Below are 71,345 nucleotides of genomic sequence, written 5' to 3' on the forward strand. Positions count from 1 at the left end.
TGGGGTCAGGAGTTGCAGTGTTGGGTCTGGGGGTGGGGTTGCAGTGTTGGGTCTGGGGGTGGGGTTGGGGGTTGTAGTGTTGAGTCTGGGGGTGGGGTTGGGGGTTGCAGTGTTGAGTCTGGGGTTGGGGTCTGGGTTGCAGTGTTGGGGTTGGGGTTGCAGTGTTGAGCCTGGGGTCAGGGTTTGCAGTGTTGGGTCTGGGGGTGGGGTCAGGGGTTGCAGTGTTGGGTCTGGGGGTGGGGTTGGGGGTTGCAGTGTTGAGTCTGGGGGTGGGGTCAGGGGTTGCAGTGTTGGGTCTGGGGGTGGGGTTGGGGGTTGCAGTGTTGAGTCTGGGGTTGGGGTCTGGGTTGCAGTGTTGGGTCAGGGGTTGCAGTGTTGGGGGTTGGGGTCAGGGGTTGCAGTGTTGGAGGTGGGGTAAGGGGTTGCAGTGTTGGGTCTGGGGTTGGGGTCAGGGGTTGCAGTGTTGGGGGTGGGGTCAGGGGTTGCAGTGTTGGGGGTGGGGTTGGGGTCAGGGTTTGCAGTGTTGGGTCTGGGGGTGGGGTCAGGTATTGGGATCAGGGGTTGCAGTGTTGGGTCTGGGGGTGGGGTCAGGGGTTGCAGTGTTGGGGTCAGGGTTTGCAGTGTTGGGTCTGGGGGTGGGGTCAGGGGTTGCAGTGTTGGGGGTGGGGTCAGGGGTTGCAGTGTTGGGGGTGGGGTTGGGGTCAGGGTTTGCAGTGTTGGGTCTGGGGGTGGGGTCAGGGGTTGCAGTGTTGGGGGTGGGGTCAGGGGTTGCAGTGTTGGGGGTGGGGTTGGGGTCAGGGGTTGCAGTGTTGGGTCTGGGGGTGGGGTCAGGGGTTGCAGTGTTGGGGGTGGGGTCAGGGGTTGCAGTGTGGGGTCTGGGGGTGGGGTCAGGGGTTGCAGTGTTGGGTCTGGGGGTGGGGACTGGCATTGGGGCTGGGGTCAGGGGTTGCAGTGTTAGGTCTGGGGGTGTGGTCAGTCTGGGGGTGGGGTCTGGGGTTGGGGTCAGGGGTTGCAGTGTTGGGTCTGGGGGTGGGGTCAGGGTTTGCAGTGTTGGGTCTGGGGGTGGGGACTGGCATTGGGGTCAGGGGTTGCAGTGTTGGGGGTGGGGTCAGGGGTTGCAGTGTTGGGTCTGGGGGTGGGGTCAGGGTTTGCAGTGTTGGGTCTGGGGGTGGGGTCAGGGGTTGCAGTGTTGGGTCTGGGGGTGTGGTCAGTCTGGGGGTGGGGTCTGGGGTTGGGGTCAGGGGTTGCAGTGTTGGGTCTGGGGGTGGGGTTGGGGTCAGGAGTTGCAGTGTTGGGTCTGGGGGTGGGGTTGCAGTGTTGGGTCTGGGGGTGGGGTTGGGGGTTGCAGTGTTGAGTCTGGGGGGTGGGGTTGGGGGTTGCAGTGTTGAGTCTGGGGTTGGGGTCTGGGTTGCAGTGTTGGGGTTGGGGTTGCAGTGTTGAGCCTGGGGTCAGGGTTTGCAGTGTTGGGTCTGGGGGTGGGGTCAGGGGTTGCAGTGTTGGGTCTGGGGGTGGGGTTGGGGGTTGCAGTGTTGAGTCTGGGGGTGGGGTTGGGGGTTGCAGTGTTGAGTCTGGGGTTGGGGTCTGGGTTGCAGTGTTGGGGTTGGGGTTGCAGTGTTGGGTCTGGGGGTGGGGACTGGCATTGGGGCTGGGGTCAGGGGTTGCAGTGTTAGGTCTGGGGGTGTGGTCAGTCTGGGGGTGGGGTCTGGGGTTGGGGTCAGGGGTTGCAGTGTTGGGTCTGGGGGTGGGGTCAGGGTTTGCAGTGTTGGGTCTGGGGTTAGGGGTTGCAGTGTTGGGTCTGGGGGTGGGGTCAGGGGTTGCAGTGTTGGGTCTGGGGGTGGGGACTGGCATTGGGGTTGGGGTCAGGGGTTGCAGTGTTGGGGGTGGGGTCAGGGGTTGCAGTGTTGGGTCTGGGGGTGGGGTCAGGGTTTGCAGTGTTGGGTCTGGGGGTGGGGTCAGGGGTTGCAGTGTTGGGTCTGGGGGTGTGGTCAGTCTGGGGGTGGGGTCTGGGGTTGGGGTCAGGGGTTGCAGTGTTGGGTCTGGGGGTGGGGTTGGGGTCAGGGGTTGCAGTGTTGGGTCTGGGGGTGGGGTTGCAGTGTTGGGTCTGGGGGTGGGGTTGGGGGTTGCAGTGTTGAGTCTGGGGTTGGGGTCTGGGTTGCAGTGTTGAGTCTGTGGGTGGGGTCAGGGTTGCAATGCGTAGTCTGGGGGTGGGGTCAGGTTTGCAATGCGTAGTCTGGGGGTGGGGTCAGGGTAGCAATGCGTAGTCTGGGGGTGGGGTCAGGGTAGCAATGCGTAGTCTGGGGGTGGGGTCAGGGTAGCAATGCGTAGTCTGGGGGTGGGGTCAGGTTTACAGAGCGTAGTCTGGGGCTGGGGTCAGGTTTGCAATGCGTAGTCTGGGGGTGGGGGTCAGGGTTGCAATGCGTAGTCTGGGGCTGGGGTCAGGTTTGCAATGCGTAGTCTGGGGGTGGGGTCAGGGTAGCAATGCATAGTCTGGGGGTGGGGTCAGGTTTGCAATGCGTAGTCTGGGGGTGGGGTCAGGGTTGCAATGCATAGTCTGGGGGTGGGGTCAGGGTTGCAATGCGTAGTCTGGGGGTGGGGTCAGGGTTGCAATGCGTAGTCTGGGGGTGGGGTCAGGGTTGCAATGCATAGTCTGGGGGTGGGGTCAGGGTTGCAATGCGTAGTCTGGGGGTGGGGTCAGGGTTGCAATGCGTAGTCTGGGGGTGGGGTCAGGGTTGCAATGCGTAGTCTGGGGGTGGGGTCAGGTTTGCAATGCGTAGTCTGGGGGTGGGGTCAGGTTTGCAATGCGTAGTCTGGGGGTGGGGTCAGGTTTGCAATGCGTAGTCTGGGGGTGGGGTCAGGGTAGCAATGCATAGTCTGGGGGTGGGGTCAGGGTTGCAATGCGTAGTCTGGGGGCGTGTTCAGAGTCAGGTCGTTTGGTACACCCATGGGATCAGTTGGCCCTTCTGGAAGATTTTGGGTTCTGCTCGGCCAGTCTCGGGGTTCACACAGCTCAGCCAGGAGGGTGACCTCCCTTTTCTTCAGTGTGCATTGGTAATACAGCTCAGTCACTGCCCCGCCCCCAGCCTCTTATTGGACTAGAGAGGTCACTGTGTTCCCTCCTCCCTGGGCCAGACCTTCTGCCCCGCCCCCTCCCAGCACACTTCTATTGGCTGATTTTTGTATATGCTGGAAGTTTGATTATTTCTGCCTGGAGTTCACCTTTAACCACATGTGGAGGCCTTTCAGGGGCGGGGCTGATTGAGCCAACCTTGTTGGGGGCGGAGTCTGAATCAAGCTGGCCAATCACGTTTACACAGGAGCTTCACAGCCAGCAGGTGAGCCGCCATCATCGCACAGAACAGGAGTTCAATATCATCCACAGAGGAGCCGGATTTAGCAGGTCTTTCACAGTGCTCCCAACCAGCATCCTCTTGCTGTGAAGTCCGGTGCTGTACAAGAGGCGGAGCTGGAAACACCAGGGGTCATTTGGGTGGACATTTAGGGCTCAGTCAGGGGATGACAGTGACCCTATGGACCAATTCTCCATCATACCTCTAGTTCATTCTGAGTTTTTCTGTAACAAAACTCTGGGCTTTTTTTTTTTTCCTGTGTCCCTTCTTTTCCTATCCTAGTGACACGACAGGAAGTGAGAGACAATCTCCCTAATGGGGACACAGCAAAAAAAAAAAAAAAAAAACAGCGAGCTTCTGCTCTGTCATCTCATTCAAGATCCCTGGGAGGTACGAGGCCTCCACCCAGGTGAGAAGCCTCAGATTGGAGCAGTCTCCTTCCAGGTACTGGCCTCCACGCAAGTGAGAAGCCTCAGATTGGAGCAGTCCCTGGGAGGTACGAGGCTTCCACGCAGGTGAGAAGCCTCAGATTGCAGCAGTCCCTGGGAGGTACGAGGCCTCCACCCAGGTGAGAAGCCTCAGATTGGAGCAGTCCCTGGGAGGTACGAGGCCTCCACCCAGGTGAGAAGCCTCAGATTGGAGCAGTCCCTGGGAGGTACGAGGCCTCCACCCAGGTGAGAAGCCTCAGATTGGAGCAGTCCCTGGGAGGTACGAGGCCTCCACCCAGGTGAGAAGCCTCAGATTGCAGCAGTCCCTGGGAGGTACGAGGCCTCCACCCAGGTGAGAAGCCTCAGATTGGAGCAGTCCCTGGGAGGTACGAGGCCTCCACCCAGGTGAGAAGCCTCAGATTGGAGCAGTCCCTGGGAGGTACGAGGCCTCCACCCAGGTGAGAAGCCTCAGATTGGAGCAGTCCCTGGGAGGTACGAGGCCTCCACCCAGGTGAGAAGCCTCAGATTGGAGCAGTCCCTGGGAGGTACGAGGCCTCCACCCAGGTGAGAAGCCTCAGATTGGAGCAGTCCCTGGGAGGTACGAGGCCTCCACCCAGGTGAGAAGCCTCAGATTGGAGCAGTCCCTGGGAGGTACGAGGCCTCCACGCAGGTGTGAAGCCTCAGATTGGAGCAGTCCCTGGGAGGTAGGAGGCCTCCACCCAGGTGAGAAGCCTCAGATTGGAGCAGTCCCTGGGAGGTACGAGGCCTCCACCCAGGTGAGAAGCCTCAGATTGGAGCAGTCCCTGGGAGGTACGAGGCCTCCACCCAGGTGAGAAGCCTCAGATTGGAGCAGTCCCTGGGAGGTACGAGGCCTCCACGCAGGTGAGAAGCCTCAGATTGGAGCAGTCCCTGGGAGGTAGGAGGCCTCCACACAGGTGAGAAGCCTCAGATTGGAGCAGTCCCTGGGAGGTACGAGGCCTCCACGCAGGTGAGAAGCCTCTGATTGGAGCAGTCCCTGGGAGGTACGAGGCCTCCACCCAGGTGAGAAGCCTCAGATTGGAGCAGTCCCTGGGAGGTACGAGGCCTCCACCCAGGTGAGAAGCCTCAGATTGGAGCAGTCCCTGGGAGGTAGGAGGCCTCCACCCAGGTGAGAAGCCTCAGATTGGAGCAGTCTCCTTCCAGGTACTAGCCAAGCTTCACACCAAGCGACGTCCTGGAGGCCGCAGGCAGCCTGAGAGTCGGCTTCCATCAAAGGCTTCTCACAGGGGGCGGCGGCTTTATACTTAATGTGGGTGGAGTTCACCTTGTGAACTTGTAGGTAAAAAGTAATATTTGTAGGCGGAGCCCCAGAGGAGGGGAGGGAGCCGCCCAACCACTGGCTTCCCCTATCTCTTGTGGGCTCTGATTGATGAATATTTCCTGGTTGTGTTCCCGACTCCACCCACAATATATGAAATCACCCAGGGAACCCTTCATAAAGAGGTCATCATGTGGGCGGAGCTGGGAACTCACCAATACAGAGACAGAAGAGACTTTCGGGGCGGGTTAATGGTCCAGTTGAGTGACTTTCAGCAGTCACAGGAACATTGTGCGAGTGTAATGAAGACACGACAGGCCGAGGATTCGTTGACGCTCCGTACGGGGCGGAGCAGCTCTTTAATGATTTAATGGCAGTAATCAGACACAGAAGACATTGTAGGCATTGTGGGAGGAGTCATCACTCTATGATGTCCTATAAAACATTGTGCGAGTGTAATGAAGGCATAACAGGCAGAGGCCTCGGTGACGCTCCGTTCTGGGCGGAGCAGCTCATTAATGATCTAATGGCGTAATCAGACACAGAAGACAATGTAGGCATTGTGGGTGGAGCAATCACTCTATGATGTCATATAATGGGGGGGGGGGGCAGGTAATCTCTCATCTTCTCATTATAGGGATGTTAGCAGCAGAACATGGACTTGGAGCCGGGACATCGATAGGGAGCCCCTCCCACCAGACTCCACTATACCTGACATGTGACTTCAGTTGGGAGCCTGCAAGGGGGAGAGATCAATCCTGTGTGGGGGGGGGGGGGTGAAATTATAGATGCAATGATATATCAGGGACACGGGGGGGGGGGGGGGGGGGAGGAATAGGTATCAGAGGAAAGGGTTGGGTCCAGATGCGAGGGTGTTCGGGGGGTAGATTTACATCTGGGGTAGGGGATTGTTATTTACATATTTAGGGAGGGGTTGGGGGGGGTGTAACTTAAGACTCCGATGGAGTTTAGGGGGAGGTGTAAGATCCACCCCCAGGAGGGGCTGGGGTGTTATATCTAGATGTCAGGGGGTTGGAGGTGCATAGCTCCCAACTTTACCTGATTTGGAGGGAGTATCCCTGGTCCTGAGGGGCCGTCCCCGAGTCAGAGGGGCCGTCCCCGAGTCAGAGGGGCCGTCCCTGAGTCAGAGGGGCGGTCTCCGAGTCAGAGGGGCGGTCCCTGGCTCAGAGGGGCGGTCCCTTTATCCCTCTTTACTCCTCATTGGTCCCTTATTTTGCTCTGATTTATATAGTTGAATATTAAGTGTTCCCCGGTGATAAACATTTTATTCAATTTCTACATTTTTACATTTTAAAAGCCAATAAAAAATAATAGTGGTAAAAAAAAAAAAAAAAAGCACTTGTGGGTTTAACTAATCATTTTTCTTTTTTTCTAGAATTCTCCTTTAAGGGGGTGTGACAGGGGGGCGTGTCCTATGCCTTCTTACTTTTGCAAATAGGTGTCCCTCGTTCCCATCTCCAAAAATTGGGAAGTATTGGGGGTGCTAGAATTAGATGTTGGGGTTGTTGGATTTACATGTCAGGGGAGGGGGGTGTCATATCCAGATGTTGGTTGAGGGGTGTTAGATTTAAATGTTGGGGGAGGGGCTGGGTGTGTCGGAGGAAATGTTGGGGATTTTAGTTGTTGGGGGGGGGTGTTAGATCCAGATGGCAGAGAAGGGTTGTGGTATTATATCCAGATGGTGGTAGTTGGGGGGGGGGGGGGGTGCTAGATCCAGATGCTGAGGGAGGGGCCGGGCTGTTACATTCAGATGGGGGGGTGTTAGATCCAGATGCTGGGGGAGGGGGCTGGGGGTGTTAGATCCAGAAGTAAGAGGAGGGGTTGGCGGTGTTAGATTTAGAGGGGGGGGTAGGTTATATCCAGATGTCGAAGAAGGGGTTGGGGATGTTAGATTTAGATGGTGGGGGGGGGCGGCGTGTTATATTTAGATGCTGGGGGAGGGGTTGAGGGTGTTGCATTTTGATGTTGGAGGAGGGGTTGGGGGTGTTACATTTAGATGCTGGGGTGTTAGATCCAGATGTCGGAGCTGCAGTCTCCTCCCTCGTAGCGGCACTCATGGGCGAGAACGGGACCGTCCGGCTCCTTCCCGAAATCCACCAGGAAGTTCTCGTTGATGCAGAGTCCTCCCTTCTTTGTATCCACATCAATCTGCATCATGACGGCGCCTTCCCTAAGGGGGGGGAGCGGTTAGAAGGAGACAAGCTGGGGGTAGGCAGAAGGATGACCAGAAGGGGAGAGAAGAAGTCAGGAAGGATGAGGGAGAGGAGAGGTCAGAGACACGTTGGGGGGAGAGCAGAGGTCGAGGGGGGCAGGAGAGGTGAAGTCAGAGGGGAACACGTTGGGGGATGGGGGGGGTGGAGAAGTTAAGTCAGACGGGGAAGGGAAGAGGTGAGGGTAGGCAGAGAACAAAAAGGTCAACGCGAGACTAAGCGGAGGAGAAAAAGAGTAAGGGAGAGAGGCCAGGAAGTAGAAGGGGGTGGGAAAGGAGCGGGACAAAGGAAAAGAGGAGGGGTAAGAGGCGTGACAAAGGAAAAGAGGAGGGGTAAGAGGCGTGACAAAGGAAAAGAGGAGGGGGTAAGGGGCGTGACAAAGGAAAAGAGGAGGGGGGTAAGGGGCGGGGGCAAAGGAAAAGAGGAGAGGGTAAGGGGCGGGACAACGGAAAAAAGGAGGGGGGTAAGGGGCGGGACAAAGGAAAAGAGGGGGGTAAGGGGCGGGGCAAAGGAAAAGAGGAGGAGGAAGGGGCAGGACAGATGACAGGAGGAGGGAAAGGGGTAGGACAGAGGAGGAGGGGAAGGGGTGGGACAACGGATTAGAGGAGGGGAAGGGGTGGGACAAAGGAGAAGGGAAGGGGGTGGGACAGAGGAGGGGGAATGGGTGGGGCAGAGGAGACAAGGTGGAAAAGGGGTGGGGCAGAGGAAAAGAGGATGGGGTGGGACAAAGGAGGAGAAGGGCTTGGAGGTGAGGCAGAGGAGAGTACGAGGAGGGAAGGGGGTGGGACAGAGGTGGGGGAATGGGTGGGGCAGAGGAGACAAGGAGGAAAAGGGGTGGGGCAGAGGAAAAGAGGAGGGGGACAAAAGGAGAAGGGGTGGGGGCGAGGCAGAGGAGAAGAGGATGGGAAGGGGGTGGGACAAAGGAGGAGAAGGGCTTGGAGGTGAGGCAGAGGAGAGTACGAGGGGAAGGGGGCGGGACAGAGGAGAGTACGAGGGGAAGGGGATGGGACAAAGGAGAAGGGGAAGGGGCGGGCAGAGGAGAAGAGGAGGGGAAGGGGCGGGACAGAGGAGAGTACGAGGGGAAGGGGGGGGGGGAAGGGGTGGCATTAGATGAGAAGGGGGAGAGGGGGAGGATGAGAGGGGGTGGAACAGAAGAGGAGAGAGGGGATACAGAAGAGGAGAGAGGGGAAATAGAAGAGGAGAGAGGGGAAACAGAAGAGGAGAGAGGGGAAACAGAAGAGGAGAGAGGGGAAACAGAAGAGGAGAGAGGGGAAACAGAAGAGGAGAGAGGGGAAACAGAAGAGGAGAGAGGGGAAACAGAAGAGGAGAGAGGGGAAACAGAGGAGAAAAGGGGGCAACAGAGGAGAAAAGGGGGCAACAGAGGAGAAAAGGGGGCAACAGAGGAGGAGCACAGGGGAGGAGGAGGAGAGGAGGAACAGAGGAGGAGGAGAGGAGGAACAGAGGAGGAGGAGAGGAGGAGGAGAGGAGGAACAGAGGAGGAGGAGGAGAGGAGGAACAGAGGAGAAGGAGAGGAGGAACAGAGGAGCCGGTTCCCGGCGGTCCCTTACTTGATCATGTCCGGGTAGAACTGTTTGTCCCAGGCGCTGTAGAGCGAGGTGGTGGCGTAGAGCCTCTTCCCATCCAGGCTGAGTTGGATCATCTGAGGTCCCCCCGGAATCTTCTTCCCCTGCACAGGAGATATTTACTAAGCATTACCCGGGGAACGTTCACATATCAGAATATAGAGGAATCCCCTTCTACATTCAAATGAAAATATGATACAGCAAACAGAGGAGGAAGAAGAGAGGGGTCACTATTCCCCCTCCTCCCCATACAGACACCGGGGGGGTATAATAGGGAGCGCTCACTTTGATGAATACTGGATCCGGCTGACATTTTAGCTCCTTATCTTCCAGCACCTTCACCGCACCGCCCTTTTGAATGCTGCCACCAAGAAAGATCTGGAAGAAAAATAAGGTGACAAAATACTAGACAGACACAGGGGACCTCAGCATCAAACCTTTCTACCTTTCTTATTTTTCCTTTGCTATAATTTCACAACTTTACTGCTTTTGATGTAAAGAACCCTTCCCATACCACTCTTGCTGTAAAGAACACTTCCTATACCATTTTAAATATAAATAATTCTTCCCACACCACTAATACTGTAAGGAGCCCTACCTTTTCCACTCTTATTGCAAATATTTGCATAACACTCTTACTGGGAAGAGCCCTTCCCATACCGCTCTTACTGGGAAGAGCCCTTCCCATACTGCAGGTGAAATCTCTGTTCCTCATACAGAAATAGAGGCTAAATCCACCCACTGGGGACACAGGCACGAATGAAAACCAAGCAGGGTCTCCGAGAAGCCCTTTCCATAATGCTTTTACCATGAAGAACCCTCCCATACTGAAGGTGAAATCTCTCAAGATATGGACTGCGGTTGCCTAATCCCAGAAATTAGAGGGGCTGGTGGGATCTCTCATATTAAGGGGGGGGGGGGTTCACTCACCTGCCCCACCAGTTTGGGGTGACACGTGTCGGTGATGTCATACTGCCTGATGTCGCCGTGCACCCAGTTGCAGAAGTACAAGAAGCGATCGTCCAGAGAAATCAGGATATCCGAGATGATCCCTGAGAAGAGGGAGGACAGACATGACTACAACTCCTCCCTCCATCCTCCCGGTGTACAGGCCCCTCCCCCTGGACTGAAATCCTCCAGGTGTACTGGCTCCTCCCCCTAGACTGAAATCCTCCCTCCATCCACCAGGTGTACCAGCTCCTCCCTCTGGACTGAAAGGGTAGTAGAGGTGAGGTGAGGGTGGGGTCAGTAGGAGAGTAGAGCTGAGGTGGGGGGTGTCAGTCGAGGAGTAGAGGTGAGGTGAAGGTGGGGGGGGGGTGTCAGTAGAGGTGGGGGGGGTAGAGGTGAGGTGGGTCAATAGGAGAGTAGAGGTGAGGTGAGGGTGGGGTCAGTAGGTGAGGTGAGGGTGGGGTCAGTAGAGGAGTAGAGGTGAGGTGGAGGTGTGGGGGGGTGTCAGAGGTGAGGTGAAGGTGGGTCAGTAGGAGAGTAGAGGTGAGGGTGTGGGGGGGGGGTGTCAGAGGAGTAGAGGTGAGGTGATGTGAGGGGGGGGGGGTAGAGGTGAGGTGGGGTCAGTAGTAGAGTAGAGTAGAGGTGAGGTGGGGACAGTAGGTGAGTAGAGGTGAGGTGGGGACAGTAGGGGAGTAGAGGTGAGGTGGGGTCAGTAGGGAGGTAGAGGTGAGGTGGGGTCAGTAGAGGTGAGGTGGGGGCAGTAGGAGAGTAGAGGTGAGGTGGGGTGTCAGTAGGGCAGTAGAGGTGAGGTGGGGTCAGTAGGGGAGTAGAGGTGAGGTGGGGTCAGTAGGGGTGTAGAGGTGAGGTGGGGGTGGATCAGTAGGGGAGTAGAGGTGAGGTGGGGGTGGATCAGTAGGGGAGTAGAGGTGAGGTGGGGACAGTAGGGGAGTAGAGGCGAGGTGGGGTCAGTAGGGGAGTAGAGGTGAGGTGGGGTCAGTAGGGGAGTAGAGGTGAGGTGGGGTCAGTAGGGGAGTAGAGGTGAGGTGGGGTCAGTAGGGGTGAGGTGGGGTCAGTAGGGGAGTAGAGGTGAGGTGGGGTCAGTAGGGGAGTAGAGGTGGGGGTGGATCAGTAGGGGAGTAGAGGTGAGGTGGGGTCAGTAGGGGAGTAGAGGTGAGGTGGGGGTGGGGTGTCAGTAGGGCAGTAGAGGTGAGGTGGGGTCAGTAGGGGTGTAGAGGTGAGGTGGGGTCAGTAGGGGAGTAGAGGTGAGGTGGGGTCAGTAGGGGTGTAGAGGTGAGGTGGGGTCAGTAGGGGAGTAGAGGTGAGGTGGGGGTGGGGTGTCAGTAGGGCAGTAGAGGTGAGATGGGGACAGTAGGGGAGTAGAGGTGAGGTGGGGTCAGTAGGGGAGTAGAGGTGAGGTGGGGACAGTAGGGGAGTAGAGGTGAGGTGGGGACAGTAGGGGAGTAGAGGTGAGGTGGGGACAGTAGGGGAGTAGAGGTGAGGTGGGGACAGTAGGGGAGTAGAGGTGAGGTGGGGACAGTAGGGGAGTAGAGGTGAGGTGGGGTCAGTAGGAGAGTAGAGGTGAGGTGGGGGGTCAGTAGGGGTGTAGAGGTGAGGTGGGGTCAGTAGGGGTGTAGAGGTGAGGTGGGGGTGGATCAGTAGGGGAGTAGAGGTGAGGTGGGGACAGTAGTGGAGTAGAGGTGAGGTGGGGACAGTAGGGGAGTAGAGGTGAGGTGGGGTCAGTAGGGGTGTAGAGGTGAGGTGGGGGTGGATCAGTAGGGGAGTAGAGGTGAGGTGGGGACAGTAGTGGAGTAGAGGTGAGGTGGGGACAGTAGGGGAGTAGAGGTGAGGTGGGGACAGTAGTGGAGTAGAGGTGAGGTGGGGACAGTAGGGGAGTAGAGGTGAGGTGGGGTCAGTAGGGGTGTAGAGGTGAGGTGGGGGTGGATCAGTAGGGGAGTAGAGGTGAGGTGGGGACAGTAGTGGAGTAGAGGTGAGGTGGGGACAGTAGGGGAGTAGAGGTGAGGTGGGGACAGTAGTGGAGTAGAGGTGAGGTGGGGACAGTAGGGGAGTAGAGGTGAGGTGGGGTCAGTAGGGGTGTAGAGGTGAGGTGGGGGTGGATCAGTAGGGGAGTAGAGGTGAGGTGGGGACAGTAGTGGAGTAGAGGTGAGGTGGGGACAGTAGGGGAGTAGAGGTGAGGTGGGGACAGTAGGGGAGTAGAGGTGAGGTGGGGGGTCAGTAGTTGAGTAGAGGTGAGGTGGGGGCAGTAGGAGAGTAGAGGTGAGGTGGGGGGTCAGTAGAGGAGTAGAGGTGAGGTGGGGACAGTAGGGCAGTAGAGGTGAGGTGGGGACAGTAGGGGAGTAGAGGTGAGGTGGGGTCAGTAGGAGAGTAGAGGTGAGGTGGGGGGTCAGTAGAGGAGTAGAGGTGAGGTGGGGACAGTAGGGCAGTAGAGGTGAGGTGGGGACAGTAGGAGAGTAGAGGTGAGGTGGGGACAGTAGGGGAGTAGAGGTGAGGTGGGGTCAGTAGGAGAGTAGAGGTGAGGTGGGGGGTCAGTAGGGGTGTAGAGGTGAGGTGGGGTCAGTAGGGAGGTAGAGGTGAGGTGGGGTCAGTAGGGAGGTAGAGGTGAGGTGGGGTCAGTAGGGAGGTAGAGGTGAGGTGGGGGTGGATCAGTAGGGGAGTAGAGGTGAGGTGGGGACAGTAGGGGAGTAGAGGCGAGGTGAGTATAGGTGAGGTGGGGGTAGTAGGGGAGTAGAGGTGAGGTGGGGTCAGTAGGGCAGTAGAGGTGAGGTGGGGTCAGTAGGGAGGTAGAGGTGAGGTGGAGGTGGGGTCAGTAGGAGTAGAGGTGAGGTGGGGGGGAGGAGGGGTGTCAGTAGGGAGGTAGAGGTGAGGTGGGGTCAGTAGGGGAGGTGAGGTGGGGGTGGATCAGTAGGGCAGTAGAGGTGAGGTGGGGACAGTAGGGGAGTAGAGGCGAGGTGAGTATAGGTGAGGTGGGGGTAGTAGGGGAGTAGAGGTGAGGTGGGGGTGGGGTGTCAGTAGGGCAGTAGAGGTGAGGTGGGGTCAGTAGGGGTGTAGAGGTGAGGTGGGGTCAGTAGGGAGGTAGAGGTGAGGTGGGGGGTCAGTAGGTGAGGTGGAAGTGAAGTGGGGTCAGTAGGGACGTAGAGGTGAGGTGGGGTCAGGTGAGGTGGGGGTGGGGTGTCAGTAGGAGAGTAGAGGTGAGGTGGAGGTGGGGTCAGTAGGAGTAGAGGTGAGGTGGGGGGGAGGAGGGGTGTCAGTAGGGAGTAGAGGTGAGGTGGGGTCAGTAGGAGTAGAGGTGAGGTGGGGGAGGGGTGTCAGTAGGAGTAGAGGTGAGGTGGGGGTGGGGTGGCAGTAGAGGTGAGGTGGGGTCAGTAGGAGTAGAGGTGAGGTGGGGGGGAGGAGGGGTGTCAGTAGGGAGTAGAGGTGAGGTGGGGTCAGTAGGAGTAGAGGTGAGGTGGGGGAGGGGTGTCAGTAGGAGTAGAGGTGAGGTGGGGGGAGGAGGGGTGTCGGTAGGGAGTAGAGGTGAGGTGGGGGTGGGGTGTCAGTAGAGGTGAGGTGGGGTCAGTAGGAGTAGAGGTGAGGTGGGGGGGGAGGAGGGGTGTCAGTAGGGAGTAGAGGTGAGGTGGGGACAGTAGGCGAGTAGAGGTGAGGTGGAGGGGAGGAGGGGTGTCGGTAGGGAGTAGAGGTGAGGTGGGGGTGGGGTGGCAGTAGAGGTGAGGTGGGGTCAGTAGGAGTAGAGGTGAGGTGGGGGTGGGGTGGCAGTAGAGGTGAGGTGGGGGGAGGAGGGGTGTCGGTAGGGAGTAGAGGTGAGGTGGGGGTGGGGTGTCAGTAGAGGTGAGGTGGGGTCAGTAGGAGTAGAGGTGAGGTGGGGGGGGGGTGTCAGTAGGAGTAGAGGTGAGGTGGGGGGGAGGAGGGGTGTCAGTAGGGAGTAGAGGTGAGGTGGGGTCAGTAGGAGTAGAGGTGAGGTGGGGGTGGGGTGTCAGTAGAGGTGAGGTGGGGTCAGTAGGAGTAGAGGTGAGGTGGGGGGGAGGAGGGGTGTCAGTAGGTAGGGTGAGTAGTGGAGTCAGGTGAGTGGATCTCCTCCCCCCCATTATACGAGGCCGCTGTTTCCCCGAGGCGTCAGCGTTACATTGATGACATTGATAGGACGGATCTTTACGAGGATTTTATGGGGAGATTGTAGAAGGTGAGACGATCATCGGGTTATAAATAAGTTTCCAGCTTTATGGCGGCACTCATATAAAACCTTCCCATGGTCATGACACGCCCTATTATAGACCCGATGATGTCATTACTGGGACTCTGTGCAATGCAGGCAAATCATGGCTGGTGGGCGGGGCCAGCACAAAGCTTCCTGAAAACATCCCAACACTTCTCTCAAGAGCCTTCAGCCCTGAGGCAAGCAGTGGGAGGAGTTATGCAAATATTTAAAAAAGTGCCTTGACGGGTGTGTCAGTCTGGAGGAGTGGGTGTTCCTAGGCAGGCTGCATTAGGTAACGCCCATATGTGCTGCTGAGCTTCCACGATTGAAAGAACTGATAAAAGGGGCGGGGCCAGGGATGATGAACTAGAAGACATCCTCCAGCCAGGAAATGGGGCGGGGCTCTGACTTGCTACAGCTTCTAATGCACATTGTGAGAAGCTCACAGGGTGCAATGAAATCACAGGAAGCTGTTTTTTTGGGGGGGGGGGGGAAACAAAGCCATGCTCTCACCCAATCAGGGTCGTCATACAGCTACTCACCCGGCATATCTGGTAGTGCCCAGCCCTCCACCTTCTTAGATGGCACCTGGATGACCTTCTCAGCCGCCCATTTTCCATCCTGTGGGGGGGGGGGGGGGGGTGGTAAAAATGCATAAAATATCAAAAAATAAAATATCAATCATATAGCAAGTATTGGTATAGATCTGCGATCAGCTCCTTCACAGGACATAGATTTTAAAGCAGAAATCGGTTTAAAAAATAAAAAAAAAAAAAAAAAAAGGAAGAAAGAAAGAAAAAGAAAGAAGAAGAAAACATAAAAAGAAGGGTGGAAAAATAAAGAAAGGAGGATGAAAGAAAGAGTGACTCAATAAAGGATTAAAATAAAATCTGCAGTACACCTTTTCCACCACAAGATGTCCTCAGTCTTCCAAATGGCCAATATCATTCAACCAGCCACCATGGAGCTCATATCTCTCCATCACTCTGCTCTCTCCTCCTATCAGCGTGATCTTTGTTAACACATGAGCACTGCAGAAGAATGGATTGGTTCCCTGTGCTGCGACTCCCTCTCCCAGTCTGAGCTCTGCTGTACTTTATAAGGCCAATATCCGGTCATATTAAAGGACCTACACTGTTGGTATTTTAAGGTTTGAATATAATTGCTTCACCAATTATTGATAAATTATTAAACTGTATCCATGCAAACAAGGCAATGGTATACAGTCTCTAAACAGTTACCCCGGTATGCTCCTCCCCCTGCTTCTATACCCGCCTTCCTGGCCTACTGCATGAAACATGTCACCCCGATTATGCGGTTCTCACGTCACCTCGGGGTCAGGTCATGTGATCATAGTAAACCTTTAGGATTACGCTCATGTTGAGAGTTTCAGTGGGAGTGGCCAATTCCATTATCTACAGAACAGATGCAGGCAAGAATCAGCAGGAAAGGTTGCCAACGTTGCACAAAGCTGATCTGGAGAAAAGTATTTTTTTTCCCCCCCAATAAAACGTTGAGCAGAGAAGGAGCCCCCATCCCCCACACCCACTCACCGCCGTCTTGTAGAAGCGGAAGATGGAGGCGCCGAGCGCGCAGCCGACGAATCCCTGCGCAGCGTCCGGGTTGTGCAGGAATCGGATCTCCAGAGGAATCAGTCCGTCCGCCCCCAGGTCCAGCGTCTGGATGCGGGTGTGCTTCGTCCAATCCCACACGTGGATTTTCTGACCATAGAGTCCTAGGATAAAGCAAGAGGGGGATTGGAGCAAAGGTCACATGACTGGGGGGGGGGGAAGGTGTATATTGGAGGCACAGAGGGAGGGTTGGGGTATAATAGAGGGACAGAGGGGGGGGGATTGGGGTATAATAGAGGGACAGAGGGAGGGTCAGGGGGATAATAGAGGGACAGAGGGAAGATTGGGGTATAATAGAAGGACAGAGGGGAGATTGGGGTATAATAGGACAGAGGGAGGATTGGGGTATAATAGAAGGACAGAGGGAGGATTGGGGTATAATAGAAGGACAGAGGGGGGATTGGGGTATAATAGAAGGACAGAGGGGGGATTGGGGTATAATAGAGGGACAGAGGGGGGATTGGGGTATAATAGAAGGACAGAGGGGGGATTGGGGTATAATAGAAGGACAGAGGGGGGATTGGGGTATAATAGAAGGACAGAGGGAGGATTGGGGAATAATAGAAGGACAGAGGGAGGATTGGGGTATAATAGAAGGACAGAGGGAGGATTGGGGTATAATAGAGGGACAGAGGGGGGATTGGGGTATAATAGGACAGAGGGAGGATTGGGGTATAATAGAAGGACAGAGGGGGGATTGGGGTATAATAGAAGGACAGAGGGGGGATTGGGGTATAATAGAAGGACAGAGGGGGGATTGGGGTATAATAGAGGGACAGAGGGGGGATTGGGGTATAATAGAAGGACAGAGGGGGGATTGGGGTATAATAGAAGGACAGAGGGGGGATTGGGGTATAATAGAAGGACAGAGGGAGGATTGGGGAATAATAGAAGGACAGAGGGAGGATTGGGGTATAATAGAAGGACAGAGGGAGGATTGGGGTATAATAGAGGGACAGAGGGGGGATTGGGGTATAATAGGACAGAGGGAGGATTGGGGTATAATAGAAGGACAGAGGGAGGATTGGGGTATAATAGAGGGACAGAGGGGGGATTGGGGTATAATAGAAGGACAGAGGGGGGATTGGGGTATAATAGAAGGACAGAGGGAGGATTGGGGTATAATAGAGGGACAGAGGGAGGATTGGGGTATAATAGAGGGACAGAGGGGGGATTGGGGTATAATAGGACAGAGGGAGGATTGGGGTATAATAGAAGGACAGAGGGAGGATTGGGGTATAATAGAGGGACAGAGGGGGGATTGGGGTATAATAGAAGGACAGAGGGGGGATTGGGGTATAATAGAAGGACAGAGGGGGGATTGGGGTATGATAGAAGGACAGAGGGAGGATTGGGGTATAATAGAGGGACAGAGGGAGGATTGGGGTATAATAGAGGGACAGAGGGGGGATTGGGGTATAATAGGACAGAGGGAGGATTGGGGTATAATAGAAGGACAGAGGGAGGATTGGGGTATAATAGAGGGACAGAGGGGGGATTGGGGTATAATAGAAGGACAGAGGGGGGATTGGGGTATAATAGAAGGACAGAGGGAGGATTGGGGTATAATAGAGGGACAGAGGGAGGATTGGGGTATAATAGAGGGACAGAGGGGGGATTGGGGTATAATAGGACAGAGGGAGGATTGGGGTATAATAGAAGGACAGAGGGAGGATTGGGGTATAATAGAGGGACAGAGGGGGGATTGGGGTATAATAGAAGGACAGAGGGGGGATTGGGGTATAATAGAAGGACAGAGGGGGGATTGGGGTATGATAGAAGGACAGAGGGAGGATTGGGGTATAATAGAGGGACAGAGGGAGGATTGGGGTATAATAGAGGGACAGAGGGGGGATTGGGGTATAATAGGACAGAGGGAGGATTGGGGTATAATAGAAGGACAGAGGGAGGATTGGGGTATAATAGAGGGACAGAGGGGGGATTGGGGTATAATAGAAGGACAGAGGGGGGATTGGGGTATAATAGAAGGACAGAGGGGGGATTGGGGTATGATAGAAGGACAGAGGGAGGATTGGGGTATAATAGAGGGACAGAGGGAAGATTGGGGTATAATAGAAGGACAGAGGGGAGATTGGGGTATAATAGGACAGAGGGAGGATTGGGGTATAATAGAAGGACAGAGGGGGGATTGGGGTATGATAGAAGGACAGAGGGAGGATTGGGGTATAATAGAGGGACAGAGGGAGGATTGGGGTATAATAGAGGGACAGAGGGAGGATTGGGGTATAATAGAAGGACAGAGGGGGGATTGGGGTATAATAGGACAGAGGGAGGATTGGGGTATAATAGAGGGACAGAGGGAGGATTGGGGTATAATAGAGGGACAGAGGGAGGATTGGGGTATAATAGAGTGACAGAGGGGGGATTGGGGTATAATAGAAGGACAGAGGGGGGATTGGGGTATAATAGAGGGACAGAGGGGGGATTGGGGTATAATAGAGGGACAGAGGGGGGATTGGGGTATAATAGAGGGACAGAGGGGGGATTGGGGTATAATAGAGGGACAGAGGGGGGATTGGGGTATAATAGAGGGACAGAGGGAGGGATTGGGGTATAATAGAAGGACAGAGGGGGGATTGGGGTATAATAGAGGGACAGAGGGGGGATTGGGGTATAATAGAGGGACAGAGGGGGGATTGGGGTATAATAGAAGGACAGAGGGGGGATTGGGGTATAATAGAGGAACAGAGGGAGGATTGGGGTATAATAGAGGGACAGAGGGGGGATTGGGGTATAATAGAAGGACAGAGGGGGGATTGGGGTATAATAGAGGGACAGAGGGAGGATTGGGGTATAATAGAGGGACAGAGGGAGGATTGGGGTATAATAGAAGGACAGAGGGGGGATTGGGGTATAATAGAAGGACAGAGGGAGGATTGGGGTATAATAGAGGGACAGAGGGAGGATTGGGGTATAATAGAAGGACAGAGGGGGGATTGGGGTATAATAGAAGGACAGAGGGGGGATTGGGGTATAATAGAGGGACAGAGGGGGATTGGGGTATAATAGAGGGACAGAGGGAGGATTGGGGTATAATAGAAGGACAGAGGGGGGATTGGGGTATAATAGAAGGACAGAGGAGGGATTGGGGTATAATAGAGGGACAGAGGGGGATTGGGGTATAATAGAGGGACAGAGGGAGGATTGGGGTATAATAGAGGGACAGAGGGGATTGGGGTATAATAGAGGGACAGAGGGGGGATTGGGGTATAATAGAAGGATAGAGGGAGGATTGGGGTATAATAGAGGGACAGAGGGAGGATTGGGGTATAATAGAAGGACAGAGGGGGGATTGGGGTATAATAGAGGGACAGAGGGAGGATTGGGGTATAATAGAAGGACAGAGGGGGGATTGGGGTATAATAGAAGGACAGAGGGGGGATTGGGGTATAATAGAGGGACAGAGGGGGGATTGGGGTATAATAGAGGGACAGAGGGGGGATTGGGGTATAATAGAAGGACAGAGGGGGGATTGGGGTATAATAGAGGGACAGAGGGAGGATTGGGGTATAATAGAAGGACAGAGGGGGGATAGGTGGGGGTTGGGGTATAATAGAGGGACAGAGGGAGGATTGGGGTATAATAGAGGGACAGAGGGGGGGTTGGGGTATAATAGAAGGACAGAGGGAGGATTGGGGTATAATAGAAGGACAGAGGGGGGATTGGGGTATAATAGAGGGACAGAGGGGGGATTGGGGTATAATAGAGGGACAGAGGGAGGATTGGGGTATAATAGAGGGACAGGTGGGGGTTGGGGTAGTAATGGATGAATTCGGCTCTCAGTAGTCCTGTCTTGTACCAGTTATTGTCCCCCTACCCCCCCCCCCCATCTTCTCCTTACCCGCCTTCACGTCCTCTATGTTGAACCCTACGGAGAAGGCTTTCGGCGCTCCCCACTCTGTGCTGATCATGACGTTGTGACGCGGTTGGTACCAGAAGTCGTAGCCAAAGGGCGCAGCGTTGCCCTCCACCTCCCAGTTCCCCTTCACCTCGAACGTCTCTCCGTCCAGCAGCACGAAGCCTCCTGAGATACAGAAATTGGTTGACGTTACAAGGAGAACTGCCTAAAATAAACCCCGGAGGCCCAGTGGGCGTAGAAGATGGTTCTCACCTTTGCCGTTCCCGGCGGGGTCCCCCAGAGAGCTGATCATGATCTCTCCGCAGCCCAGGCAGTGCGAGGTGTGCATGTACGCCAGGCCGCATTTCTTTTGCACCTCCTCCGGCTCCACCACCTGTACAGAGGAGAATCCCGGTCAGCTTGGGGCCCACATACATGGGAGCTGTCCAGCCAGTCCTGAGAGGAGCCGATTGGAGGATGCTCACCTTGTGGATGCGGGGAGCCTTGCGGTCGGTGCCCACGTCCACCACGTAGATGCGGGAGGAGATGAGGCTGGGGAGGATGAGCTTGTCCCGGACTTTGGTGACGTCCCCGAAGCAGCTGCTGCAGGTGTTCCAGCCGGAGTGGTGGAGCTCATCGTTCAGGTTGGGCATCGGCAGGCGGTGGATGACCTGGAAGGAGCAGCAGGTGAGTCATAGCTGGCATCTGGAACCTCATCTGTTGGATACCTGCCTGTCTGTACCCGCCCACTCACCCCGATGAGCACCTGGCTGTACCCACCCACTTACCTGGTGAGCCCCTGTCTGTACCCACTCCCTTACCCAGGTGAACACCTGGCTATACCTGCTCCCTTACCCAGATGAGCACCTGGCTGTACCCATCCACACACACCTGTGAGCACCTGGCTGTACCCGCCCATTTACCCCGGTGAGCACCTGGCTGTACCCGCCCACTTACCCCGGTGAGCACCTGGCTGTACCCGCCCACTTACCCCAGTGGAGCACCTGTCTGTACCCGACCCCCTTCCCCAGGGGAGCACCTGTCTGTACCCGACCCCCTTCCCCAGGGGAGCACCTGTCTGTACCCGACCCCCTTCCCCAGGGGAGCACCTGGCTGTACCCGCCCCCTTCCCCAGGGGAGCACCTGGCTGTACCCGCCCCCTTCCCCAGGGGAGCACCTGGCTGTACCCGACCCCCTTCCCCAGGGGAGCACCTGGCTGTACCCGCCCACTTACCCCAGTGAGCACCTAGCTGTACCAACTCCCTTACCCAGGTGAACACCTGTCTGTACCCACCTATTTACCCCAGTGAGCACCTGGCCGTACCCGACCCCCTTCCCCAGGGGAGCACCTGGCTGTACCAGACCCCCTTCCCCAGGGGAACACCTGGCTGTAGCCGCCCACTTACCCCAGTGAGCACCTAGCTGTACCCACTGGTGAACACCTGTCTGTACCCACCTATTTACCCCAGTGAGCACCTGTCTGTACCTGACCCCCTTCCCCAGGGGAGCACCTGTCTGTACCCGACCCCCTTCCCCAGGTGAACACCTGCCTGTACCCGACCCCTTCCTAAGGGGAGCACCTGTCTGTACCCGACCCCTTCCACAGGGGAGCACCTGTCTGTACCCGACCCCCTTCCACAGGGGAGCACCTGTCTGTACCCGACCCCCTTCCACAGGGGAGCACCTGTCTGTACCCGACCCCCTTCCACAGGGGAGCACCTGTCTGTACCCGACCCCCTTCCACAGGGGAGCACCTGTCTGTACCCGACCCCCTTCCACAGGGGAGCACCCGTCTGTACCCGACCCCCTTCCCCAGGGGAGCACCCGTCTGTACCCGACCCCCTTCCCCAGGGGAGCACCCGTCTGTACCCGACCCCCTTCCCCAGGGGAGCACCCGTCTGTACCCGACCCCCTTCCCCAGGGGAGCACCCGTCTGTACCCGACCCCCTTCCCCAGGGGAGCACCCGTCTGTACCCGACCCCCTTCCCCAGGGGAGCACCCGTCTGTACCCGACCCCCTTCCCCAGGGGAGCACCCGTCTGTACCCGACCCCCTTCCCCAGGGGAGCACCCGTCTGTACCCGACCCCCTTCCACAGGGGAGCACCCGTCTGTACCCGACCCCCTTCCCCAGGGGAGCACCCGTCTGTACCCGACCCCCTTCCCCAGGGGAGCACCCGTCTGTACCCGACCCCCTTCCCCAGGGGAGCACCCGTCTGTACCCGACCCCCTTCCCCCACTGAGCACCCATCTGTACCTGCCTCCTTCCCCCTCTGAGCACCTGCCTGTACCCGCCCCCCTTCCCCTTCAGCCATTCCCTGCAGCAGGAGGAAGAGGACCACCCCAAGGTTCAGGAACACTCTCAGTGTTATCTTCACCAAAACCGATCAGACAATTCCAACCCACACTCCACCTATAACTGAAATATTCCTTTTGGGTGGGGCGGCCCTCAGTTACTCATAAATGCAGCTTCAGGGCCCTCCCCCGAGGAACGAACATGCTATGAGATTTCTGAGTCTCACCTGGGAGTATTGGGGAGATTTGGGGTCCACATCCACCGTGGCCAGGTAGTCAGGCTTGTTGATGCCGGTGTTGCGGTATATGCAGGGGACGTAGATCAGCTCCTCTTTGGGGCCTGTACAGGACAGACATGGTGAGAGGTAAGACACAGGGGCCACACAAACTAGGGGCCACAGATAGCCCCGGATCATAAAAGCTTGGGGTCACAGCGGGGGGGGGGGGGTTACCTTTCATGGCATCCAGAGGAGATTTGTATCCGGGTCCACTACATGATCCACACTTAGCTGGAAAGCAATAAAGAATATTAATAAAGGAAAGCACAAGAGCGGACAGGCGGTAGAGTGGTGGGTGAGTCAGGCGGTAGGGTGGGGGGTGGCTGCGGGCGGTAGGTGGTTCCAAGTGCTCAGGTGGTAGGCGAGTCAGGCGGTAGGGTGGTGGGTGGCTGCGGGCAGTCAGGCGGTAGGGTGGTAGGTGGCTGCGGGCGGTCAGGCGGTAGGTGGCTGCGGACAGTCAGGCGGTAGGGTGGTGGGTGGCTGCGGACAGTCAGGCGGTAGGGTGGTAGGTGGCTGCGGACAGTCAGGCGGTAGGGTGGTGGGTGGCTGCGGACAGTCAGGCGGTAGGGTGGTGGGTGGCTGCGGACAGTCAGGCTGTAGGGTGGTAGGTGGCTGCGGACAGTCAGGCGGTAGGGTGGTGGGTGGCTGCGGGCGGTCAGGCGGCAGGTGGCTGCGGACAGTCAGGCGGTAGGGTGGTGGGTGGCTGCGGACAGTCAGGCGGTAGGGTGGTGGGTGGCTGCGGACAGTCAGGCGGTAGGGTGGTGGGTGGCTGCGGACAGTCAGGCGGTAGGGTGGTGGGTGGCTGCGGACAGTCAGGCTGTAGGGTGGTAGGTGGCTGCGGACAGTCAGGCGGTAGGGTGGTGGGTGGCTGCGGGCGGTCAGGCGGTAGGTGGCTGCGGACAGTCAGGCGGTAGGGTGGTGGGTGGCTGCGGACAGTCAGGCGGTAGGGTGGTGGGTGGCTGCGGACAGTCAGGCGGTAGGGTGGTGGGTGGCTGCGGACAGTCAGGCGGTAGGGTGGTGGGTAGCTGCGGACAGTCAGGCGGTAGGGTGGTGGGTAGCTGCGGGCGGTAGGGTGGTGGGTGGCTGCGGGCAGTCAGGCGGTAGGGTGGTAGGTGGCTGCGGACAGTCAAGCGGTAGGGTGGTGGGTGGCTGCGGACAGTCAGGCGGTAGGGTGGTGGGTAGCTGCGGACAGTCAGGCGGTAGGGTGGTGGGTAGCTGCGGGCGGTAGGGTGGTGGGTGGCTGCGGGCAGTCAGGCGGTAGGGTGGTGGGTGGCTGCGGGCGGTAGGGTGGTGGGTGGCTGCGGACAGTCAGGCGGTAGGGTGGTGGGTGGCTGCGGACAGTCAGGCGGTAGGGTGGTGGGTAGCTGCGGACAGTCAGGCGGTGGGTGAGTCAGGCTGTAAGATGCGGTGTGCCAGCAGTCAGCAGGTTGTGGGTAAATAATTTTGCAGACTCTGGGAGGGGCACACAGGGCGCTGGCATCCGCCATGTATGATTGCTCTGTGTGGGGAGAGATTACTGCCTGCAGGGCGGGCACAGGAGCGCGCTAGAGATGCCAACACAGGAGATGATACAGTTTGACATTGTTCAGTGGCACAGAGGAGGGGGCGCTTGTTATATGAATTGATTAGCTATCATTCGATACATCGCATTGATCTATAGATTGGTCTGTTGTATCAATCTATAAAATAGATCCATCGGACAGATCTATAAATGGATACAGATCTATAAATGGATACAGATCTATAAATGGATACAGATCTATAAATGGATACAGATCTATAAATTGATCCAAGGGACAGATCCATAGATTGATCCATCGGACGGATCTATACATTAATACAGCGATCTGATCTATAGATTGATCCATCGGATCAGAACACGGACATGATGAAATGTTACAATTGGATCTTTGTCGGGATTGTTCTAGGACTGCGTGGATTGGACGCTGGGATTGGACGCCGGTATCTGCGCGGTCCGGCCGGGAGGATTTCGCTTTTCCCGCAGAGCGGAGAAGATAAACAAAAATTCCAGGAATTTCCTCGCCGCGTTCTCCCTCCTCTGACCATTAATCCAGAATCATTTTCCCCAATCAATAAGAGGAATTGCGGCGTCTGAGCGCTCCTGGGGGCGGAGCTCCGGCCTGAGAACGTTGCATAATTTTATGGCAGAAGCAGGGAGATTTTATAGAAGCGGCGTGAGATTTATTGATCGTATAATTGTGTTTATTATATGGAATTCTTGCTGTGTGGGGGAGGGGGGGGCGCCTACGTGCGGATGAGGACCATCTGCCGGGTCACTGACCGCCGCTGCGCGCCCCCATTATAAATTCTGATGTATGGAGAGCGTCTAACGACCAATCAGAACCTTCCCTCGCCATAGAGAAGCCGTGCGCTCATGCCTCCATTTCTCCAGGATGGGGGGGGGGGTTTCATGCCATTACATTTGATTACAAAGGACATTGGGGGGCCCATTTCTGAGTCAGCCCCCCCTCCCCAAATGTGACTACTGAACCCCCCTGTGTAGGGACGGATGGCAGGTAGAGCTCCACTTTAAGCAGCCGCCTCCCAGTATGCTGCATGGCTCAGCTCTATAAAGGTGACCTTTCACCGTTATCTTACCCCCCCCCCCCTCATAAAGATGTTTATAGTTTTAGGTTTACTGCCCCTTAAACTGGACCGGTTATACAGGAATCGAATATAAAAAAGGAAAATAAATTGCGGAGTAATCAGCGGTGGAAAATCCCCGGTCCGGGCTCTATAGTGGTCACTGCGCTGTGTGTGATTGCGGAGTAATCAGCAGTGGAAAATCCCCGGTCCGGGCTCTATAGTGGTCACTGCGCTGAGTGTGATTCTTGGGTGCAGGGGGTGAATTGGGCATGCTAGGTTGGGTGTGTATAGACAGACAGGTATGGAAATATGGGCGATATGTGGAACGCCTAGATGTCGCAACCCGTTGCTCAAAAATTTGGAGCTGCTCCCACTTTATTCGCGGATTAGAAAGTTCTGAACGCCTCCGGAGCTCTCCTATCCTCGGCCAGATTCAGCAAACTGCCGGAGGCACTCAAGGCACGCCAAGGTGGCCTCTCCCCTGTTCTGCATGCATAAAGGGTGTATAAACTTCAATAGACGACATTTAAGGCATTCTAAAGTGCCCATAGATGATGTATAAGGCATGCTAAAGTGTCTGACCCCCCCCCCCCCCCCCCCATGGATGATGTATAAGGCATGCTAAAGTGTCTGACCCCCCCCCCCCCCCCCATGGATGATGTATAAGGCATGCTAAAGTGTCTGACCTCCCCCCCCCCCCCCCCCATGGATGATGTATAAGGCATGCTAAAGTGTCTGACCTCCCCCCCCCCCCCCCCATGGATGATGTATAAGGCATGCTAAAGTGTCTGACCTCCCCCCCCCCCCCCATGGATGATGTATAAGGCATGCTAAAGTGTCTGACCCCCCCCCCCCCATGGATGATGTATAAGGCATGCTAAAGTGTCTGACCCCCCCCCCCCCCCCCATGGATGATGTATAAGGCATGCTAAAGTGTCTGACCTCCCCCCCCCCCCCCCCCCATGGATGATGTATAAGGCATGCTAAAGTGTCTGACCCCCCCCCCCCCCCATGGATGATGTATAAGGCATGCTAAAGTGTCTGACCCCCCCCCCATGGATGATGTATAAGGCATGCTAAAGTGTCTGACCTCCCCCCCCCCCCATGGATGATGTATAAGGCATGCTAAAGTGTCTGACCTCCCCCCCCCCCCATGGATGATGTATAAGGCATGCTAAAGTGTCTGACCTCCCCCCCCCCCATGGATGATGTATAAGGCATGCTAAAGTGTCTGACCCCCCCCCCCCCCATGGATGATGTATAAGGCATGCTAAAGTGTCTGACCCCCCCCCCCCCATGGATGATGTATAAGGCATGCTAAAGTGTCTGACCCCCCCCCCCACAAGGATGATGTATGCGGCATGCTAAAGTGTCTGACCCCCCCCCCCCCCCATGGGTGATGTATAAGGCATGCTAAAGTGTCTGACCCCCCCCCCCCCATGGATGATGTATAAGGCATGCTAAAGTGTCTGACCCCCCCCCCCACAAGGATGATGTATGCGGCATGCTAAAGTGTCTGACCCCCCCCCCCCCCCCCATGGGTGATGTATAAGGCATGCTAAAGTGTCTGACCCCCCCCCCCCCATGGGTGATGTATAAGGCATGCTAAGGTGTCTGACCCCCCCCCCCCATGGATGATGTGTACGGCATGCTAAAGTGTCTGACCCCCCCCATGGGTGATGTATAAGGCATGCTAAAGTGTCTGACCCCCCCCCATGGGTGATGTATAAGGCATGCTAAGGTGTCTGACCCCCCCCCCCATGGATGATGTGTACGGCATGCTAAAGTGTCTGACCCCCCCCCCCCCACAAGGATGATGTATAAGGCATGCTAAAGTGTCTGACCCCCCCCCCCCCCCCATGGGTGATGTATAAGGCATGCTAAAGTGTCTGACCCCCCCCCATGGGTGATGTATAAGGCATGCTAAGGTGTCTGACCCCCCCCCCCCATGGATGATGTGTACGGCATGCTAAAGTGTCTGACCCCCCCCCATGGGTGATGTATAAGGCATGCTAAGGTGTCTGACCCCCCCCCCCCATGGATGATGTGTACGGCATGCTAAAGTGTCTGACCCCCCCCCATGGGTGATGTATAAGGCATGCTAAAGTGTCTGACCCCCCCCCCCCCCCATGGATGATGTATAAGGCATGCTAAAGTGTCTGACCCCCCCCCCCCCCCATGGGTGATGTATAAGGCATGCTAAAGTGTCTGACCCCCCCCCATGGGTGATGTATAAGGCATGCTAAGGTGTCTGACCCCCCCCCCCCCATGGATGATGTGTACGGCATGCTAAAGTGTCTGACCCCCCCCCATGGGTGATGTATAAGGCATGCTAAAGTGTCTGACCCCCCCCCCCCCCCATGGATGATGTATAAGGCATGCTAAAGTGTCTGACCCCCCCCCCCCCCATGGATGATGTATAAGGCATGCTAAAGTGTCTGACCCCCCCCCCCCCCCCATGGATGATGTATAAGGCATGCTAAAGTGTCTGACCCCCCCCCCCATGGATGATGTATAAGGCATGCTAAAGTGTCTGACCCCCCCCCCCCCCCATGGATGATGTATAAGGCATGCTAAAGTGTCTGACCCCCCCCCCCCCCCATGGATGATGTATAAGGCATGCTAAAGTGTCTGACCCCCCCCCCCCATGGATGATGTATAAGGCATGCTAAAGTGTCTGACCCCCCCCCCCCCATGGATGATGTATAAGGCATGCTAAAGTGTCTGACCCCCCCCCCCCCCATGGATGATGTATAAGGCATGCTAAAGTGTCTGACCCCCCCCCATGGATGATGTATAAGGCATGCTAAAGTGTCTGACCCCCCCCCATGGATGATGTATAAGGCATGCTAAAGTGTCTGACCTCCCCCCCCCCCCATGGATGATGTATAAGGCATGCTAAAGTGTCTGACCCCCCCCCATGGATGATGTATAAGGCATGCTAAAGTGTCTGACCCCCCCCCCCCCCCATGGATGATGTATAAGGCATGCTAAAGTGTCTGACCCCCCCCCCACAAGGATGATGTATGCGGCATGCTAAAGTGTCTGACCCCACCCCCCCCCCATGGGTGATGTATAAGGCATGCTAAAGTGTCTGACCCCCCCCCATGGGTGATGTATAAGGCATGCTAAGGTGTCTGACCCCCCCCCCCCATGGATGATGTGTACGGCATGCTAAAGTGTCTGACCCCCCCCATGGGTGATGTATAAGGCATGCTAAGGTGTCTGACCCCCCCCCCATGGATGATGTGTACGGCATGCTAAAGTGTCTGACCCCCCCCCCACAAGGATGATGTATAAGGCATGCTAAGGTGTCTGACCCCCCCCCCCCCATGGATGATGTATGCGGCATGCTAAAGTGTCTGACCCCCCCCCCCCCATGGGTGATGTATAAGGCATGCTAAAGTGTCTGACCCCCCCCCATGGGTGATGTATAAGGCATGCTAAGGTGTCTGACCCCCCCCCCCCATGGATGATGTGTACGGCATGCTAAAGTGTCTGACCCCCCCCATGGGTGATGTATAAGGCATGCTAAAGTGTCTGACCCCCCCCATGGATGATGTATAAGGCATGCTAAAGTGTCTGACCCCCCCCCCCCATGGGTGATGTATGCGGCATGCTAAAGTGTCTGACCCCCCCCCCCATGGGTGATGTATGCGGCATGCTAAAGTGTCTGACCCCCCCCCCCCATGGGTGATGTATGCGGCATGCTAAAGTGTCTGACCCCCCCCCCCCATGGGTGATGTATGCGGCATGCTAAAGTGTCTGACCCCCCCCCATGGATGATGTATGCGGCATGCTATAGTGACCTTAGATGCAGTATTATTATACGTCATTCCAGCATGCCGGCTGTGTCTATAATCCTGGGATGGGCGATGGATGCGGCTTCTCACCCAGCATTACTAACTGTAGAGTGCAAACCTGGGGCATGGCGGCCAATCAGCTTCTAACTTCATCTTCAATTAAGCAAGAACGATAAAACCTGGAAACTGATTGGACGCTTGTCTGTGATTGGACATTTGCTTGATGGGGATTGGACACTCGTTTGAGATTGGAATCTTCTCTGTGATTTAATGCAAGTCTCTGATTGGACGCCAATCTGTGATTGGACGCTTGTCTAAGATCGGACGCTGATCTGGGATCGAACGCTCGCTTGTGATTGGACAGTGATCTGTGATTGGATGCTGATCTGGGATCGAACGCTCGCTTGTGGTCGGAAGCTTGCCTGTGATTGGACAGTGATCTGGGATTGGATGAGAATCTGGGATTGGACGCTCTCCTGTGGTCAGAAGCTTGTCTATGATTGGACGCTTGCCTGTTATTGGACACGGATCTGGGATCGAACACTCGCTTGTGATTGTACAGTGATTGGACGCTGATCTGGGATCGAATGCTCGCTTGTGATTGGACGCTGATCTGGGATCGAACGCTCGCTTGTGATTGGACGCTGATCTGGGATCGAACGCTCGCTTGTGATTGTACAGTGATTGGACGCTGATCTGGGATCGAACGCTCGCTTGTGATTGGACGCTGATCTGGGATCGAACGCTTGCTTGTGATTGGACAGTGATTGGACGCTGATCTGAGATCGAACGCACGCTTGTGATTGGACAGTGATTGGACGCTGATCTGAGATCGAACACTCGCTTGTGATTGGACGCTGATCTGAGATCGAACACTCGCTTGTGATTGGACGCTGATCTGGGATCGAACGCTCGCTTGTGATTGTACAGTGATTGGACGCTGATCTGGGATCGAACGCTTCCTTGTGATTGGACAGTGATCTGTGATCGGACACTCGCTTGTGATTGGACAGTGATCTGTGATTGGATGCTGATCTGGGATCGAACGCTCGCTTGTGGTCGGAAGCTTGCCTGTGATTGGACAGTGATCTGGGATTGGATGAGGATCTGGGATTGGACGCTCTCCTGTGGTCAGAAGCTTGTCTATGATTGGACGCTTGCCTGTTATTGGACACGGATCTGGGATCGAACACTCGCTTGTGATTGGACGCTGATCTGGGATCGAATGCTCGCTTGTGATTGGACGCTGATCTGGGATCGAACGCTCGCTTGTGATTGGACAGTGATTGGACGCTGATCTGGGATCGAACGCTCGCTTGTGATTGGACGCTGATCTGAGATCGAACGCACGCTTGTGATTGGACAGTGATTGGACGCTGATCTGAGATCGAACGCACGCTTGTGATTGGACAGTGATTGGACGCTGATCTGAGATCGAACGCACGCTTGTGATTGGACAGTGATTGGACGCTGATCTGAGATCGAACGCACGCTTGTGATTGGACAGTGATTGGACGCTGATCTGAGATCGAACACTCGCTTGTGATTGGACGCTGATCTGGGATCGAACGCTCGCTTGTGATTGTACAGTGATTGGACGCTGATCTGGGATCGAACGCTTGCTTGTGATTGGACAGTGATCTGTGATCGGACACTCGCTTGTGATTGGACAGTGATCTGTGATCGGACGCTCGCTTGTGATTGGACGCTGATCTGGGATCGAACGATTGCTTGTGATTGGACAGTGATCTGTGATCGGACGCTCGCTTGTGATTGGACAGTGATCTGTGATCGGACGCTCGCTTGTGATTGGACGCTGATCTGGGATCGAACGATTGCTTGTGATTGGACAGTGATCTGTGATCGGACGCTCGCTTGTGATTGGACAGTGATTGGACGCTGATCTGGGATCGAACGCTCGCTTGTGATTGGACGCTGATCTGGGATCGGACACTCGCTTGTGATTGGACGCTGATCTGTGATCGGACACTCGCTTGTGATTGGACAGTGATTGGACGCTGATCTGGGATCGAACACTCGCTTGTGATTGGACAGTGATTGGACGCTGATCTGGGATCGAACACTCGCTTGTGATTGGACAGTGATTGGACGCTGATCTGGGATCGAACGCTCGCTTGTGATTGGACGCTGATCTGGGATCGGACACTCGCTTGTGATTGGACAGTGATCTGTGATCGGACGCTCGCTTGTGATTGGACAGTGATTGGACGCTGATCTGTGATCGGACGCTCGCTTGTGATTGGACAGTGATTGGACGCTGATCTGGGATTGAACACTCGCTTGTGATTGGACAGTGATTGGACGCTGATCTGGGATCGAACGCTCGCTTGTGATTGGACGCTGATCTGGGATCGGACACTCGCTTGTGATTGGACAGTGATCTGTGATCGGACGCTCGCTTGTGATTGGACAGTGATTGGACGCTGATCTGGGATTGAACACTCGCTTGTGATTGGACAGTGATCTGTGATCGAACACTCACCTGTGATTGGTAGCTTGTCTAGGATCAGACGCTGATCTGTGATTGGACACTCACCTGTGATTGGTAGCTTGCCTGGGATCGGATGCTGATCTGTGATTGGACGCTCACCTACCGTCCCCTTCATTGGTGTGTGGGCCCCTCTCACTGCTCAGATACCTGACGAGAGCCTTAAACGATGTCCTGACCTTGCAATACCATCTGCCTGGCTGCTGGAGATCCAATCACTAGCAAAATCCCCCCCCCCCCGCGCAAGCAAGCAGCAAGTGAAGTCCCAACTCGCCTATTGGGGGGGTTTTCAGAGGGCAGCGCCAGCCCCCGGGTCTCCTCCAGGACAAAGCAGCAAGCATGCAGCCAGTGAAGTCACCACGCCCCCCACCTGCCTGTTTCAGCCAGTGGATTACCATGACAGCTGATTGGGGGGGGGACATGAACCCCCCTATGAGACCCTCAGACACCCCAGGGGATCAGAGAGTGGTCAGGAAAAGGAGTGAGAGTCAGAGAGGAGGGGGCAGGGGGAGGGGGGCTGAGGAAGAGTCTCACCCATGGCGCTGCGCTCTCTCGTCCTTCCCAGCTTCTGGCTGACCTGTGATCAGACTGTGAGCTCTGCCAGCATGTGCTTACATAGTAAGGGGAGGGGTAAGGGGCGGGGCCAAGGAGGGGCCCCAAAGGGGGGGGAGAGGGAGGGGGTCATGGAATTTATAATTACTGAATGCAGAGCAACAATCCGAAACTTTCCATTCTCTGCCCATTATGAGGAGTTCCCACCATCCCTGTGCCCATTATGAGGGGTTCCCACCATCCCTGTGCCCATTATGAGGGGTTCCCACCATCCCTGTGCCCATTATGAGGGGTTCCCACCATCCCTGTGCCCATTATGAGGGGTTCCCACCATCCCTGTGCCCATTATGAGGGGTTCCCACCATCCCTGTGCCCATTATGAGGGGTTCCCACCATCCCTGTGCCCATTATGAGGGGTTCCCACCATCCCTGTGCCCATTATGAGGGGTTCCCACCATCCCTGTGCCCATTATGAGGGGTTCCCACCATCCCTGTGCCCATTATGAGGGGTTCCCTCCATCCCTGTGCCCATTATGAGGAGTTCCCACCATCCCTGTGCCCATTATGAGGAGTTCCCTCCATCCCTGTGCCCATTATGAGGAGTTCCCACCATCCCTGTGCCCATTATGAGGGGTTCCCACCATCCCTGTGCCCATTATGAGGGGTTCCCACCATCCCTGTGCCCATTATGAGGAGTTCCCTCCATCCCTGTGCCCATTATGAGGAGTTCCCTCCATCCCTGTGCCCATTATGAGGGGTTCCCTCCATCCCTGTGCCCATTATGAGGAGTTCCCTCCATCCCTGTGCCCATTATGAGGGGTTCCCTCCATCCCTGTGCCCATTATGAGGAGTTCCCTCCATCCCTGTGCCCATTATGAGGGGTTCCCACCATCCCTGTGCCCATTATGAGGGGTTCCCTCCATCCCTGTGCCCATTATGAGGGGTTCCCACCATCCCTGTGCCCATTATGAGGGGTTCCCACCATCCCTGTGCCCATTATGAGGGGTTCTCACCATCCCTGTGCCCATTATGAGGAGTTCCCTCCATCCCTGTGCCCATTATGAGGAGTTCCCACCATCCCTGTGCCCATTATGAGGGGTTCCCACCATCCCTGTGCCCATTATGAGGGGTTCCCACCATCCCTGTGCCCATTATGAGGGGTTCCCACCATCCCTGTGCCCATTATGAGGAGTTCCCACCATCCCTGTGCCCATTATGAGGGGTTCCCACCATCCCTGTGCCTATTATGAGGGGTTCCCTCCATCCCTGTGCCTATTATGAGGGGTTCCCTCCATCCCTGTGCCCATTATGAGGGGTTCCCTCCATCCCTGTGCCTATTATGAGGGGTTCCCTCCATCCCTGTGCCCATTATGAGGGGTTCCCTCCATCCCTGTGCCTATTATGAGGGGTTCCCTCCATCCCTGTGCCCATTATGAGGAGTTCCCACCATCCCTGTGCCCATTATGAGGGGTTCCCACCATCCCTGTGCCCAGTATGAGGGGTTCCCTCCATCCCTGTGCCCATTATGAGGAGTTCCCACCATCCCTGTGCCCATTATGAGGGGTTCCCACCATCCCTGTGCCCATTATGAGGAGTTCCCACCATCCCTGTGCCCATTATGAGGGGTTCCCACCATCCCTGTGCCCATTATGAGGGGTTCCCACCATCCCTGTGCCCATTATGAGGGGTTCTCACCATCCCTGTGCCCATTATGAGGAGTTCCCTCCATCCCTGTGCCCATTATGAGGAGTTCCCTCCATCCCTGTGCCCATTATGAGGGGTTCCCACCATCCCTGTGCCCATTATGAGGGGTTCCCTCCATCCCTGTGCCCATTATGAGGGGTTCCCACCATCCCTGTGCCCATTATGAGGGGTTCCCACCATCCCAGTGCCCAGTATGAGGGGTTCCCACCATCCCTGTGCCCATTATGAGGAGTTCCCACCATCCCTGTGCCCATTATGAGGGGTTCATTATGAGGGGTTCCCACCATCCCTGTGCCCATTATGAGGGGTTCATTATGAGGGGTTCCCACCATCCCTGTGCCCATTATGAGGAGTTCCCTCCATCCCTGTGCCCATTATGAGGGGTTCCCTCCATCCCTGTGCCCATTATGAGGGGTTCCCACCATCCCTGTGCCCATTATGAGGAGTTCCCTCCATCCCTGTGCCCATTATGAGGGGTTCCCTCCATCCCTGTGCCCATTATGAGGGGTTCCCTCCATCCCTGTGCCCATTATGAGGAGTTCCCTCCATCCCTGTGCCCATTATGAGGGGTTCCCACCATCCCTGTGCCCATTATGAGGGGTTCCCACCATCCCTGTGCCCATTATGAGGAGTTCCCACCATCCCTGTGCCCATTATGAGGAGTTCCCACCATCCCTGTGCCCATTATGAGGGGTTCATTATGAGGGGTTCCCACCATCCCTGTGCCCATTATGAGGGGTTCTCACCATCCCTGTGCCCATTATGAGGAGTTCCCTCCATCCCTGTGCCCATTATGAGGAGTTCCCTCCATCCCTGTGCCCATTATGAGGGGTTCCCACCATCCCTGTGCCCATTATGAGGGGTTCCCTCCATCCCTGTGCCCATTATGAGGGGTTCCCACCATCCCTGTGCCCATTATGAGGGGTTCCCACCATCCCAGTGCCCAGTATGAGGGGTTCCCACCATCCCTGTGCCCATTATGAGGAGTTCCCACCATCCCTGTGCCCATTATGAGGGGTTCATTATGAGGGGTTCCCACCATCCCTGTGCCCATTATGAGGGGTTCATTATGAGGGGTTCCCACCATCCCTGTGCCCATTATGAGGAGTTCCCTCCATCCCTGTGCCCATTATGAGGGGTTCCCTCCATCCCTGTGCCCATTATGAGGGGTTCCCACCATCCCTGTGCCCATTATGAGGAGTTCCCTCCATCCCTGTGCCCATTATGAGGGGTTCCCTCCATCCCTGTGCCCATTATGAGGGGTTCCCTCCATCCCTGTGCCCATTATGAGGAGTTCCCTCCATCCCTGTGCCCATTATGAGGGGTTCCCTCCATCCCTGTGCCCATTATGAGGGGTTTCCACCATCCCTGTGCCCATTATGAGGGGTTTCCCACCATCCCTGTGCTGAGTTCCATGGTCTGTACTGAGGACATCTAGTGGAAGCATTGGAGTACTGCGGGGGGAGGGGGATCTGTGTATTCTGGGTGGAAAATCTGGTTTTATGTTCTAATATTTTTGGATGGAGTTCAGTTTTTATTTTATCACCGGTAAGGAGAAGGGGGGGGGGGGGTGACACCAGTTAAGGGGGGGGGACATCGAAGGGGGCTGAGGGTGGCACCCGGGGGGGGGGGGGGGGACCCAGTAAGGAGGGAGGAGTTGGGGGACATTAGTGGGGGGCGTATCGGATCACAGTAAGGGGGAGGAGTTGGGGGACATTAGTGGGGGGGTGACACCAGTAAGGGGGAGGAGTTGGGGGACATTAGTGGGGGGGTGACACCAGTAAGGGGGAGGAGTTGGGGGACATTAGTGGGGGGGTGACACCAGTAGGGGGGGGGGTTGGGGGACATTAGTGGGGGGGTGACACCAGTAGGGGGGTTGGGGGACATTAGTGGGGGGTGACACCAGTAGGGGGGGTTGGGGGACATTAGTGGGGGGGTGACACCAGTAGGGGGGGGTTGGGGGACATTAGTGGGGGGGTGACACCAGTAGGGGGGGTTGGGGGACATTAGTGGGGGGGTGACACCAGTAGGGGGGGGTTGGGGGACATTAGTGGGGGGGTGACACCAGTAGGGGGGGTTGGGGGACATTAGTGGGGGGGTGACACCAGTAGGGGGGGTTGGGGGACATTAGTGGGGGGTGACACCAGTAGGGGGGGTTTGGGGGACATTAGTGGGGGGGGTGACACCAGTAGGGGGGGTTGGGGGACATTAGTGGGGGGGGTGACACCAGTAGGGGGGGTTGGGGGACATTAGTGGGGGGGGTGACACCAGTAGGGGGGGTTGGGGGACTTTAGTGGGGGGGGGTGACACCAGTAGGGGGGGTTGGGGGACATTAGTGGGGGGGGGGTGACACCAGTAGGGGGGGTTGGGGGACATTAGTGGGGGGGGTGACACCAGTAGGGGGGTTGGGGGACATTAGTGGGGGGTGACACCAGTAGGGGGGGTTGGGGGACATTATGGGGGGGGTGACACCAGTAGGGGGTTGGGGGACATTAGTGGGGGGGTGACACCAGTAGGGGGGTTGGGGGACATTAGTGGGGGGGGTGACACCAGTAGGGGGGGTTGGGGGACATTAGTGGGGGGGGTGACACCAGTAGGGGGGGTTGGGGGACATTAGTGGGGGGGTGACACCAGTAGGGGGGGTTGGGGGACATTAGTGGGGGGGGTGACACCAGTAGGGGGGGGTTGGGGGACATTAGTGGGGGGGTGACACCAGTAGGGGGGGTTGGGGGACATTAGTGGGGGGGTGACACCAGTAGGGGGGTTGGGGGACATTAGTGGGGGGGGTGACACCAGTAGGGGGGTTGGGGGACATTAGTGGGGGGGGTGACACCAGTAGGGGGGGTTAGGGGGAATCATCTTCAGGACAATGACGTTTCCTCTCACTTCCTGTATTGGTGACACACCCGGAAATGAGTGGAAATCTCAGCAGGGAAGGGAAATATCCTCTTTGTTGGCTCTGCTGTCCCCATTGTATGATTTCCCCTCACTTCCTGTCTCGGTGACACCAACACGCACAGAAGGGTGAATAAGAAAGGATATACAGTATTTATAGAGGGGGCGGTGCCCGGGGGAGGGGGCGGTGCCCGGACAATGACTGGGAGGTCATCTCTCCTCCAGCTCTGTGCTGCCCCTCAGCGGCCATGCCGAGATATAGAGCAGAGGGCGGAGCGAGGAAACCCCACCCCCCAGGATATGGGCGGGAGCTGTAGTCGGGTTCCGCCTTTCTATTACTCTCCACCCTTCAGAAGATACGGAGCGGAGGAAGCTTTTCTCAGGCTCCGCCTCTTTGTTCCCCTCCACCAATCAGGAGTAGTGAGGCGGCGGAAGTGACGTAGTGCCGGTTTCCGGTCGGGTCTCGCAGTGTCATTGTACGGAAAGATGATGATGGACGGTGCTGGGATGAGAATGTTCCCCGGAGGACCGGCCCCGGGAGAGCTCCACTCCTTCCCCGGGATGGGACCGCACCGACACACCCTGTGAGTGCCCGGAGAGGGGGAGGGGAGGAAGGGATGGGGGAGGGGAGAGCTTTCACTTTCATTTCTCTTCACTAATCCATCTATACCCCTCCCCCCACCTCCATATATACATATACCCCTCCCCCCACCCACCTACCTCTATATACCCCTCCCCCCACCCACCTACCTCTATATACCCCTCCCCCCACCTACATATACCCCTCCCCCCACCTCCATATATACATATACCCCTCCCCCACCTACCTACCTCTATATACCCCTCCCCCCACCCACCTACCTCTATATACCCCTCCCCCCACCTACATATACCCCTCCCCCCACCTCCATATATACATATACCCCTCCCCCACCTACCTACCTCTATATACCCCTCCCCCCACCTACATATACCCCTCCCCCCACCTCCATATATACATATACCCCTCCCCCCACCCACCTACCTCTATATACCCCTCCCCCACCCACCTACCTCTATATACCCCTCCCCCCACCTACATATACCCCTCCCCCCACCTCCATATATACATATACCCCTCCCCCACCTACCTACCTCTATATACCCCTCCCCCACCTACATATACCCCTCCCCCACCCACCTACCTACATATACCCCTCCCCACCCACCTACCTCTATATACCCCTCCCCCCACCTCTATATACCCCTCCCCCCACCTCCATATATACATATACCCCTCCCCCACCCACCTACCTCTATATACCCCTCCCCCCACCTACCTCTATATACCCCTCCCCCCACCTACCTCTATATACCCCTCCCCCCACCCACCTACCTCTATATACCCTCCCCCCCACCTACCTCCATATACCCCTCCCCCCACCTACCTCCATATACCCCTCCCCCACCTACCTCCATATACCCCTCCCCCCACCTACCTCTATATACCCCTCCCCCCACCTACCTCCATATACCCCTCCCCCCACCTATCTACATATACTCCTCCCCCCACCTGTGTGTATAATATATATATATATATATTACACACACAGGTGGGGGAGGGGTATATGTAGATAGGTGGGGGAGGGGTATAGGTGGGGGAGGGGTATATGTAGATAGGTGGGGGAGGGGTATATGTAGATAGGTGGGGGGAGGGGTATATGTAGATAGGTGGGGGGGAGGGGTATAGGTGGGGGAGGGGTATAGGTGGGGGAGGGGGTATAGGTGGGGGGGAGGGGTATATGTAGATAGGTGGGGGGGAGGGGTATAGGTGGGGGAGGGGTATATGTAGATAGGTGGGGGAGGGGTATATGTAGATAGGTGGGGGAGGGGTATAGGTGGGGGAGGGGGTATAGGTGGGGGAGGGGTATATGTAGATAGGTGGGGGAGGGGTATAGGTGGGGGAGGGGGTATAGGTGGGGGAGGGGTATATGTAGATAGGTGGGGGAGGGGTATAGGTGGGGGAGGGGGTATAGGTGGGGGAGGGGTATATGTAGATAGGTGGGGGAGGGGTATAGGTGGGGGAGGGGGTATAGGTGGGGGAGGGGTATATGTAGATAGGTGGGGGAGGGGGCATAGGTGGGGGAGGGGTATAGGTGGGGGAGGGGTATAGGTGGGGGAGGGGTATATGTAGATAGGTGGGGGAGGGGGTATAGGTGGGGGAGGGGTATATGTAGATAGGTGGGGGAGGGGGTATAGGTGGGGGAGGGGTATAGGTGGGGGAGGGGGTATATGTAGATAGGTGGGGGAGGGGTATAGGTGGGGGAGGGGTATAGGTGGGGGAGGGGTATATGTAGATAGGTGGGGGAGGGGTATAGGTGGGGGAGGGGTATAGGTGGGGGAGGGGTATATATATAATGAGGTCTCTCTATGCGGGAAGCCGGAATCATGGAAAATAAAAGAAATGTTTTCAATCTCTTTATGACTGAAATTCTCTTTTTCTGAGATGCTGTGTGTGGATGGGGGAGGGGGTTGTATATATATGTAAGGGCTAAGTTGCGTTAATGGGTATTACATCCACAGATAAATGTAGGATGAAGCACACTAATGATAGTCCAACATTGGTGACAAGTCCGTATCCAAATGAAAGGCACAGTCCAAAACAAACGATTCCAGTGGCAGATGATTAAACCAACATTCAGTTCTCCTTACCAGAATGCAGAATAGAGTTCACCCAATACTCAAGTCAGATCTGAACGCTCAGCCTTCGGTCGATGTGATCAATTAGTCCTCTCAACCACAAATGATGATCATATGCAAAGAAAAAATATACAGTCCATAGCGTAATACTGTTGAATGCTATTCCGTCACCCAGAGGAGTGCACACCGTCACCAGATGGCTGATAGTGGAAAGAACCAGTAACCTTAGGTCCCAAGTCCTCACCAGATGTTCAATAATTAAGGTGATGGTTAAAAATGAAAGTGACACACAGAGACCTCTCCCGATATCACTGCCTCTTACCAGATTGTATATAAGTGAGGGCCACACAGTCTGTCGTCCCGTCTCCGGGGCCGATAGCTCTGATGGTCCCTCCAAATATCAAATTCTCCCAGAATGTGTTGGGTTGAGCCACTCTCCCCAGAAGCCAATCCTTAGAACAGGTGTCACCAGGAGAGATTCTAGGGCGTCAGTAGGATCCAAAGCATTCCATTCGGTGTTTTGACTTGCACTGTAAAGTGGTTCATCTGAAGCATGTGTAGCCAGGTGAAGAAATGGTATACAGTATCTGACTTGAGTATTGGGTGAACTCTATTCTGCATTCTGGAAAGGAGAATTGAATGTTGGTTTAATCATCTGCCACTGGAATCGTTTGTTTCGGACTGTGCCTTTCATTTGGATACGGACTTGTCACCAATGTTGGACTATCATTAGTGTGCTTCATCCTACATTTATCTGTGGATTTAGTACCCATTAGCGCAACTTAGCCCTTACTTATACCCATTTTTGCTTGTCACAATTTAAGTTGCTGCTGTGTTATCTAGTATTTAGCGCAGTTATATCTTTCTTTTATATGTGTATATATATCTCTATCCCCATATACACCCTTCTTGATGTGTGATCTCCCCTCCCCCCAGGAACCCCATGGTGACGGGAACCTCAGTGCTGGGGGTGAAGTTTGATGGAGGGGTGATGATTGCGGCGGACATGTTGGGCTCCTATGGCTCTCTGGCCCGGTTCCGGAACATTTCCAGGATTATGAAGGTGAATTCCTGCACCATGCTGGGGGCGTCCGGGGATTACGCCGACTACCAACACCTCAAACAGGTCATAGAGCAGATGGTGTAAGTATAACTCCTCCCTCTTTATTCACTCCTCTATTCAACTACTCCTACCAACCCCTCCCCTCCATGTGACAGCCAAATGCCCCTCCCCCATGTGACAGCCAAATGCCCCTCCCCTCCATCTGACAGCCAAATGCCCCTCCCCTCCATCTGACAGCCCTAGGGCCCTCCCCTCCATGTGACGGCCCAATGCCCCTCCCCTCCATGTGACGGCCCAATGCCCCTCCCCTCCATGTGACGGCCCAATGCCCCTCCCCTCCATGTGACGGCCCAATGCCCCTCCCCTCCATGTGACGGCCCAATGCCCCTCCCCTCCATGTGACGGCCCTAGGGCCCTCTCCCCCTGACCCTCCATGTGACAGTCTTAAACCCGCCCCCCATTTGACATTCTAAGGGCCCCATCATGTGACAGTCTAAGCCCACCCAAGGTGAATTCCTGCACCATGCTGGGGGCGTCCGGGGATTACGCCGACTATCAACACCTCAAACAGGTCATAGAGCAGATGGTGTAAGTATAACTCCTCCCTCTTTATTCACTCCTCTATTCAACTACTCCCACCAACCCCTCCCCCATGTGACAGCCAAATGCCCCTCCCCTCCATGTGACGGCCCTAGGGCCCTCTCCCCCTGACCCTCCATGTGACAGTCTTAAGCCCGCCCCCCATTTGACATTCTAAGGGCCCCATCATGTGACAGTCTAAGCCCACCCCCCCAATGTGACAGCCCAAGGGCCCTCCCCCTTCTTATGTGACAGCCCAATGCCCCTCCCTTCCATGTGACAGCCCAAGGCCTCTCCCCCTGATCCTCCATGTGACAGGCCAAGGGCCCTCCCCCCTGACCCTCTATGTGACAGTCTAAGGCCTGCCCCCCATTTAACATTCTAAGGACCCCTCCATGTGACAGTCTAAGCCCCTCCCCCTGACCCTCTATGTGACAGTCTAAGCCCCCCCCCCCCCCATGTAATGGCCCAAGGGCCCCCCCCCCATATGTGACAGTCCACATCCAATTAATGATGTCTCCTCCCCCCTCAGGATTGATGAAGAGCTGGTTGGGGACGGACACAACTACAGCCCCAAAGCCCTCCACTCGTGGCTGACCCGCGTCATGTACAACCGCCGCAGTAAGATGAACCCCCTATGGAACACGGTGGTGCTGGCCGGATTCTACAATGAGGAGAGGTGAGTCTCCGCCCCCCCCCCCATCCCCCGCCCCTGGATTCTTTACCTGGAAGTCACTCTTCCTTGCTGTTCCATATTTCCTTCGCTGTATATGAGAGGAAGACGGGGAGATCCCCAATGTCTGTAGAAGAAGTGCGGCCAGCTGGAACCGTAAACTGCTGAGAGAAAATCATTACAGAATAAACAGTCTGAGGAGACCAATGAGCATCGAGAGGGGGCGGGGCATGTAAATCACCAGGAAGCAGAGGCTGCATACGATTGGCTGCCACCACATGCAGATATATTTACACCTCAAATTAATGAACAGTATAAAGATTTATAAGCCCCTCCCACCTGCATCTGAGATAAAACAATAAATCTACATTATCTGTGAGACCGCCCCATCACTGACCCCTCCCACTATTAATGATCAGGAGCCAATCAGCACAGCTAACAAGCAGCTGTACCTAATAATGTGACCGCTGTGTATATATATATATATATATATATATATTAAATGATTGGAGAATTAAAGGAGTTTCCTGCTGCTAACAATTTAAAGCTCCGCCCCCACCCCTCCCCCTCTGCACACTGTATGCTCTCCTTACACTGAGTGACACCCCCACCTTCTCTTGCAGCTTCCTGGGCTATGTAGACAAACTGGGCGTGGCCTACGAGGCACCGACAATAGCCACCGGCTTTGGAGCTTACCTGGCACAGGTGAGTGCAGCACCACAGAGGTTCCGGGGATTCTAGGAGGTCCCAGCAGTAAAAAGTTCTTCCAGCCGAGGTCTGACGAATGTTTGAGAGAAGACTCATGTCTGCCAAAGAATAATCGACCCCCAGCAAAGGCAGAATGCCCCCTTGGCCCCGGGTGTCCCCATCCTGTTGGCCCCTTACACATTCGTGTGTGTGAGGCGTCACAATCAGGGTGGCCCCCCCTTAAGTGAGGCATTTCCATCAGGGTGGCCCCCCCTTAAGTGAGGCGTCGTTATCAGGGTGACCCCCCCTTAAGTGAGGCGTCGTTATCAGGGTGACCCCCCCTTAAGTGAGGCGTCGCCATCAGGGTGGCCCCCCCCTTAAGTGAGGCGTCACCATCAGGGTGGCCCCCCCCCTTAAGTGAGGCGTCGCCATCAGGGTGGCCCCCCCCCTTAAGTGAGGCGTCGCCATCAGGGTGGCCCCCCCCTTAAGTGAGGCGTCGCCATCAGGGTGGCCCCCCTTAAGTGAGGCGTCGCCATCAGGGTGGCCCCCCCCCCCTTAAGTGAGGCGTCGCCATCAGGGTGGCCCCCCCCTTAAGTGAGGCGTCGCCGTCAGGGTGGCCCCCCTTAAGTGAGGCGTCGCCATCAGGGTGGCCCCCCCCCCTTAAGTGAGGCGTCGCCATCAGGGTGGCCCCCCCTTAAGTGAGGCGTTTCCATCAGGGTGGCCCCCCCTTAAGTGAGGCGTCGTTATCAGGGTGACCCCCCCTTAAGTGAGGCGTCGTTATCAGGGTGACCCCCCCTTAAGTGAGGCGTCGCCATCAGGGTGGCCCCCCCCTTAACCGGTTGCCGACCGCCGCACGACTATATACTGCGGCGGTCAGCCCCGGCCAGGCAGAGTGACGTATCGGTACGTCACTCGCCTGTCACTGACTTGCGAGCCTATAGCGAGCGGGCGCGCGCCCGCCGAGGCGCGCGCCCGCCGCGGCTCGTTCACAGGCAAGTCAGTGCGTGTGACCGGCGGACTCGATGTCCGCCGGCCACACTACGATCGCTGCTGTGAAGGGAGAAAGACAGAGCAGCTTGTGTAAACAAGCTGCCTGTCAGTTCTCCCTGTGTAAAAGTAAAGATCTGACCGTTCTACTATGTAGAACGGTTGATCTTTGCTTTTACACCAATAGGAATGTCCCTACACAGTAGAAAGCACGCCCCTAGGACACACTTAACCCCTCCCTTCCCAATAAAGTTAACCCCTTCCCTGCCAGTGTCATTTTTGCAGTAACAGTGCATATGTATAGCACTGATTACTGCAGTAATGTCACTGGTAACCCCAAAAGTGTCAAAAATGTCAGTCAAGGGTCCGATCTGTCCGCCGCAATGTCGCAGTACCGAAAAAAAAATCGCAGATCGCCGCCATTACGCGTTAAAAAAAAAAACACCAAAAATGACAAAAATCTTTCTCTTTGTTAGTAAACGCGATAACTTTTGCGCAAACCAATCAAAATACGCTTTTTGCGATTTTTTTTACCAAACATAGGTAGCATAAAACAAATTGGCCGAAAAATGTTAAAAAATTTTGATTTTTACTTTTTTTTTGGGGGAATTTCATATAAAAAAATGTGAAAAATATTGTTATTTTTGCAAAATTTACGCTCTTTTTTTGTTTATAGCGCGTGATCAAAAAATCGCACAGGTGATCAAATACCACCAAAAGAAAGCTCTGTTTGTGGGAAAAAAAGGACGTCAAATTCGTTTAGGTACAGCGTCGCAAGACCGCGCAATTGTCCGTTAAAGTCACGCAGTAAAAAATCGCAAAAAAACCCCTGGTCCTTTAGCAGCCAAATCCTCCGGGGCTTAAGTGGTTAAGTGAGGCGTCACCATCAGGGTGGCCCCCCCCCTTAAGTGAGGCGTCGCCATCAGGGTGGCCCCCCCCCCTTAAGTGAGGCGTCGCCATCAGGGTGGCCCCCCCCTTAAGTGAGGCGTCGCCATCAGGGTGGCCCCCCTTAAGTGAGGCGTCGCCATCAGGGTGGCCCCCCCCCCTTAAGTGAGGCGTCGCCATCAGGGTGGCCCCCCCCTTAAGTGAGGCGTCGCCGTCAGGGTGGCCCCTCCCCCTTAAGTTAGGCTTCGCCGTCAGGGTGGCCCCTCCCCCTTAAGTGAGGCGTCGCCGTCAAGGTGGCCCCTCCCCCTTAAGTGAGGCGTCGCCGTCAGGGTGGCCCCTCCCCCTTAAGTGAGGCGTCGCCGTCAGGGTGGCCCCTCCCCCTTAAGTGAGGCATTGCCATCAGGGTGGCCCCTTACACATGATTTGTGTGTTGAACTGCGACCTCTCAGCCCCTCCTTTATATGGGGATCAGAGTTGGGGGTGGAGTCAGGATGAGGGTTGGAACCTGTAAAATACGTCGTGCTTTCCAGAGTGAGAGGGGAGCGGCTACACAAAGTGGGAGGAGCCTTTATTTATTTTTTCTTTCCTGCCCGCAGCCGCTGATGAGAGACGCCGTTGACAACAAACCCAACCTGACGCGGGAAGAGGCGCGGCGGCTGATCGAACGTTGTATGAAGGTTCTGTACTACAGAGACGCCCGATCCTATAACAGAGTAAGTCCTCGTCTGGTCCCGAAGGTCATGTGACCCTGTGACTCCGCCCAGTTCTAACATCTCCTCCCCTTTCCTCCCGCAGTATGAAATTGCCACCGTCACCGCCAGCGGAGTGGAGATCGAGGGGCCGCTGTCCTCCGAGACCAACTGGGATATCGCTCACCTCGTCAAGTAAGGGGCCCTCCAGACAGAGGAATAGAACCTTCCGGTGTCCCCGCTAGGGAGATTTCCATCTCACTTCCTGTCTGTGTGACACCCTATACAAGAATGTCAGCAGGACAGGAAGTGAGGACATAACTACCAATAAAAACCTGCAAGAGCCGCTGAACCCATCCCCCCAGTTGGGGGTTTCCTTACCGGTTCCCCCAGCATGGGCCGTCACCGGCTTCAGCGGAGGTCAGGTTCAGCACTGGTCACATGACCGGGCACCAGGGTGACATCACAGGAAAGACATAAATTACCCCCAAGATGGAGTTTGGTGTTCCCAGTGAAGGGTTCTGGTAAAGCTGCATCATACAAAGATGTGTTGGGGGCAATTGTTCTCTTCCAACCTTGTTGGCTTGGGGGGCACAACTCCATATTAATGGGGGGGGGGCGTGTGGCAACTCCATATTAATTGCCTTCGGGGGGGGGGGGCGCAACTATATATTAATGGCCTTCGGGGGGGGCGCAACTATACATTAATGGCCATGGGGGGGGGGCAACTCTATATTAATGGCCATGGGGGGGGGGCAACTCTATATTAATGGCCATGGGGGGGGGGGGGGCAACTCTATATTAATGGCCATGGGGGGGGGCAACTCTATATTAATGGCCATGGGGGGGGGGCAACTCTATATTAATGGCCATGGGGGGGGGGCAACTCTATATTAATGGCCATGGGGGGGGGGCAACTCTATATTAATGGCCATGGGGGGGGGGCAACTCTATATTAATGGCCATGGGGGGGGGCAACTCTATATTAATGGCCATGGGGGGGCAACTCTATATTAATGGCCATGGGGGGGGCAACTCTATATTAATGGCCATGGGGGGGGGCAACTCTATATTAATGGCCATGGGGGGGCAACTCTATATTAATGGCCATGGGGGGGGCAACTCTAGATTAATGGCCATGGGGGGGGGGGGGGGGCAACTCTAGATTAATGGCCATACATGGGGGGGGGCAACTCTATATTAATGGCCATGGGGGGGGCAACTCTATATTAATGGCCATACATGGGGGGCGGGGCAACTCCAAATTAATGGCTGAGGGGGGGGGAACTCCATATTAATGGCTGGGGGGGGGCGCGCGCAACTCCATATTACTGGCCATGGAGGAGGGGGGGCTCACTCCATATCAATGGCCATGGAGGAGGGGGGGGGGCTCACTCCATATCAATGGCCATGGAGGAGGGGGGGCTAACTCCATGTCAATGGCCATGGAGGGGGAGGGGCTAACTCCATGTCAATGGCCGGGGGGGCTAACTCCATATCAATGGCCATGGAGGAGGGGGGGCTAACTCCATATCAATGGCTGGGGAGGGGGGGTAACTCCATATTACATGGAGGAGGGGGGGGTAGCTCCATATTAATGGTCAGGTGATAGGGTGACTTTGATGATGTCACTTCCTGCACTCTTCTCATCTCTTCTTTTTTTTTTTTTTTTTCCCAGGGGCTTTGAATGAATACAGAAGACTCAGACTCCGCCCCCAAATATTCTCCTCTATTGTTGCTGATTTTGTCTTTTTTTGTATATGAAATAAATCTGAGAAGTGATTGGTTGTCTTTCTGGCTGTTTTATTTCTCATCCGTCTGATTGGTTTATCCCTGGAAATGTATTTATTTTTTTTTTCTTAACTGCAATATGAATTATAATATTACAGTGAGGGAAAAAAAAACGTAACACCCCCCCCCTCCCCCTCCCCCATCCATCCAAGTGGCGAACGCATATGTAAGCGGCGTTCGCACCACATGTGAGGTATCGCCGCGATCGCTGGAGTGAGAGCAAAAATTCCATCCCCCGACCTCCTCTGTAACTCTAAACTGGTAACCAAAAACTTTAAAGTGTCGCCTATGGAGATTTTTAACCACTTAAGCCCCGGAAGATTTTACCCCCTTCCTGACCAGGCCCTATTTTGCAATTCGGCACTGCGTGACTTTAACTGACAATTGCGCAGTCATGCGATGCTGTACCCAAACAAATTTGACGCCCTTTTTTTCCCACAAACAGAGCTTTCTTTTGGCGGTATTTGATTACCTGTGCGATTTTTTTTTTTTTTTTTTTTTTTTTTTTTTTTTTTTTTTTTTTAATACTTTTTGCGCTATAAACAAAAAAAAAGAGCGACAATTTTGCAAAAATAATATTTTTCACATTTTTTTTATATGAAATTCCCCCCAAAAAAAATGTAAAAATCAAAATTTTTTAACATTTTAGGCCAATTTGTTTTCTGCTACCTATGTTTGGTTAAAAAAAATCGCAAAAAGCGTATTTTGATTGGTTTGCGCAAAAGTTATTGCGTTTACTAAGGGAAAGATTTCTGTCATTTTTGTTGTTTTTTTTTTTTTGTTAACGTGTAATGGCGGCGATCTGCGATTTTTTTTTTTTTTTTTGCGGGACTGCGACATTGCGGCGGACAGATCGGACCCTTGACTGACATTTGACACTTTTGGGGTTACCAGTGACATTACTGCAGTAATCAGTGCTATATATATGCACTGTTACTATAAAAATGACACTGGCAGTGAAGGGGTTAACTTTTTTTGAGAGTGAGGGGCTGTGTGTGTCCCTAGGGGCGTGATTCTAACTGTGATTGGCTGTGGCTTGAGGTGTAGGAACAGTGATCAACGGTCCTACATAGTAGAACCGTATGATCACCATTCATACACAGGGAGAATGACAGCCTGTGAGGGTCTAGGGAGCGAGCGCCGCCGGAGGCGCGCTCCCGCACCCCTCCGCGCGTGCGTCACTTGCGATCGTCCATTAGAGCGGGAGAAAGGCAGGCGGCTAATGTAAACAAAGCCGCCTGCCTTTCTCCCGTTCTAATGGACGATCGCGAGTGACGCACGCTCGGAGGGGTGCGTGACCGCGCGGGAGCGCGCCTCCGGCGGCGCTCGCTCCCTAGACCCTCACAGGCTTGCGACGTAGCTCTACGTCGCTTTGCCTGTGAGGGGCTGACCGCCGACGTAAATAGTCGGCAAGCGGTTAACTTTTCCGGCCTCTTATTGCTACCTGTCCCAACTTTTTTGGAATGTGCAACTCTCATGAAACCCAAAATGAGCCAATATTTGGCATGAAATTTCACAATGTCTCACTTTCAACATTTGATACGTTATCTATATTATATTGTGAATAAAATATAAGTTTATGAGATTTGTAAATGAGTCCATTCCTTTTTTTACTCACAATTTGTACGGCGTCCCAACTTTTGTTTGGATGTGGGTTTGTATATATAATGAGCCAATCCACAGTCAATAAATAGGTATAAAATTATAATTTCACATTCATCGCAGTATAGGTATTAATGTTATCGCATTGTATAAAATCGCTTGTCGTCCTAACACTCTACGCGTTTCGTCCACTCATCAGGAGTAGATGCAAGAAATATATAAATCCGCTCAAAAGAAATAAAAAAATAATAAAATCAGCAGCCTTGGAGCAGGAGATGAAGGAAAAACGCCTCTCCCGGGGACTGTGGAGGGGTCCCGGGCACACAGAGGGCGGACCAGGTAGCGGGGGTCCAAGCTATGAGAATGTGTAGTAGTGCCAGTGAGCCTGGGATGTCCATCCTTACAGTTTGCTGAGCAGTATAGGGGGAGGTGATGGTAAACTGAGGGGGGGGGGGATCTTCAGGCCTAAAATGTGCCCCAAAAAAATGGCCTTGGCAGTGAAAGGGTGAAAAGGGGGTGGAGATTCCAGCCCTTCCCCCCTCTATACACAGACAGTTGGACTCTCAGATGAGCTGATTGGCTCTTATCAGGTTCCTCTATTCAGGTCCTGTTATTCCCCCCCCCCCCTGCAGTACACAGGGCTTGTGTGGGCTCCACCCACTTCCCCTCTGTTAGACTATTGTGCTTGTTGGCCCAGGCCACTCCCCTGAACGGCTTCTGCTCTTGCTGGTCCCGCCCTCTATGGCTGCCATGGCAGTTGGTGGTTACATTCCCCCAACTGATGACGTCACGATGACAACAAAACAGATACAGGGCCTCCACGTAAGTGAAATCCCCATCCCCCCATCTACCTTCATTATTGATCACAGATTTTATTATTTTTTGATCAATGCCATACAAAGAACCTGATATTTGATATATTGATTATTTATAGGCAGGCTATACAGGATAGAGAGACAGACAGACATTGATAATTTTATATACAGATAATAGATACATGATAGAGAAATTATAAATATTGGTGAATAAATCATAGATAAAGATATGCTGATAGATTGATATTGATTTTTTATAGACAGATAATAGATACATTTAAGAGAGATACTTTCGTGGGCTTTCCAGGACTAATCAATCGATAAAAATCCAAATCTCTTTTACTTTTATCATACGTGACTGACAATGTATACCATGTGACATAGAACACTGCATTATTGATCCATTTCTAATAAATTACATTTAATTATCGATCTATTTATAATATTGGATTATTTATAATATATAACATTGGATTATCAATCCATTTCTTTTAGAAATGGATCGATAATCCAATGGTATATATTAGAAATGGATCGATAATCCAATGGTATATATTAGAAATGGATCGATAATCCAATATTATATATTAAAAAACTGATCGATAATCCAATGTTATTTGTTATATATTATAAATAGATAGATAATCCAATGTTATATATTATAAATGGATCAATAATCCAATATTCTATATTAAAAAATTGATTAATAATCCAATGTTGTATATTATAAACGGATCAATAATCCAATGTTTTAGATTATAAATGGATCTATAATCCAATATTATATATTCTAAATAGATCAATAATCCAATGTTTTAGATTATAAATGGATCTATAATCCAATATTATATATTCTAAATGGATCAATAATCCAATGTTTTAGATTATAAATGGATCTATAATCCAATATTATATATTCTAAATGGATCAATAATCCAATGTTTTAGATTATAAATGGATCTATAATCCAATATTATATATTCTAAACGGATCGATAATCCAATGTTATGTATTAGAAATGGATTGATAATCCAAAATTATATAAAATTGGATTATCAACCAGTTTATAATATAAAACATTGGATTATCATCGATTTATAATAAATAATATTGGATTATCGATCCATTTCTAATATATACCATTGGATTATCGATCAGTTTATAATATATAACATTGTATTATTGATCCGTTTATAATATATAACATTGGATTATTGATCCGTTTATAATATATAACATTGGATTATCATCGATTTATAATAAATAATATTGGATTATCGATCCATTTCTAATAAATAACATTGGATTATCGATCAGTTTATAATATATAACATTGGATTATTGATCCGTTTATAATATATAACATTGGATTATTGATCCGTTTATAATATATAACATTGGATTATCGATCAGTTTATAATATATAACATTGGATTATTGATCCGTTTATAATATATAACATTGGATTATTGATCCATTTCTAATATAGAACATTGGATTATTGATCCGTTTATAATATATAACATTGGATTATTGATCAGTTTATAACATTAGATTATCGATCCATTTCTAATAAATAACATTGGATTATCGATCCATTTCTAATAAATAACATTGTATTATCGATTCATTTCTAATAAATAACATTGGATTATCGATCCGTTTATAATATATAACATTGGATTATCGATCTATTTAGAATATATTATATTGGAATATTTATCAGTTTATAACAATAGATTATTGATCCATTTATAATGGAATAACATTGGATTATCAATCCATTTCTAATAAATAACATTGGATTATCGATCCATTTCTAATATATACCACTGGATTATTGATCCATTTCTAATATATACCACTGGATTATCGATCCATTTCTAATAAATAACATTGGATTATCGATCCATTTCTAATATATACCACTGGATTATTGATCCATTTCTAATAAATAACAACATTTGATTATTGATCCATTTCTAATATATACCACTGGATTATCGATCCATTTCTAATAAATAACAACATTTGATTATCGATCCATTTCTAATATATACCACTGGATTATCGATCCATTTCTAATAAATAACATTGTATTATTGATCCATTTCTAATATATAACATTGGTTTATTGATCCATTTCTAATATAGAACAGTGGATTATCGATCTATTTAGAATATATTATATTGGAATATTCATCAGTTTATAACATTAGATTATTGATCCATTTATAATGTAATAACATTGGATTATCGATCCATTTCTAATAAATAACACTGGATTATCGATCCATTTCTAATAAATATCACTGGATTATCGATCCATTTCTAATAAATAACATTGGATTATCGATCCATTTCTAAAAAATACCACTGGATTATCGATCCATTTCTAATATATACCACTGGATTATCGATCCATTTCTAATATATAACGTATTATTGATCCGTTTATAATATATAACATTGGTTTATTGACCCATTTCTAATATAGAACATTGGATTATCGATCTATTTAGAATATATTATATTGGAATATTGATCCGTTTATAACTTTAGATTATTGATCCATTTCTAATGAAATACCATTGGATTATTGATCCATTAATAATGAAATACCATTGGATTATTGATCCATTTGGATAGATTTACCCCTTCCATTTCCCTTATTATATAAAACAAGTGAAAAACCTGGAAGGAAGCTGTCAGTGTCGGCATTTGGCCTTATATGCTCAATGATGTCACTCAATGATGTCATGTGCATCCCCACCCCTTTGTCTACATGCAGCTGCAGGGTGACCCCATACCGCCCCTTAGCTGCCATTTGAAATCTTCCAGACATTCCGCTTTAAAATACTTTATTTACCAAATTATGAGTAACTTTTGTAAAATTATAACTATAAAACAAGAACAATATTAAATCGATAAAATTAAATTTCATCAATATTAAATATAAAAATAATAAAAAATATATGGTAATATAGATGATAATAATATGCTATAAATATTGTTATTATTTTTACTACTATATATTATCACTAATAATAATATAGAAATAGTGATAATATATTATAATAATCATAATACAAAAATTAAGAAGATATATAATAATATTGTATACTATAAAATAATAAGAATAATAATATATGATAATAATCATAATAAAAAAATAATAATATAAAAATAATAATATTAAAACAATACTCCACAAAAGATGGTTCTTGGGGTTCAGATGAAATGAGAAAAGGGTTAGAACCTCAGTTACATTTTTTTTTTTTTTTTTTTTTGCTACTGCGATGATAGGAAGTTGGGGGGAAAACTGCCATTCAGGACCCAGAAAACACTAAAAACCTTGGAATCTTTCCCCACTCCATCCAAATGTAAAAAAAATAACTTTCTGGGTGGCGTTCCACTTTAAGATCTGTATGTCCACTTACCTTCTTTTTCCCTCATTGGTCGCTAACATGGAAATGGAGAAGATGATTGGAGAGATGGAAATGGTGGAGATGGAGCTGATGATTCGAGAGATGGCGGTGGATGCGATGGAGGAGGTGAAGGTGGAGGTATTGGAGAGTTGGAGACTGAAGAGAGAACAGGAAAAGAGAGTCATGAAGGACAATACACTGGAGAAGAACCTGAGAAATGACAAAAGCATGGCCGCGGAGGAGAAGCTGTAAGTCCATACTGCTATTTGCCCTGCGAAACTGCATGTGCCCTTGTTCTGTGTGAGTGTCGGCAGGGTCGAGTGTTAGTATGCTATTTTCTCTCCAGGTCAGATGTTCTTCATTCATAATAGCATTAAAAAAGAAAATACCTCAATATGGCCACTAGGTATAGCTGATCATCATAGGAAATACTTATTTACTATGATCATCAACCCCATCTAGTGGCCGAAATGTAGTACTTTCTCACTGCGAACAATACACGGTGGGCCAGTGGCCCTTTCACCAACTCCCTGATGTGGTGGTAGCTTCTTGTGATGGGCCAGTGGCCCTTTCACCAACTCCCTGATGTGGTGGTAGGTTCTTGTGATGGCTTTGTTTAGAAAACAACTGTTTTCATTATTAATTTGGGTAAACATGGACAGTTTCCTAGCAACATTTTCTATTCCAAATTGCAGCCGGCAGATGGTGCCATGGGCCCCATTTGAAATTATTTTCAGGCTGTCCTTAACCGCTTTGCTAAAAAAAGCCTTTTGTATGCAGACCTCAAAAGCTTAAGCTGTATGTAGCGCTACTCCAGAAGGAAAGGGTAAGGGAAACCTGTAAGCTGGATACTAGGGGCAATCTTTAGCGTTCAATCTTCTGCCGGCTTACACTGGGGCCCTTCAATTGAACGTTGGTGCACCTATGATAGTCCTTCAACCCTGTGGCAGTCAGGTGACATTTCAACACAAGGTGAGTTAAACGGGCCATATGTAAGATTGATGGTACTGTATGACCATAGCTGTGAGCTGGGAGTAGTGCAGTATGGAATTGTGGGTAAAAGGGGGGCAAGACCACTATGGGCAGGTGATGTATGGGTGCTAAAAGGTTCTGCTCTCAGCGGTTCGTCTACTGCGAAGAATACACGGTGGGCCAGTGGCCCTTTCACCAACTCCCTGATGTGGTGGTAGGTTTTTGTGATGGCTTTGTTTTTGGCATGGAAGCGGCTTGAAGGAGCAGAATGGAGAGGCTGATGAACTCGCCAGTTTCTCAACGACATCCCCGCATGTTGACTAGACTGTGTGGATAAAACACAGTAATATTACAGGCTCCCTTGGGCTGGCGGTTCCCCACTTGTATAGACAGGTCTGGCAGCATGGACGACCATGGCGCCAAAAAAGCGGGCTTTTCCAGTTGATTCAATGAAAAATCCCCCTGGGCTTCTCTACAGAGTCTTTTGGGCCTGTAATTCAGAGAGATGGTCAAATCAATACATGGTTGAAGCCTCTAACTACAACTCCCAGGGTTCCAGGTGTGCCCTATTGGGATCTATGAGTTCACCAAGATCTCCCCCTGGTGGCTGGAGGAGAGTTGTACAGTCCCAACATTTATAACACAAAGGGGGAAAATAAGTAAAGAGTAGTGTCCCCTTCACAATACTGGTGTAGTTCAGCATCTGGTTAGATGTACTTTACAAACATAGGTAGAAAAAGTCAGAGCAATGACTCCACCCCCTGATCTGTTCAGAAATGCCGTAAGAGTTTCAATCAGAGAGAGGCTGTCTGAAAGTAATCAGCTTCTACGATGCTCTTTCTTTAGGAAGCCCACAGAGCTTTTTGAATCTTTTGTCAGGGGAAACCCAGACCATTATAATCCTATTTATACTATATAAATATATAGAATCCGATACATAGAATCAGATACACAAGTCCTTATAGTGTTTGAATGAGATACACTTAAGGCAGATCCCACATGTACCTACCTCTCTCTGCTTCCAGGCAGATTCTCAGCAAACATTATGCCTTTAAGGCTCAGATGGGCACAGCAAAGAGAACGACCATGTACCAGAAAGGCATGCCGCGATTTCTACCATTGCTGAAAACGTAAGTACCATTATTTTTTTTCGGTTATTTATTGATGTTAATATGGGGCGGATCTATCTGACATTTTGGGAACGGCCAAACTCTGCACCATTGCCGCAACTCTGAAAATGAGATATGCAACCTAACCAACATTATTGTACATGACGGCATATTGACCCCCCCCCCCCCCACTCGGAACCTCACTCACTGACAGCCAAAGCGGTCAGCTGCAGAGATGACTCTATGACTAAGCCCATTGGTTGGGTCAATGTACTGTAAGGTGCCATAAACTTCTAAAGTGATAGTACTGTCTGTACTGGACTCTCTTGTGAGTCATGTGACCAGAGATGACTGATGCCATAGAGACGGCCATATTGTAAGTCATGTGACCTGAGATGACTCATGCCATAGATATACTGACGGCCATATTGTAAGTCATGTGACCCGAGATGACTGATGCTGTGGAGATGACAAAACTGTCAGTCATGTGACCCGAGATGACTGATGCCATAGAGACGGCCATATTGTAAGTCATGTGACCTGAGATGACTCATGCCATAGATATACTGACGGCCATATTGTAAGTCATGTGACCCGAGATGACTGATGCTGTGGAGATGACAAAACTGTCAGTCATGTGACCCGAGATGACTGATGCCATAGAGACGGCCATATTGTAAGTCATGTGACCTGAGATGACTCATGCCATAGATATACTGACGGCCATATTGTAAGTCATGTGACCCGAGATGACTGATGCTGTGGAGATGACAAAACTGTCAGTCATGTGACCCGAGATGACTGATGCCGTAGAGATGGCCATACTGCCAGTCATGTGACCAGGGATGACTCATGCCATAGATATAGAGATGGCCATACAGTCAGTCATGTGACCTGAGATGACGCATGCCATAGCTATAGACAGCCATAAGGTCTGTCTATGGCATCAGTCATCTCAGGTCACATGACTTACAGTATGGCTGCCTCTATATCTATGGCATCAGCCATCGTGAGTCACAAGATTCACAGCATGGTGGTCTTTGTCTATGGCATCAGTCATCTCAGGTCACATGAATAAAACCACCATGCTGTGAATCTTGTGACTCGCGATGACTGATGCCATAAAGACACGGCCATACAGTAAGCCATGTTTCCCCATTACCTGTGCATGGTGTAAGCCCTGCTTAGTAGGGTATGTACAAGAGATGGGAGTATGGTCAGATGGAAGCACCAAGGCTGGTTCAGCGCAGGTCCTTCATAGGAACTCTGGACAGAAGGTGACAAAGGGAAGCCGGACTGCAAAATGCCACTGAGGCAGCTACAGCCATTGCTTCTGTTAAAGCCCGTAAACTCAGAAATTGTCTTTTCAAGCTTCTGACACAAATGTAGTAAAACATGAGAAAATGATTTCCATTTTTATATTCTTTTACAGCATTGACGAGGACAGTGAGCTGGAGATTACTAAACCTTACAGCCCGAAAATTGGTTGCCCCACTGTAATCTATCATAGCAAGCAGATACAAAGGCAGAGACCTATCAAGGGCAAAGTAAGTGATATCTATACTTCCTATATTGTTTGCCTGTTTGATAGGTTTAGTCATAGCAATTTAGACCCAAAAAATCTCCCTCAGGATGTGGAGGGATATTTTGTCCCAGGAAGGGTGACAAGCAGCTCTTCTGAAAAAATGGCAGTTTTACCTTATATTTTCTCTTCTAGTTGAATGTTCTAAGGCTATTTTGGATTCTGGTCAAATGATCTTAATTTTTTTTTTCTGGTTAAAAGTTTTTAGGCTGTTTTCCCCTTTGGCTGATTGTGACTAGGCTATATTCTCTTTTGGTTGAATGTCCTTTGACTGTTTTCTCCTTTGGTTGAATGTTTAGGGCTATTTGTCTCTTCCGGTTGAATGTTCCTAGGCTTTTTTCTCTTCTGGTTGAATATATTTGGCCATTTTTCTCTTCTTGTTGAACGTTTTAGGCTTTTTCTTTTATGAATGTTCTTACATTAGTTTCTCCTCTTTCAGGCAAATGTTTTCTGGCTATTATCCCTTCTGGTTGAATGTTCCCATGCTATTTTCTCTTCTGGTTGAATATTTTAGGCTATTTTTCTCTTTTTGTTGAATGTTCTTTGGCTTATTTTTTCTTCTGGTTGAACATCTTAGGCTATTTTTTTTATGTTCTTAGGCTAATTTCTCTTTTGGTTGAATGTTCTTGGCCTATTGTCTCTTTTAATTGAATATTCCTAGCCTATTTTCTCTTTTAGCCCCCGTTCACACTGGGGCGACCTGTCAGGCGACCTGGTCGCCTGACAGGTCGCCGTAGGTCGCCTGGCATAGAGAAGCTGTGGACCCGTTCTAATAGGAGCGACACAAGTCGCTCCGACTTAGAAAAAGGGTCTGGAGCTTCTTTGGGGCGACCTGGAGCGACCTGCATTGACTTCAATGTTATGAAGTCCGTGCCGGCCGCTCCGAGGTCGCGGTGCGAGCAGCGTGCTGCGACCTGTGAGGTCGCCCCGGAAAGTCGGATCGCCCCAGTGTGAACAGGGCCTAGGGTAATTTAGTAATAGAGGTGTAGCGCAGATTACTCAAATAGGTCCACATATGACACATTAAACATGACAGGAGAAATCCTTAAAAATGGTCAAACAAAAAGTCCATATATATTCTCCAATAACCCAGTGAGTCCACACTGGCAGTCCTAGAATTTAAGAGTGCTATAGGTCCACCACCAAAGGAAAGATCACTCAGATGCCCTTACCAGAATATTAGACCAACAAGTCATAAACAGCAGAAGATAACAATCTTTTATTCCATGATCTGCATCACTGTATCCTTGGTAGTATTCACAATAGTCACCCACTCTGCATATAGGCTCACATGGAAACAGAAGGGACAAAAAGGCCTCTCATGGTGTAGAATTTCCCAATATTTTATTAGAATATAAGAGAGCCACTTCCAAAATAGCAGAGTGTCAGCAGCATAACTTCAGGTGTAGTGCCGGCGTGCTGTCCTGTTCCAAACCGCAAAGATGGCTGCCGTCCTCCTCAACCACGCATGTGTCCAACCGTCCACCAATAGGAACCACCCAACGCACGTTTCGTCATACGTATGACGTCGTTCTTTGGCTATTTCTCTTTTGGTTGAATGTTCCTAGGCTCTTTCCTCTTATGGATGAATGTTTGTTAACTCGTTCACGTCAAAGGCAGTTGCAATATGATTTTGCGTTTAGGTCCTGGATCTACGACCCTTCAGTTCTACTCCCTCGTGCAGTGAATTTTCCCCCTCTGGCCAGGAGATGTACAGGCATACAGCACTCAAGCTTGATGGAAATACATCTGATGTGTTTATTCACAGCTCACACATTTATGGGCCATTTTAGCGGGAAAAAACAGTTTAAACTGGTGTACAATCCATGGGTCAGTTTAACAATAGAATACAGTGGGTACGGAAAGTATTCAGACCCCCTTAAATTTTTCACTCTTTGTTATATTGCAGCCATTTGCTAAAATCCTTTAAGTTCATTCTTCTTCCTCATGAATGTACACATAGCACCCCATACTGACAGAAAAACACAGAATTGTTGACATTGTTGCAGATTTATTAAAAAAGAAAAACTGAAATATCACATGGTCCTAAGTATTCAGACCCTTTGCTGTGACACTCATATATTTAACTCAGGTGCTTTCCATTTCTTCTGATCATCCTTGAGATGGTTCTACACCTTCATTTGAGTCCAGCTGTGTTTGATTATACTGATTGGACTTGATTAGGAAAGCCACACACCTGTCTATATAAGACCTTCCAGATCACAATGCATGTCAGAGCAAATGAGAATCATGAGGTCAAAGGAACTGCCTGAAGAGCTCAGAGACAGAATTGTGGCAAGGCACAGATCTGGCCAAGGTTACAAAAAGATTTCTGCTGCACTTAAGGTTCCTAAGAGCACAGTGGCCTCCATAATCCTCAAATGGAAGACGTTTGGGACGACCAGAACCCTTCCTAGAGCTGGTCGTCCGGCCAAACTGAGCTATCGGGGGAGAAGAGCCTTGGTGAGAGAGGTAAAGAAGAACCCAAAGATCACTGTGGCTGAGCTCCAGAGATGCAGTCAGGAGATGGGAGAAAGTTGTAGAAAGTCAACCATCACTGCAGCCCTCCACCAGTCGGGGCTTTATGGCAGAGTGGCCCGACGGAAGCCTCTCCTCAGTGTAAGACACATGAAAGCCCGCATGGAGTTTGCTAAAAAAACACCTGAAGGACTCCAAGATGGTGAGAAATAAGATTCTCTGGTCTGATGAGACCAAAATAGAACTTTTTGGCCTTAATTCTAAGCGGTATGTGTGGAGAAAAACAGGCACTGCTCATCACCTGTCCAATACAGTCCCAACAGTGAAGCATGGTGGTGGCAGCATCATGCTGTGGGGGTGTTTTTCAGCTGCAGGGACAGGACGACTGGTTGCAATCGAGGGAAAGATGAATGCAGCCAAGTACAGGGATATCCTGGACAAAAACCTTCTCCAGAGTGCTCTGGACCTCAGACTGGGCCGAAGGTTTACCTTCCAACAAGACAATGACCCTAAGCACACAGCTAAAATAACGAAGGAGTGGCTTCACAACAACTCCGTGACTGTTCTTGAATGGCCCAGCCAGAGCCCTGACTTAAACCCAATTGAGCATCTCTGGAGAGACCTAAAAATGGCTGTCCACCAACGTTTACCATCCAACCTGACAGAACTGGAGAGGATCTGCGAGGAGGAATGGCAGAGGATCCCCAAATCCAGGTGTGAAAGACTTGTTGCATCTTTCCCAAAAAGACTCCTGGCTGTATTAGATCAAAAGGGGGCTTCTACTAAATACTGAGCAAAGGGTCTGAATACTTAGGACCATGTGATATTTCAGTTTTTCTTTTTTAATAAATCTGCAACAATGTCAACAATTCTGTGTTTTTCTGTCAGTATGGGGTGCTATGTGTACATTCATGAGGAAGAAGAATGAAATTAAATGATTTTAGCAAATGGCTGCAATATAACAAAGAGTGAAAAATTTAAGGGGGTCTGAATACTTTCCGTACCCACTGTATATCTACTAAGACAATACATGAAAAGGTTTTGTTGTCCCTAACACATTGATGTAAATGTGAGATGTCTTGTGTCTGAAGTTGCTTGTGGAAGGGCCTTCCCGTCTATGCTCAGCTGTCTGATGTGTTAATATGTCTGTAGTTATCAATGGATTCAGGTGTCTTCTGTAATCTATATGCAAAGTCTAACTGTTAAGTGTCCAGAAGGTATGAATGAGATGTGTTAATATGTCTGTACTTATCAATGTATGACTTGTTAATGTAATTTCCAGGGACCATATTCCATTGTAAGTTGGGCACTAGCTGAAATGTATGTCTCTGGTATCGTGGGATATCACTATTTCATTAAGGCACATTGATACACTCTTTTAATGTTCTTAGGCTATTTTCCTTTCTGGTTGAAAATGTAAGGCTATTTTTCTGTTCTGGTTGAATGATCTTTGGCCTTTTTCTCTTGTCGGTGAATGTTTTATGCTATTTATTCTTTTGGTTGAATGTTCTTGAGCTATTTTCTCTTCTGGTTTAATGTCCCTAATGCTAAATTTCTCTTTGGGTCGAATGTTCTAATTTGTGCTTTTTCCAAGTTCAGCTGGTCCTACCCACACAATCTGACTTCCCTCATAGCATAACCAAAAACCTGAACTCTTAGCCAGACATGGCATTGGGTAAGCATTCCTACTTCCAGTATGTGATTGCAGAGAAGAAGAAGCGTTTTAACCCTTCTCCCAATATATCCAAATCTGAAATAGAAACCTTTGAGTCGAGTTCTATTGTAAAATTTGAATTTGTACTTCTAGATACCATCTTTTTTTTTCTCTTTATAGGATGTACTCTATCGGAGAAGAATAAAGCGGAGAAAAAGGGAAAACGAGAGGCAGCAAGAGGAGCAGCGAAAGATAGAAGAGAATGAGAAGAGAGCCAACAAGATAAAGAGAGAGGAGGAGAAAGCGATGAAAAGAAGGAGGAGAAGAGAAAGAGTAAGGAGAAGAACAACATTATCACGAGTCATGAAAACTATCTCTCAGTTTTGTATTAGAGATAGGAAGAACCAAGGGCGTAACTACAGGGGTTGCAGGGGTTGCAATTGCAACCGGCCCCATGCTCCAGGGGGCCTGTGCGGCTCCCCTGTACACCTGGATAGGAGGGGGCGGCAGGGGCAGCATGTAGAGAAATCACTGTCCTCCTTTTTCCTTCTGTAGCTGCAGGAGGAAAATGGAGGAGATTGGTTCCTCTGTATGCTGCCCCCGCCACTCCTCCTATCCAATACTCTTGTGTTCGGCTGTCTCTGGGCCCCTGTGTGCTACCCTGGTCCCCCCCCCCCCCTACTGTGCTGACCCCCCCCACTGTGTGCTCCCTCCCCTCTCCTGCCAGCTGCTGCCGAGGATGTGTCACAATAGGGAACCAGGAAGGGGGTCGGTAAATATGTAATTTACCAGCTCCTTCCTTTTCTGAATGGACAGAGTCATAGTCAGTGACATTGTAAAAAAATAAAATAAAATGATAAAAAATAATACATATAAAATATCAAAAAATAAAAACCACTGACACCAGTGGGTGAACTTCCAGGATCACAAAGGTCACATTTGCGACCGGGCCCTGGCATTCCATCACTGTGGGGAGGCCCCACGATGGCAGGAAGGGGGCCCACTGCAGAACTTGTGAAAGGGTCCAGCTGCGGGACCATAATAAAGGGCCCCACAATGAGATTAAAGGGCCCCATGATCAGTGGGAAGAGCCCCAGGCTTGAAGGGAAGGTCCCCGACCATGGGTCCGGGGGGCCCTTCATGGTTTCTTGCACCAGGGCCCTGAAGGTTCTAGTTACGTCTCTGGGAAGAACAAAACCTTTTGGATGGCTCAAGGCCATTTCTCCTCATGGCAGGGGAGGGGGTGGACAAAATTAAAAGAAATATGAAAATTATTCAAAGTTGCACTATAGTGCTTTAATGAATGTTCCTTTTCCAGCAAGTTCTATGGAGAATACCATCTTGTATCTCCCATACCAATAGTTATCTTTTAGGTGAATGTATACGAGAAAAAGCTTAACCTAGATAGTGCACCCAATTTCCAGACCAACTGCCTCCATAGGGAAGTCTATCTTATACTTTCAATCTTAAGAGTTATGATTGAGGGAAATGTATATGAGAAACGTCTTAACCTCAACTGTGCGCTCAATTCTCAGGCCTACTCTTTCTATGGGGAAAACATCTCTGTATCTTCTATCCTAATGGTCTTTGGGGGGAAAATGTCTATGAGAAAGGGCTTAGCCTTAAGCCTCGTACACTCGCAACGATTGTTGGCCGACCGATCGGCCGTCTTTTGTCCAGTGTTGTTGTGTTGGTTGAAATGTGCTCTAGACTGCACACAAATTTTATCGGCCAACAAAAACCAACTTCAGAAGTAAAGTCATGTGCTGGTTTACTTTCCGTGTGTTTTTTCTTCTCTGAGCATGCCCAGTCTTGTTCATCACATTTTTGTCTGCCGAAATCTGTACTGACTGAAGAACAATCGGCCGTTCTGTTGACGGCCAACACAAATTTTATAGCATGCACACCAGATTTTGTTCGGCCGAAAAGTCGCAGTCGGTTGTCGGAAGCATCATACTAACAAGCCGACAATCGGCCGATCGGACGTTGGCCGAAAATTCATGGCCAACAATCGTTGCGTGTGTAGGAGGCTTTAGACTGTGCACCCAATTCCCAGGCCAACTGCCTGTATGGAGGAAACTACTTTGTACCTTCGATTCTACTAGTTATATTTGCAGGAATTGTACATGAGAAACATCTTAACATCAACTTTGCGCCCAATTCCCAGGCCAACTCTTTCAATGTAGAAGACTACCTTGTAACTACCATCCTAATACTTATTTTGGGGAGAAATGTCTATGAGAAACAGCTTAACCTCAATTTTGCCCCCAATTCCCAGGCCAACCCTTTAATGGAGAATACTACCTCGTACCTTCCATCAAAATAGTCATCTTTGGGGGGCTGTATATGAGCAGTGGCATAAAGTACTAAGAGTACTGTAAAACTGACTGGCTATCTTTGATGTAGTTAAAATGCCATAATCATGTTTGCATTGTGTGATAATTCTTTTTTTTCTGTTCCATAGTTGACACGGCTGTTCTGCTGCTGGAGAGTGGCCCCATCATGCGAGCCCAGTGAGGGCACTGAATGGTAGTATTGAACTCCTATTCGGTGGAACATGTAGCGTAGCTAAGATAGGTTACTGCATTCTTCTTGGGGTTGAGAGGGATTTTCTTTGAAGGAGAACTTTAAATGCACTGCTTCCAGTCCATAAGTGTCCAGCTACCATTCCCAGGAAAAGGCACAGAGGAGGAGAGTTCAGAGAATAGAATGGCGTAGGCAGTGGTGTATTTTGGTTTTGTGCTGTCCTAGGCAAAACTAAAATTGGGAGCCCCCCCCCCCTCCTTTGTAAATTTGTCCTACTCCTTTTTAAACGGATGTGACTCCTTCCAAAATTGAAGGACTACAAGTCCCAGCATGAACCCCTGAGATCTCACAAAGGGGTGAGAGGGGGTGGGTGAGGGAGAGAGAGAGGGGGGATGAAAGAGAGGGGGGTGAGAGAGAGAGGGGAGGATGAGAGAGAGGGGGGATCAAAGAGAGAGAGAGAGGATGAGAGAGAGGGGACGAGAGAGAGAGAGGGGGGATGATAGAGAGAGGGAGAGATGAGAGAGGGGGGTGAGAGAGGGGGGATGAGAGAGAGAGAGAGAGAGGGGGATGAGAGAGAAAGAGAGAGGGAGGTAAGAGACAGGAGGGGTGTGAGAGAGAGCGAGAGAGAGAGAGGGGGAGTGAGAGAGAGGGGGGGTGAGAGAGGCGCCTCTAGCAACCAGTGGTCAATAAAGTCTCAGGTGGATGGGGGCTTTTTTGCTGCCCCCCTGCAAAGTGCCGCCCTGGGCCTTGTTGGCCTAGGCCAAAATACAGCACTGGGCGTAGGGCAGTCTTTCTCAACACAGAGGAACCCATTAAATAACTTTTCAGTCTCAGGGAACCCCTGCTGAAAAACTGACTATAGCTACAACTCAATATATTAGTGTGATGGTCAGTGGGAAGAACACTCCTTACACTTTTGGAAATCGGGAAGAGTTTTTCCCCCTTACAGATAGCTAAAAAGATCAACGGTGCCAGTGGGAACCTATCTGAGGTGCAGAAATTGCTCAAGAAACCCCTAGAAACCTCTGCAAGAACTTTAGGGTTTCATGGAACCCTGGTTGAGAAACCCTGGTGAAGCGTTTAACAGACAGAGAGGGTTGGGGGTGTAGAAATGTATATTTATATCAATATATCTACAGAGGTGCCATGGTGTGGGCTTCCAGAAAAGTGGTGACAAGATTGGTTTCAGATCCGTTCTAAATTATATCATTGGATGGGAAAAGTCACTTTCAGAAGAAATTATTTATCACCAGTTTGAATGAAGTTGGGAAAGGTATACATTTTTCAGGGAAATCTCGTAGAGTGGCCATAGACTATCGTCAACGTATCTAAAAGTGAATAGTCATCTGTTCTATTTTCTAATGAATTTTTATTTTTTATGTTCCACAGAGGTCCTCCCTGTATGCCAGGCAGAAATAAAAAGATCAACTACAACATTTCTGCTTAACACCAACATAAGGGATGGCGGTGGGGCTGATTTCAGAGAGGAACCAAGCGGAGAAGAGGGATAAATAAAACTGCAAATGTTCCTTAGAGTCCAAAAGTATTTATTTGATTCCACAAGTAACCAAAAAAGAAAAAAAAAGGCAGCTAATGCATTTCTTGGCCTAAAACAATCTCCTTTCATCTGGGCTAAAAAAAAAAAAGATAGCCCTGATGTAGGGGGCATTGTTTTGGCCCAAAAACACATCGGCTTTCATTCAGCCTGTCGAATTCTAGGTGCCCGTACACAGAGTCAGACTCTGCCTACACCTGAATGCCCTCCCAACCTACTTAGTGACTTGCAGGACCCACAAGAAACTCTCTCCCAGCTGCCCAACCAGCCACTATACATGTGACGCCTAAAGATTAGTGTGCCACACAGGCTTGTGTGCTGATTCGGGGAGATGATGAATGCATCTGCTACTGTGGGAGTTCCTGCAACGGAGTGGAGCTCGTTCCAGCTCCTGTGACCACTAGATAGGGGAGGGAAGGGACCCCCAATGCCGCACATCCAAATGAGGTTGTCTTTCCTACTATTGTACTACTCGTGATGATGTGCGGCATCGAGGATCTAAAGCCTCCACCTTCCCTTCATCAGGGCTAAAAACACATTACAGCAGGGAAAAAAGCATCTCCTGGTAAATGGACAGGATTTAACAGCTATTGGTTCAGGAGTACTTCTGTATCACAATTTCATACTAGTGAACTTTTCCCAGTTATATACATTGTTTAAGTCCTGAGGAAGTACAGTTGTAGGCCCTGAAACGCATTAGCCTGGTTAAAATTAATATGATGGAAAAGGGTCTTGATTGTGATGGACAGATCTCTCTAAGTCCAAGACTGACTGAGCTGGCAAGAGCAGGTCATCCAGGTACCTCACAATCTAAATCCCTCATAGGCACAGAAGGGCCAACACCAGGGCCAGGACCTTGGTAAAAACCAGCGGACCCAAAGCCAGGTCAAGGGGGAGGGCCACAAACTGAAAATGTAGTTCCCCCCACAGTTAATCAGAGAAACCTCTGATGGTAGCAACAAATGGGGACGTGAAGATAAACATCCTCGTTGTCGATCGAGAACGAGGGTGCTACAAGCTCTACATCCGAATTCCTAAGATGCTAGGCAAAAACTGAACCCTGGGTTGCAGGGGAGTTTGGCCACCAACAGAAGGTTGCCCCATAGGTATGCTTTTAGTTTAACTTACACTAATAACGATAGAGAAAAAAATACTTTGGCACTCTTGAACCATTGGTGTGGTGCTCTTATTCTCTAATTTCCTGGATTCTATATGAAGAGGCCACATCATGTTGGAGAGCTGCCTGATAAGAGTTAACACATGCCTTGGAAAAAAAGACTGGATTTTGCATGCCCTGCAATTACCCTTCGATCACCACCCACACTTCTCTCCTTGTAGGAAGGACCAGTATGTGCAGTAGATCAATAAACCTATTTAGTCCAGCATAGACAAGCACAGGTTTTAAGTGAACCTGTCCTCCATTCTATCTGAAAGAATGGTCTAAAGCTGGCCATACCTGTGGACATTTTTAATCAATTTCAACCAATTTTTAGCTACTAGGAACCCAAAATACAAGTATTCAGATACTAAGCAACAAACCACCCACAAGTTCGATAGACCACCAGAATTTGTCCTGCTTTTCCCCTCAGTTTTTTTTTTTTTTTTTGGTGGAGGATGCGGGCAATGATTTTCCCCTCAGTTTTTTTTTTTTTGTTTTTGGTGGAGGATGTGGGCAATAATTTCCCCCTCAGTTTTGATAATTGACCAGTTTCATTTCAGTTTATTGCTAAAATGAATTGAAAAAAATCACAGTTTCATCGAACACACGTGGTGCGTTTCCAATGCCATCTTCTTGTGATTGACTGCAACCCCCCATTTTAGATCTTCAATTGCAACAAAACAGAATAAAACATGTCTCTCTCTTAAAATGGCCACATATAGATCTCGCCTACACACAGGGACAACAAGGTGCGTGCTATACCCTTCCATGGCCAGAAAAGACTTAACAGTGCCCAATCTAAAAGAGTTTGGGTTTTCTTTTAAGACCTTTTTATTATTATTATATAGGATTTATATAGCGCCGACAGTTTACGCAGCGCTTTACAACTTGAGGGTAAACAGTACAAATACAATACACTTTTAATACAGTAGGAATCAGAGGGCCCTGCTCGTTAGAGCTTACAATCTAAGAGGGATGGTCAAAAGATACAAGAGGAATGGGCTGATGGAGAAAATAAGAGCACAGTTGTTAGGTGGGGGCCAGATAGGTTTCTCTGAAGAGACGTGTTTTCAGGGATCGTTTGAAAGTAGACCAAGTAGGAGATAGTCGGACAGATGGGGGTAGAGCATTCTAGAGGATGGGAGCTCGGGAGAAGTCCTGGAGGCGAGCATGGGAAGTGGTTACAAGGGAGCTAGAGAGCACGAGGTCCTGGGAGGAACGAAGAGAACGAGTTGGTCGGTATTTTGAGACCAGATTAGTGATGTACCTGGGCGCCAAGTTATGGATGGCTTTGTAAGTTATGGTTAGTAACTTGAATTTAATTTGTTGGTTGAGTGGCAGCCAATGGAGGGATTGGCAAAGAGGGGTAGCAGACACAGAGCGGTTTGCAAGGTGGATGAGCCTGGCAGCAGCGTTCATGATGGACTGAAGGGGAGAGGAGTCTTTTTAAAGGTAAGCCAATGAGAATGGAATTGCAGTAATCGAGACGAGAGATGACCAGGGAGTGGATTAGAAGGTTTGTGGCATCATTGGTTAGGAAGGGACGTATCTTGGAGATGTTGCGGAGGTTGAGGCGCAAGCTTTGGACAGTGACTGGATGTGTGGCTGAAAGGATAGTTCAGAGTCCAGGATTATACCTAGGACCTTGGCATGGGTGGACGGTTAATAGTTGTGCCGTTGATGTTGACAGAGAAATCAGTTTTTCTTTTAAGACCTCATAATTTTTGGGCATTACAGAGCTTTAAACGAATCTGTCAGCTGATTATGGTTTGCGTTTCATTACTTTTATTACAGATTTTCACAGAACAAAAATAAAGAGATTCCAGCATTAATTTGGAACAATATGTAACTTCCACAGAATGAATTGCAGTTAAAGTTATACTTTATAACTGCATGAGTACAAAAGCAAAGGACATATTACAACAATCCATATGGCAAAAGGTCATGCCCCTTGAGACAACTAGCCTCATAATTCAGGGGTATATAATCTCAATCTGTAATAATGATGCTCTATCAACTCTTACTCTTAGTCTTATTTTCTAGTTTACAAATAGACTGTTAAACGGAATGTAAAACCTAGAAGTCTCAGTATGTCCTTCTATGCAGAGATGTATAAAGTACTAGAGACCAAGACTTGAGTAAAAGTACAAGTGCTCTATCAAAAAAGTGACTTGAGTAGAAGTTGAAGTGCTCTTTAAGCACCACACTTAAGTAGAAGTACTACAGTATTCAACATTTTTTGTACTTAAGTATTGCAAGTAGTTTATTTTAAAATTTACTACTCAAGTACTAAAAGTAAAAGTACAAGTATCGTGTTATGTAGTTTTCAATGCAGAGTGCCCACAGCGTGCCCCCTTTCAATGCAGAGTGCCCACAGCGTGCCCCCTTTCAATGCAGAGTGCCCACAGCGTGCCCCCTTTCAATGCAGAGTGCCCACAGCGTGACCCCTTTCAATGCAGAGTGCCCACAGCGTGCAGAGAGACCAGCGCGCGCACTTACCTGATGCGGCGGCGGCGGGTTCTCCTCAATCCTCCGCGTCTCCCTCCTCCTTGGCCAATGGCAATTGTTCGCCTTTCGGCCAATCAGGTAACAGGTCTCGGACCTGCTTCCTGATTGGCCAGGAGGAGGATCAGGAGGAGGATCCGCTATTGTCACACAATGGGTGGGCTCAGGGCGCACTGCTTTGCGCCCCGGGTCCACCCTCAGCACAGCCCTGTCACAGTAACGAGTAACGAATGCAACACATAAAAAAAATATCTGAGTAAAAGTATTAAACTCATTGAAAATATGTACTTAAGTAAAAGTGGAAGTAGGAGAAAAAAACTATACTCTAGTAAAGTACAGATACCGCCTTTTAGTACTTAAGTACAGTAATGAAGTAGTTCTACTTCGTTACTATACATCTCTGCTTCTACGTTATGGTAACAACCCAATTTAATGGGGTTCAAAGTACGTCCTTCACATTAAGAAATGTACATCCCTGCAATCAAATAGAGGAAGACACTCATGCATCCCCCATAAATGTGGAATTAAGCAGTCCGAGTCCCTCAATAATAATAAAAAAAAACAAAAAAGGACCAAAAAGAACAAAAAAGGGATGATAATAAAGGAGGAGGGAAAGGACTCTGCACTCTGGCCCATGTCAACCAGGAGGGAATCTAGTCAGGAATAGTCCGGGGATCATTAGTCAAGTATCTGATCCATGGTCCCTATACCTTTTCAAACACCTTCAATTTATCCTGTAAGATTGCTGTCAAACGTTCATTTAACATAAGCCAGGAAATTTTATGTTTGAGTTGGCCAAATGGTATAGCAGACGACTTCCAGTTTCTGGCTATTGTAATCTTAGCAGAAACGAATATAAAAGTGAAGAGTCCTCTCTGGGTTTTGGAGGCCTCCTCAACCTTACATCCCAGCAAAGAGTGTTTTGGGGACTTGGTCAGGGTAATTTGAGTAAGAGTAAAAATATAATTGTAAACTCTGATTCAGAACCGCTGTACTTTGGGGCATTGCTACCGTGAGTGGGTTATGGTTTCAAGGCCATGGTGCCTGAATATCAATTCCTCAAGCTGAATTACCAGGTTAAAGCAGAGCAGGGTCATTAGTTGCATGTAAAAAAACAAAGGTGCTTACCTCGGGCCCTTCCATCAAGCAAATGGGACACAAGTATGAGTCCAGGAGGAGAGTTCAATGGGTGAACAGAACTGGAAGCAGCCTATCACCAATGATTTATAAGACATGGATGGGCAGATAGTTACCCTGAGCTGGTTGATTAAGCTTCCAATGGAAAGCTGTTTGAAACTGCCTGCGTCTATGGCCAACTACAGCTTAGAGCAGGCGTCCCCCAATTTTCTAAGCAAAGGGGCCGATTTACAGTCCTTCAGGCTTTAGGGGGGATGGAGTTTGATCAGTGGAAATAGAAAATGCCCCAGTATCAATGCCCCTTCATTGGTTTAAATGGGAGGAATAGTGCCCCAGTTGTTGATATCAATGAGAAGAATAGTATTCCATCATTGGTGTCCGTTGGTGAAATAGTGCCCCAAGGGCCAGATTAAGGCAAGTGAAAGCACCACACCTGGCCCCTGGGCCACACAAACCATGGGCTTAGAGAATGGACTACCAGATAATGGAAGGTTTCCTTCTGATGAACTGGAGCCGGGCAGAGAAATAGAAGACCAAAGTCCTGGTTGAGGTGAAAGGCAGGAAGAAAGTTCTGGGCCTCAACAGCACCTTGTCCCTATGCTAAACCAGAAAGGGTTCCTTGTAGGATAAGGCCAAGTTCATAAACTCGTCTCAAAGAAGTAATGACAACAAGAAGCACCACCTGGTGGGTGAGAATAGGGAGAAACATCTCTAACATGTTGGAAAGGTGGTTTGGTTTCTGAAGTACATCATAATTGATTCCACCCAGTAATAGTCATGGATAGCCCCTGTATAAAGGTATTAATCAAGGAGTGAGAGGCCAATGGTATCTGAAACAGAATAGTAAGATGAGAAACCTAACCCTTGTGTGTGCTGACAGCCAAAACACTGGCCCAGATCCAACTGCAGGAAGGAGAGGTTCTGTCCCATGGAGAAACTCCGAGACTCAACCCAGCTGAAGTATGCAATTAATTTCAGATGATAGACCTTGTAGACTTCCTAGCTTTTAGCAGCATGAGAAACCAGATACTACAATGCCCTGGAGGTCCACTTTAGTGTCTGGAAGACCCTAGGATGATGGGATCACTCCCCCAAACCCAAGCGCTGCTGACTAACAAAATCTGCCAGTCCATTGTCTAAGCCTGGAATGCACTGGGGTGACAAGACTGAAACATGAACATCTGCTCTGGACAGGATCCAATCCACCTCTCTTGCCACATAGAGACTTCTGGTCCCCACTGTGCCATTGTGTGAATCTGGACTAGTAGGATGGTCTAATATTTTAGAAACAAACAAACTGTCCAAAGTGCCAGGATGTCAATCGGGGGAGAAGACTCCTCTAAAGACCAAGTCCCCTGCATGACAGGGCGCCCAGGACCCTACCCCAGCCCAACAAACTGACTTCTGTTATTAAGGATCCAACAAAATATGGAAAGAAATGACATCCAACACCAGAGCCAAATCCTTGAGCCACAAACACAGGCACCTGGTTCTCAGTGACCAACAAAATCGGCCTGAAAGTTGCATTGCAGAGGTTTTGAGTGAAACTGGGCAAATAAACTGCCTTGAAGAAGGCTACCATCAAAGGACTGATGGAAAAGTGGAGAAAAGAACGACTCCTGTATTAGTCAGTTCCAATCAGACCAGAGACTGATGTTTCTCCTGTGGAATGAGCTGTGTCCTGGACTATACCCAGATACTCCAAACACTAAATCAGTTCCAGCGAAATTTTCTGAAAGCTCAGGGTCCATCTGAAATGGTGTAATGTCTAAATCAGTGTTCTCCAAACTGTGGTCCTTTGCTTGCCTTTATCTGGCCCTTGGGGCACCATTCTATCCATCCACCAACACCAATAATGGGGCACCTTTCTTCCTACAGAAACCAATGATGGGGCACTATTCCTCCCACTGACGCCAGTAATGGGGCACTATTCCCCCCACTGACACCAATGATGGGGCACTATTCCTCCCACTGACAACAATGATGGGGCACTATTCCTCCCACTGACACCCATGATGGGGCACTATTCCTCCCACTGACACCAGTGATGGGGCACTATTCCTCCCACTGACAACAGTGATGGAGCACTATTTCTCACACTGACGCCAATGATGGAGCACTATTCCTCCCACTGACAACAGTGATGGAGCACTATTTCTCACACTGACGCCAATGATGGAGCACCATTCCTTCCACTGACATAAATGATGGAACACCATTCCTTTCACTGACACAAATTATGGGGCACTATTCCTCCTACTAATACCAATAACGGGGCACTATTCCGCCCACTGACACCAATGATGGGGCACGATTCCTCCTATGATACCTATAATGGGACACTATTCCTCCCACTGACACCAACGATGGGGCACTATTCCTCCCACTGACACCAATGATGGAGCACTATTCCTCCCACTGACACCAATGATGGAGCACTATTCCTCCCACTGATACCAATGATGGAGCACTATTCCTCCCACTGACACCAATGATGGAGCACTATTCCTCTCACTGACACCAATGATGGAGCACAATTCCTCTCACTGACACCAATGATGGAGCACTATTCCTCTCACTGACACCAATGATGGAGCACTATTCCTCTCACTGACA

The 71,345-nt window shown here is 50.9% G+C and overlaps 2 protein-coding genes across 2 annotated transcripts; one reads left to right on the forward strand and one right to left on the reverse strand.

The window, feature by feature from the left end:
• Window positions 1-7,013: 7,013 nt before the first annotated feature.
• On the reverse strand, window positions 7,014-31,647 carry SELENBP1 (selenium binding protein 1). Its single transcript, XM_082242718.1, has 12 exons — window positions 31,558-31,647; window positions 22,279-22,335; window positions 22,054-22,166; window positions 20,020-20,205; window positions 19,808-19,928; window positions 19,538-19,720; window positions 15,598-15,779; window positions 14,587-14,665; window positions 9,817-9,938; window positions 9,172-9,264; window positions 8,872-8,990; window positions 7,014-7,263 (listed from the first exon to the last, which is right to left on the reverse strand). The coding sequence occupies exons 1-12, from the start codon at window positions 31,559-31,561 to the stop codon at window positions 7,101-7,103; spliced, it is 1,422 nt and encodes a 473-aa protein (XP_082098844.1). The 5' UTR covers window positions 31,562-31,647; the 3' UTR covers window positions 7,014-7,100.
• A 4,952-nt stretch (window positions 31,648-36,599) lies between these two features.
• On the forward strand, window positions 36,600-46,198 carry PSMB4 (proteasome 20S subunit beta 4). The gene is made up of 7 exons (XM_082275064.1): window positions 36,600-36,758; window positions 39,790-39,996; window positions 41,028-41,174; window positions 41,792-41,873; window positions 44,324-44,440; window positions 44,523-44,611; window positions 46,095-46,198. The coding sequence occupies exons 1-7, from the start codon at window positions 36,661-36,663 to the stop codon at window positions 46,105-46,107; spliced, it is 753 nt and encodes a 250-aa protein (XP_082131190.1). The 5' UTR covers window positions 36,600-36,660; the 3' UTR covers window positions 46,108-46,198.
• Window positions 46,199-71,345: the final 25,147 nt, after the last annotated feature.

The sequence above is a fragment of the Pelophylax lessonae genome (assembly GCF_965119305.1).
Source record: "Pelophylax lessonae genome assembly, chromosome: 13".
Lineage (NCBI taxonomy): Eukaryota > Metazoa > Chordata > Amphibia > Anura > Ranidae > Pelophylax > Pelophylax lessonae.

Bases quoted from the DNA above. Each gene is read 5' to 3' on its own strand.
- SELENBP1 (XM_082242718.1), bottom strand. The intron at 19,721-19,807 runs GTGAGAACCATC...TCTGTATCTCAG, and splicing joins CCCCGCCGGGAACGGCAAAG to GAGGCTTCGTGCTGCTGGAC. The intron at 14,666-15,597 runs GTGAGTGGGTGT...CCCCCCCCACAG, and splicing joins TCCGCTTCTACAAGACGGCG to GATGGAAAATGGGCGGCTGA.
- PSMB4 (XM_082275064.1), top strand. From the start codon at position 36,661: ATGATGATGGACGGTGCTGGGATGAGAATGTTCCCCGGAGGACCGGCC. The intron at 41,175-41,791 runs GTGAGTCTCCGC...CTTCTCTTGCAG, and splicing joins GGATTCTACAATGAGGAGAG to CTTCCTGGGCTATGTAGACA. The intron at 41,874-44,323 runs GTGAGTGCAGCA...TCCTGCCCGCAG, and splicing joins TTGGAGCTTACCTGGCACAG to CCGCTGATGAGAGACGCCGT.